This window comes from Helianthus annuus, chromosome 12 (assembly GCF_002127325.2).
Source record: "Helianthus annuus cultivar XRQ/B chromosome 12, HanXRQr2.0-SUNRISE, whole genome shotgun sequence".
Lineage (NCBI taxonomy): Eukaryota > Viridiplantae > Streptophyta > Magnoliopsida > Asterales > Asteraceae > Helianthus > Helianthus annuus.
In genome coordinates, this window is record NC_035444.2 from 143,285,465 (window position 1) to 143,357,553 (window position 72,089).

The following is a 72,089-nucleotide window of genomic DNA, read 5'->3' on the forward strand; positions in this document are numbered from 1 at the left end:
ATTTTTGGGAAAAATATATATATTTTGGAATTTGTATAATATTTTTGGGAAAAATATGTATATTTTGGAGATGGAATATTCTAGATAAACGAATTAAAATATATTTATTTAAGTGAGACTTAATAATATATTTTTGGAATTATAAGAACGCACATGTATAAATACCCCCATCCTTGGGAAGGAAATACGCATATACGATACTTGAGAAGTATAACTCTAAAATAGTTGTCTAACTATTATTCCAGAACTAAATACAATTATTATAACTTGGAATAATACCAGAATCGTAACTCAAAAACAAATACTAAGACAAGGCACTACCCGTTCGTCTAATAGACAATAGACCATTGTAGGTAGTCATGTTTGCCGTGGAGATTTGGGTTACAAGTAAGAAGACGCAATACAGTGAGTTCATGTCCCCCTTTTCTCTTAACTGTTTTCAGTTTTTATACTCCGGGGGTGAAATACATGTTACTATGATTACGAATACTTGTTACATGGTATGGTTATCGTAAGGAGGGTTACTACTTAGATCATGTGAGTGGGTAGGCGGGAACTGGAGGCCATTAATCCTTATTGTAGGACCGAGGGTCATTAGCGGTAGATCTATCTGGGTGTAGCGAGCCCAACCCCTGAGTCCGCCGAATGAACCAGGTGGTGACTTTGAGCCCGACGCAAAAATCTGCTAGGTTTGAGTCTTCCTACTGCACTTCACACATATCATTGGCTTTGCAACCCAATGGTAATCTCATTTTTCCTTATTTGCTACATACCAGGGATTTTCATACATACATACATTTTTACAAGGGTTTATACAAACTCACGCACACATGAACTCGCTCAACTTTGTGTTGACTTTTCAAACTACATGTATTTCAGGAAACTAACGGATCTGGCACGGTATGCACGTATTTTCAAGCTGCGTTTGAATAAAGAAGTCATCCAGGGTTTAGAAGGTGTAACCTCTTCCTGGACGGGTTACATATCCCTAAACCTAGTATTGTTTAAAGTCTTTTGCTAAGTCTTTATGAACTCAATTAAATCAAGTTAAGGTTTGTAACTTATTTTGTGATTGTTGAGAATGGGATTTTTCTAAACTTTATTAATGGATGAATATCTCATGTTTTTATCATATAGCATTGTTATGATTGTTGCTATGGTATTAAGAAATCACACCAAATAAACCCACGCTTCCGCAAAGCCAGGGTGTGACAAATATAAGTAATAGCTGGCAAACATTTAGGATTTTGAAAACATTTGATAAAAGAGACTGACTCACATTGCAAAATTTAGGGTTTTTAAGCCTTCTAGGTGTAAGTCCTGGTTCCTAGATAAACACATAATGTAACACATATTAGTGTAAGTAACCAAATCAAACTTCAACGATAATCACGAGATCAAAACCACAGCGTATAAAGTATCAACTTCAGCTTTTCATTGCTAGGGTTTTGGATCAATCGATAGGGTATTGTTTCAGCAATTAGCGTTTCGTATACGGGGATCATGACAAAAATTCAGAAATTGAGAAACGAAGGTCAAAGAGATCAATTTTTCGAAATCGAATGGTGTAGTTTGAAAGCTCAACTTATGCTCTATTTATACCTGAAAAGTGACATCGCTGCCGCCACGCGACGAGACATGGTTTCCCCATCGCGTCACGCGGGGAAGCCATGTTTATCCAGATGGAATTTGTTGCTCATTGCGCCACGCGACGAATCAAAACAGCCTGGTCGTGCCAGGCGAAGAGGCAAGCTAGGGCTAGGTCAGCCTAGTTAGCCACGTAGGCTTGCCACGTGGCAAAACGTGGCACCTGGGAGAATTGTCATGGTCGCGCCACACGATAATACTCAAAGTCTCTGTCGCGCCACGCGACGGGAATTTTTTTCTAACTCTTTTCGTTTTATGTTTTTGTTGGCAAGTGTTCGGGGTTTTGATTATGGATTGTTGTGGGATCTTTTTGAGAGTTGTTATAATACATACCTCTATCTCAGGTTTGCATTACATAATAAAATTTATAGACGATTACTCACTTTATGTTTGAGTTGATGTCATGAAGAAGGAGAAATCACAAGCCTTTGAGAAGTTTAGGTTATTCAAAATTGAAGCCAAGATGATGACATGTCACATCATAAATTTGCTTTCGTTCCAACAACGAAGGAGGATACCTTGTTGCAGATTTTTCGCAATTAAAACTGAGATCACAAGATAATGAAACAACTTACATGTTCCAATATGACAAGAATGTTCGCGGACAATTTTGGGCGGAAGCCATGAAAACCAACTTAATGTTCGCCTTTTATTTAGGTATCACGATAGGCCTAAAATTAAGAATTCATCAACATTAAAATGTCCATTTTGTTGGAATTGAATCTTGAAGTACTCAACTATGACACGTGACGTGAATTACGTGAAACACATTGCATCAATTTTAGTGGGCTAATTCATATTGATGGTTTGACGAGTGCTAAAGATGTGGAGTTAGATGTTCTTGTCAAACAAAATATGGATGGATTTGTAGACACTATATATGGGATGATATTGAAAACTTGTAGTTAACCACAAGTTTGAATATTCGATTGCCACTCGTACAAATTGTAGATATGTAATAAAATATAAAATATGAAATTCTATAGCTAGGTCCTATTGTACATGTATGTTTGCCTCGTGGTTAATTGACAAATGATAGTCTATGATTAAGAGAGAAATCTAACACGCTTTGAATAGAAAACAAAAATAATTTGTTATATGTTCAAATCAACACCCATAAAATCAACAAAATCTAACTAGGGTTGGGTATATATACTCCACCTCTTTATTTTTATTTTTATTTTTATGATACTCCTTAGAAACATTAAATAAATAAGTTTTTATTTGTTTTATAGTGTAAAACTGGGACAATTTACGGATGTAACAACTTAAATTAGGGGACAAACAAGTGAAAAGAGAGGTACGTTAGAAAAGACCAAGGACATTAGGACTAGGTTCGTCAACATCGTCAAGGCACTGCGAGTCAATAAACAATATATTGGAGCTTCAAAAAATATAAATGATAAATTTATCCTAATCATTGGCAATAGCTTAGGGTTTCTTGGATCTGATTTAGATCAAGTATAGTCGTCATTACATAGTTGTGTAATGTGTTGTACTACGAAAAGAATTTTTTTTGTCATTCATTACCACCATGCATGAGTAATATTTATAAATGATAGCATTTATAAGCTTGAAAACAATTTCAAAAGTAAAAAAATTCTCACTTGTATTATATATACATCCTTCACACATCAGTGATTGTTTAAACATTTAACAAGTAGAAGTGTCAAACATCTTTTCTCATTCAAGATCTTTGTGTGCCAAACATATAATCAAATATGAGACTGCTTGTCGAGTTCTAAAGTCCCGGTTGACAGTCAATGGGTCTCGTCAACGTTGTAAAGGGTTCGCTTTGTCGTCCTACAAAAGAAAACACCGTTAGCCTCGTCACGGAGGACCCCGGAGGGGGAATCCGTGACCAAGCTCCGGCGTGAGAGTAAGTAAGCTTGCCGGAGAAATGAGAAGCTTATTCCGATAGGTATGCAACCGCCGGATATTCTCCTTGGTGTGAATTCAGGATAATGTGTGTGTTAAATGTGGTCCGAGGTTGTCGGAATAAATGAGGCTTGAGTGTATTTAATGATAAGAGTGGTGAATGCTTACCTGCGTTGCATATCTTACCTTCCTTATATAAAGGAGGTTGCTTATCCTTCTCGGGAATACTATCGAGATCATCTAGCGGGGTAACAAGGGCTCCGGGGGGCTCAGACATGTGTCTGACCCCCAACGGTCGGATCTGTAGCTTCATTAATGGAGACACCTGCATAGTACTTCCTTTTCCGGCGGGTCACCTTCTCTCTCCCCGTCATGCATTAAATGAGAAAAGAGTCATAGGATCCTTGTGTTTTCCCGCCTTCTCTTTTGATCCCTTATTAAATGGAGAAGTTAGGTTTTTGGGCTTCACCAGCCGGCCCAAGTGACAGGAGCCCAAGACAGGCTCGCTGGGCCACCAGTGGGGCTCGTCGTCACTGCTTATTTGCGATAAACAGTTGAGTGACTGCATACTGTCAAATCAAATTGAAACCATGTACTTACACATCATCGTCATCATCATCATAAATCCCACCAATAGCAAAGCTAAGAGTAGGTCTGAGGAGGGTGAGATGTAGACAGTCTTACCTCTACCCCATTGGAATAGAGAGGCTGCTTCCAGTGAGAAACCCGGGTCGATAGTAGTTTTGCATTAAACCTTGGAGATAAGGCGCATAACATTTAGCAATCGGGACAAAGACTGATTGGTGCATATACCCCATTGTCTTTCGGCTATCAACGCCACTACATGATGCTAAAAGTTTCTATGGTTCTCAATGATTTTCGTGTGTCTGTATTGAACAATAAGCATCCCTTATAAAGGGAGAAATACACTGAATGGAGACAGCTAATTACATGCCTAAATGACAACATTCTATACCTAACTGATAACACTTATATATATACCAAATATACATTCTAATAGTCCCCCGCAGTTCGAGCGGTAGGAGAACGGACGCTTAAACTGGAACGAAAGTCTTGAAATAGTGTCCGTGGTAGACCTTTAGTAAATATATCAGCATATTGTGACGATGATGGAACATGAAGGACTTTGACGTGGCCAATATGTACATTCTCACGAACAAAATGGATATCTAACTCAACGTGTTTTGTACGTTGATGCTGAACCGGATTCTGCGAGAGATAAACAGCGGAGACGTTGCTGGAAAAAAAATTATGTGGCTAGGGTTTAGAGCATTGAAACGCCCAAAATTCTAAATCCGAAAATACAATAATTCATACTATTGTCTAATAAAATTCGGGCATGACCCGTTCGTAAAATAAGCAATTCCCTGTTTAATAACATTCAACAATTAACCTACAACACATTTTAAAAAGACATAGTAAATTTCATAGCACTTTAGAAACTTTCAAAATGACCATTACAACTAGTTTTTGACAAAAGATTTACAACTTCAAGTTTAGAGTTTATAACTACCAACATAGCCTAATTAAACCAAAATATTGACCCATTGATAATACATCAACGATTGCGGAAGCGCTTAAAGGCGTTCAAGGTGTGTTCGGTTCCGAGCTATGCGATAGAATTTAAACTTGAGATTTACCTACAACAATAACAACAAACAACATTAGCGTAATACTAATATTTCAACTAACGCATTAATGAACTTGGTGAACCAGTAATCACCATTTAAATTTTGAACCATACATGACTAAGTCATTCTTATACTCGACTTTCTTGTTTATGTAACCAACTTCGTTACATCTTTCTCTCCAACTCATTCTATCATAACCAGTTTACATGGAACATTAAGAAAACTTCACTTGTTCATTCTCATTCTAACCCGAACCGACCTGTTCATCACGGACCGTTACGAAGCTATACTTTCGCGTTCTCATTTTAATACAATGACTACTATTAAGAAACTAATATTTAAAGTAACAAACTACTAATGTTGTTGAATAAACTTGTAAGTAGCAAACATACCTCGTTCTTGAGCCTTTTGTTGCGAACCGGAATTAGGTCCTTCTTCTTTCATTCTTACACATATTTCATTCTTATTTAGGTTACTTCATTCATTACATAATAATCATATTCACGCATCAATCATCTTCCATATCATATTTTGCAATGTATCAAATACTATATTTTCCTTACACAATTCAACACTTTTCAATCCATTCAAAATCACATAGTTTTTCATTGAGACATTTCATCAAACACATGGTGTGCGTACAATATATTAAGCATTATGGGCATGTTTGGCTTAGCTTATTTTCAACTTTTGCAAAAGGACTTTTGCCCAAAATAAGTCAGGAAATCCTGACTTTTGGCAAATCTAAAGGACTTTTGCCCTTCAAAAGGAAAGCCAAACACTTTTCAAAAGTCCTTTTGCCCTTCAAAAGTCCTTTTACCCTCAAAATAAGGAACCCCAAACACCCTCTATGTACATGTATCCTATGCATAATTTCACTAGATATCATCACAATTCACACAATCAACCATTCTTGCACAAATCATTCATCTTACACATAATAATCTATCAATGTTCTAGTATACATACATTTATTCATAGAAATTACTCTACTTATTCAAATTACATAATCATCATCCTACTAGAAATAGTGGGGTTTCCTCCAAACCATCAATACAAACGAATTCCAAGCATAAAACATCCTCTAATGATGTTTCTAATTCATACACAGGTTCAATTTCTCCAATTTTCACGAATTGATTAAACCCTAGTTCATGAAAGTGCATCAAATCGCATAATCTGACTTACCCTATATAGGAAACCCTTAGATGGTTGAGAATTTGGTCACATGCATTCGATTTCTGGATCAACAACACCTTAAATCCTTGAATTTCTTGAGGTATTATGAAGGAGAAGGGTTTCTTCTCCTTCCTGCTTCTTGGTCGTGACCCACACCCACCCACTAACTGGGGATTTAAATTTTTATTATGTTACTAATCATATTTACAAGTTTAACCCCCCAAGGTTATTTAAGTTATCATTCTTATATATTTCCTAACCTTTAACTTTCATTATTTATTTATAACTAACTAATCATTTAAAACATATAAACATTCGATTAATCTTTATTAGAATTTGGGGTGTTACAAGCATAGCTCTGATACCATAAAATTTTCTATGGTTCTCAATGATTATTGTGTCTGTATTGAACAGTAAGCATCCCAAAGGGAGAAATACACTGAATGGAGACAACTAATTACATGCCTAAATGACATCAATCTATACCTAATTGACAACACTCATATATATACCAAATATACATTCTAATAGATGCATGATTAACTGTCCCCCGCTTTTAACGTTCTTTTCACGAAATTAGTAAAATAATGTTAAAATTAGGATAATTTCACTTTTGCCCCTTAAGCACCCACACACATACACACTATATATGCACACAACGCTTGGGGCGTAAACCATGTACTTGCACCAAAAACCTAAAATATTTTGATAAGCAACTCAATCTGATAAAAAAAATCAGTAACCCCACACGGTAAAAGAATGTCCAAGACGGCTAGTGATTGGCGCTAAGCCATGTTAATAATTTTATTGAATATTTAGTTGGAGGTCGGTTGGAGTCAATTGCTTTTAAAGGTGGCAAACAATGATCATGCCGAGTTGACCTTTATTGTCCATGATCATTCCTTTGACTTTCATGTTCAGATAAAAGAATCTGAGACTTATATAATATATTTTCTAATAATATGAGTTATTTTTTTAACTGTAAATTTAAATCATTGACGAAGCACACTGAAGTATTATCGTGCCATACGCGGAATCACCCAATCATATCCACCTCCACTAGGCTATAATGTCTATACACCAATTCAGGAGGAAACCAAATAAATCTGAGAAAACCCCCTTATAAGAATTGAACCCATGACCTCATGATCCCTACGCCTTATCCCACTCTCAAGATGTCACTATGCCAAAAATATGAGTTACAAAGATGTTCCTTTCACCATCCTCAAGTACCCTAAGGTATCAACCGATGAGGAAATGCCACATCCATATTATCCTAAAGTAAACTAATAGGTGGGGTTACTATGTTAACTACACTAATCAATTAACTTGCAAGTCATAAATGCTTGGTAACGTTCAGATGCACACTACCCAAATTGAGTTTCTCTCTTCGAATCCCCTACCCGATCAAAGTATCTGCAAAGGCGGTGACAGTGTAGCCAAACTACCCACATAACCCGAATGGGGCACCCGAGGGTGCTCCCACCACCCTCAGAGTTTATAGAATTTGATTTGGGGTGTTGAACTAAAAGGTTTGCACAAGAAAAGCTTTGTTAAAACACACATGAAGTTTTGGTTTTCCAAAGAGACCCCTCTTGTACTCTTTATAACTATTTCTACTAAACATCCTAACCATACTTTGCTTTGGTGATACTACGTGTGTTATGTTAGGTGGGTAAGGATGTTGCGAGGTTTTTGATTATCCAAATGTGTTGGTACCAAAAACACATGTTTCTAATAAAGAGAGTATTTTTAATATTGATCACACATTTTCGTTGAGTAAGTTATAGATTAATTTAATAGGGAATATCGGTTTTAGCAAAGTGAATATTTTTAATATTAATTACAAATTTAAGCTTATAAGATTAGGTTGTTAACAGTAGGATTTTACAAATTTGATATATCCAGCGCCGTCTCCTAGGATTTGGATACCCAGTGCAAGTAGAAAATAATGGGTGAATATAAACTTGTATATATAAATGAGTTTAGTCTGGCAAAACTAAAAAAAAGTTTATACGGGTCAAACTATATTAGCTTATTGGGTTTATTTAATTGTATTAGTTTTTTTAAAGGTTAGTTGTTTTAATATGTTATTGAGTCATAATTTATAGATTTTGTATTAACATAATTTTATATATAAAAAATGTTTAAAATATTTGGACCCCTAGAAAAGCAGGCCTTATACAATCACACAGTTGCACTCTTTGAGATCCAGGATATATAGTTGACTACTAGTTTTTTTTTTTGAAAGGTTAACTTCATTAAAAGAACCGAACCCGAAAACCGGGACGGACAAACAAAACAAGACTTACATATTTACAAATTTACACCAATCTCCCCAATCAAAACTACCTTTCTTAACTCTATGTTTAAACCAAAAGAAACTAACTACCATAACCTCGCTAAACACTTCTTCAATGCTACTTCTTTTGTCATTAAACCTCAAGTTGTTTCTAGCCTTCCAAAGCACCCAACACGCGGAGAGAACGATACCATGGATGGCTTTCCGCTCCACCGACCTTCTGGCTCCGAACTTATGAATCTCGACCAAGTCTCTAAACGAAAAAATGAAAAACTTCGGAATCCTACACCAAAAACTAATCTTCTCCCACAAACCCAAAGCTAGAGGACAAACCGTAAAAATGTGGGCCACCGAATCCAGGCCTTCATTGCAGAATTTACACCTATCGTCAATCAGAACCATACCTCTTTTTTCAAGCGCCTCCACCGTAGGAATCCTATTCATCTCCGCACGCCACGCGAAAATGTTACATTTCTTAGGGACTCATTTACTCCACTTCATAACGAATCGATTGCTGAAGTCGCGGCTGGACACGATAGAACGTTTCACAGCCGCAACAGAGAACCCATCTGAACCGACTCCCAACCAATCCCACCTATCGGAACCGGCCGATAGAGAAACCGACGCAACTGCCGCCCTAAGCGACTCCCACTCACCCAACTCTTCAAGGGTGTCCGGGACATGCCTCCAGAGCCAAAGGCCTTCGCCACCAAGACGATCTAAAACACTACAGTTTTTCACAACCTCCAACTTGAAAAGAGCGGGGAACTTTTCTTTTAAAGGAACATCAACAAGCCACGGGTCAAGCCAAAAAAGAATATTGTCTCCTTTCCCCACCACTCCCTTGCATAATTTCCGCAGCGGGATATTGTCGAACAACGGACGATTCAAGACTGAGACTATGTTGTTCCAAACCCCACCATACACCTTTTTAACGGGGAGAAAATCCCAATCCGACTTACCGTCATGAAGAGCGCTAATGACCTTCACCCACAAACTGCCTTGCTCATTTTTGAATCTCCACCCCCATCGAGACAAAAGGGCCACGTTAATGTCTTTAAGATGCTGGAGACCCAAACCACCCATGTTAACCGGCGAGGCGACCCTATCCCAAGCAACCCAATGAACCTTCTTCACCTCCGAATTTCCTCCCCAAAGGAATTTTCTAATAAGAGCCTCCAGATCATGAATAACCTTGACGGGGGCTCGATACAAGGAAAAATAATAGCAAGGTAGACTTTCAAGCACCGAGCGAATCAGAACGACTCTTCCTCCAATCGAAAGAAGCGAAGCCTTCCAAAGCGAAAGGCGCTTCTCAAACACATCAACCACAGGTTGCCAATTCATCGGCCGATTCATGTTAGACCCCACGCGGAGGCCTAGAAAATTAAACGGGAACGTATCCACTTTGCAGCCTACAAAATCCGCCATTCCTTCAATCTCAACCGGCTGCACCCCCACCCCCACCAAATTCGACTTATTTAAATTAATTCTGAGGCCCGAGCACATATGAAAGCATTTGAGCAATCTAACCAAATTTTGGATATTCTCGATGTTCCAATCTCCCATTAAAATCGCATCATCGGCATAAAATAAATGGGAAACTATCGGACCCCCGTTCGGAAGGGAAACACCCTTGAAAATCCCTACCCTACTGGCTTTATTAATCATGCATGAAAGAGCTTCCATGACGATAACAAAGAGAAACGGAGAAATTGGATCGCCCTGACGCATACCTTTGTGACATTTGAACTCGAAGGTCGGGGAGCCATTAACCAACACCGAAGCCCTAGCTGAGGCTAACACACCCTTGATCCACGAGCACCACTTAATAGAGAATCCCATCTGGTCTAACACATCTATTACGAAGTTCCAGTTAATGTTGTCATACGCTTTCTCGAAATCAACCTTAAGAAAGAAAACCTTTTTCCTCGTCTTTTTGGCCCAATTCTGAATTTCGTTGATGATAAGGGGACCGTCCAGAATGGATCGACCACCAATGAAGGCAGACTGAGACGTGTCAATAGTCGAGTCCAACACCCTTTTGAGTCTATTTGCCAAGATCTTTGAAATCATCTTATTAACGATACCCACCAAACTGATCGGTCGATAGTCATTTAACCCGATAGGGTCGATTACTTTGGGAATCAATGCTATAAAAGAAGAGCCACACCCCGTGTTTATAATTCCGTTAGAGTGAAAGTCAGCCATTATACTAACCAAATCATCTTCAAATAAATTACAGAAACGCTTTATGAAACGGAAGTTGATACCGTCAGGGCCTGGAGCCTTATCATCACCACATTCAAACACCGCGGTTTTTATTTCTTCCTTACTGAACCGAGCATCCAACATCAACGTCTCTTCGTACGATATCTTACTTATGTCTTCACAAATAAGGCGAGGCCGAATGACCCATTCCTCCACGAATTTCGACTTAAAAAACCCATGAACCTCCTTTTTGATAAGCGACGGTTTAGACACCCAGGAGCCATTGACCTCTAACCCGTGAATTGAGTTTGAGGCTTTCCTGCAATTGACCATAGCGTGGAAGAACTTGGAGTTCTCATCACCGTCCTTAACCCACTTGATTCTCGATCTTTGTCTTAGGTCACTGCTTTTCTGCTCTTCCTCCTCCTTTAAAACTTTTTTACTTTCTATAAGGATCCACTCCTCTTCTTCGGTAAGATTCCTGCCCAACAAGATCTCCTGAATATCCTCGAGGTCCGCCAAGGCCACAGACACTGCTTCCGAGCTCTTTTTCAACATCCGCTCTAAGAATGCCCAATTTTCTCATGAAGCGAATATCCGGAGGGCCAGAGACCCCGGGGTCCTTCATCAAAGCCGAAGCCACCACCTCCCTAAAACCCGATAAATCATACCAAGAATCGAAAAGCCGGAAAGGCTTAGGCCCGAAATTAGTTAACTCAGTCTTCAAAATGATCGGACAGTGATCAGAAAGAAACGACGACTCCGCAACCACACTCGCTTCAGGCCAGGAGCTGAAGAATCCTGAATTAACGAGGAATCTATCTAATTTGCTTTGCTTCCTCCCGTCCGGCGACGAGAACGTGAACTTACTGCCTCTCATATTGTACTCAAAAAGCCCCGCATCAAAAATGAAGTTGTTAAAGTTGGACGCACATGTCGATTTAAACGAACAATTCTTTCTCTCCTCCCGAAACCTAACCGCATTAAAATCGCCCGTCATAACACACAAACCATCCCAAGCCGATATAACCTGAGAAAGCTCATCCCACAAAGATTTTTTGGCCACTACACTTTGAGGAGCGTACACATTAATGAAGCTCAGCAACAAACCACTGCCTGTCAGCTGACCAGTGATCTGGAGAAAGTTCCTGTTTTTGACCACACTAGACAGCCGAAATACTGACAAATCCCATATGCAAAGTAACCCCCCGGATAACCCAACAGAATCAACACTTTCGAAGCCAAATGATCTGTTGCCCCAGAACCCCGCAACCGCATCCGAACTCACCGAGGAAACTTTCGTCTCTTGAATGGCCATAAAAGAGATCCCGTGCTTGGATTTCAAATTCTTTACCCATCTTTGTTTTTCCATACCCCCAATCCCACGAACGTTAAACGATAAGAAATTCATAGCTCCACCGCATTAATACCTGATGAACCAATGATTTTGCTGGCCTGCTCCAACATCTGCCCAAATTCAACACCCGCCTGAGCACCGATATTGATGGTAGCTTCGATCTCCTTCTCCACGGCGTTATCTGAAACCCGAATCTCCTCATTCAGATCCTTGACGCGGCACCCCGGAAGTTGCGAATCATCCACCAACGAATCAGAAGATTGAGCCTGAGTGTTGAGATCCAGAGGAGTGTGGTTGAGTCTGGAAGTAAACCCCACAAAACCAAAACCAGGGGCTTCGTCCTCAACGAGGGCCCTAGACCTTTTCTTGGGCCTTGTCTCTACCGGCGAGTTGTTATTCACAGAGTGGGCTGGTGGTCTCGAGGCCCTTTGTCCCATCGTATGTCTCCTTCTGGGCCGGCCCACTTTCTCACCTGATCCACTTTTGAAAACCCCTGCTACCTCGGGCCCCACCCCAACTGACTTTAGCTGGCAGCCAAAAACCTCAAACGGTCTGAATTCTCTCTCCTCATGATTACCTTCTACGTCGCACTCATTCTCCCCATGCACCTTGGAACAATCTGCATGGGGTCTCGAAACCTTCTCCACCGGCGACTGCTCAGCTACCCCAATTCCTCCCGACGCTTGAGTATCCACATTCTCATCATCGTCAGAGAATTGCATATCGTCTACCGGCGAGAACTCCGAGGACGGAAAACCATCCGATTCAGACTTGGAAAGACGCCGAAGACAATCAGGCACCCAGACCTCGCGATCTTCCTCAACCCCGATTCTAAACGATCTGTTCTTCCATCTCAAGGTTACTTCGTCCTTCATCATACTTGACTGGCTGACAAGAACCCCTACCCTAACAAACGACAAGTCCTGGTCGTCCTCAACCGACCTCGGCACATGAAGGACCCTGCCAAACAACTCACCGACCTGGCTCAGAACATCGGATTCTAACAAGTGCAAAGGAACTCCGTTCAGCTTCAACCATGCAACCCTCTCGAGGGGGAGAGTCTGACCTCTCCATGGATCTAGCTTAGTGAACCAAGGATCCCAGATATTCTTGAGATCCAAAAAACGATTCACCGACTCTTCATCATGAAACGATAATAACAGAGATAAGCCACCAATGTATTGAACGTTAGCAACCGAGATCTTGGCTATATTGAGAAGCCTATCAATGTCAACCTGGGTTTCCAAATCTGCAGCTCTACCCACCACCGCCAACCCATGACGATCCCTAAACGCCTCCACCCTATCGGGAACCACAATAACCTTTTCTACGGCTCTCGGACCAGAAGCCAAATCAACCACTTGAGCACCATAATGGCCACTCCCAAGATTGGACGTCCCAACCACATCCTTATAACTTCTAACATCCCTGACTGAGGATTTACCCCCACCAATATGCATTTCGGCTGGATTTTTATTCTGCACCGGACCTTCCTTCTCGACTGCTACCCCCGAATTCTCCAAAGCGAACCTCGCCACATTGATCTTGAGCTTGAAGTCTCCCATCCTAACCCCTCCAAGATTCCTCAACAACTCCTGTTTGTCCTTGACTCCTGAGAACAAAACAAAACCAAACCTACTACCATGCTTATCCCTCTTCCTTGCGACGTACGTACCAGCAACCGCCCCAAAACTTTCCAGACACCTTCTGAGATCCCAAGGGGTACAGCCCTCAGGGAGATTCGTGACGAAGAGCTTGACCACGCAACCGAACAGGTTGCTCCTTCCAGCCATTCGAAGGAGAACAGGACAGGCACCACAACCAGAACTCCACACGAAGAAGTGTTAACGGGATTCGAACCAGTCTAGCTGAACCTATACGAGATAGTCGCGACCGATATCAGACCCGCTAAGCCAACCGGTGAAGAGTGGTCGAAAGTACCGAGAAAAAAGACAGTTGACTACTAGTTAACCTTTAAAATGTGACTTTTATCAAAAACATTTTTGGGAAAGGGCTTATTAGGGTGTAAGGGTGCATGCCTAATGAGATTAGACAAACTTTCCTCACACCCAATCATATTGTGTCATGTAATTTGCCTCTCATTCTTGCATATTGCCCAAAAAACATAAAGGGTGCATGCCTAAAATAAGACTAGACAAACTAATTAAAAAAAAACATGTGATTGGTTGATATAAGTCTGGGCCCCACCACTTACCTTCTCCCTCTTCTTTGCCACATGTGGCAACTTCTCCCCAAAAAGTTCTTTACCGATTGGCAAAGGTGGTGTGGCGGTGGACTCCCGATCGGCAAAAGGGGGTTGCCGAAGGGTTTGCCTAACCCACCTTGTACACCCTTAAATTTCAAAATGGGAGTACAAATAAAGAGCATCCCCATTCCCCCTTGAGTTTTTTACCATGAAAAGAACCACAAAACAAGTAATTGCAAGCTTAACTTAAGCATCATCCAAACCAAACCTTCTAATTCAAACCAACTAATGCATACGAGCTGTATTCTTCCAAGCCCACTAAAAGAAACCATACCAATCCAAAGTTCCAAACCATGCAGGGCTAAAGAACATACCATAAGCCCATAAAGCCATCTAAGTTAATAGTTTTATAATCTCATAGCTGAATTTTATGATATTACTGGATTAACGGTTAAAAATTGTGTATTTATAAGCTATTCAAATAGATTGCACGTATGCATTTAATAAATTACCACTTTAAATAAATTTTGGGTTTCCTTTTATACTTTTATAAATAAATCCCCGCCTGGCTAGTTTGTTACGGTACAAGTATAATATCTACATTCGGTATAACAACTAAAAGAAAAACACAAAAAAAGAGTAAATTATGATTTTGGCCCCTATGGTTATATATTACTTTTACCCTTTTAGCCCAAAAATAATCTTTTAACATCTAAGCCCCCAACGTCTTTTTTTCTAACCTTTTGGCCCTTAACACTAACCCCATCCATTTACTTTTAAGGGCCAAAAGGGTTAGACAAAAAAACGTTGGGGGCCAAAAGGGTTAGAAAAAAAGACGCTGGGAGCTCAGATGTTAAAAGATTCATTTTTGAGTTAAAATGGTAAAACTTATATAAACACAGGGGCCAAAATCGTAATTTACTAAAAAAATAAATAAATAAAGTCGTGATATGCCTTAAATGATAGCGTCAACTGTTCTACATCGTAATTTACTCAGTACAAAATAGTTCATAAGGGTAAAATAGTCATTTTGCACAGTCATTCAGAGCTTTAGCCAAACAACACTTAGGGGCCGTCTGTTTACCTCTTAATGAGGCTCTTAATGGTTCAGACCTATTACTGGTTCAGCACTTAATAGTCCAGACTGTTTGTTTCGCGAGCAGATGTCTGAATGGTTCAGATATTTGCCTCTGAATGGTTAAACATAATACTAAGTCTGAATGGTTAAAATCTCTAATCTGAATTGGTTAAACATTTGCCTCTGGTTAAGGATTATACTGGCTCTTAATGGTTCAGACCTCTTACTGATTCAGCACTTAATGGTTCAGACCTCTTATTGGTTCAGCACTTAGCCATTTAGAAGTTGTCAAACAGCCCCTTACGGGGTCAGCACTAACTTGTTCAAAGCCTCTTACCTGGTCAAAACTCTTACTAGGCGTGTTTAGAATTCGTTTCGAAATTGAAAAATTTGAAATTCAATTATCCAGAATTCGTTTCGATTTTCAATAATTCGAATTCGATTCAATTCGAGTCGAGTAAATTCGTTTCAATTTTCAAGAATTTGAATTCGATTCAATTCAATTCAAATCCAGTAAAGAGTAAATTGCCATTTTAGTCCCTGAGTTTTGTCCAAATTTGCCATTTTAGTCCAAATAGTTTTTTTTTTTGCCTCTGGGTCCCTGACTTTTACATTTTGTTGCTATTTTGATCACAATGGCTAACTTCGTCCATAAACCCCATCTGTAACCAGGGGTAATTTGGGGATTAACTAAAAAGGTTTTAAACATTGCCATTTTGATCCCTTTTTTTACCCTAGTATATAAACACAATTAACCCTTTTTACAACCCTAATTCACCACAACAACTCATCGTCTTCCACAATTCACCCAAAATCTGTACGTATTCAAGCATAATCACAGTTCCTGAGTTGGCGATTGAAGTAAGAACGATGTGGAATGCTCGTCCTCCTGGTTCAACCTTTAATCCCGATGTGGATTATGGTATGTGTTAAAACCCTTAAAATTTAGTGAAATGATCCCCTGTTTTGTTCGATTATTGTTGTTTAATGGTGTATTTTGATGTTGATTTTCAGCTGACGACCCAGAATTGTTCACATTTGAGATACATCATGGAGGGGAATTGGTGGACTTTCCAGAATTTGGGTATGAGGGTAAAGTATCATACATTGACAAGGTTAACCCTGACTACTTCTCTTTGATCATATTCAATGATATGATGGGTGAGCTAGGTTACCCAGAAGATGAACTAGGGGGATTAAGATACAAATTTAGGATTCCAGGAGAATGTTTTGAATTTGGGATAAGATCCTTAATGAGTGATAGTGATGTTATTAGGATGATTAAGTATACTCAAACACACAAGGTAATTGAGGTGTATGTTGAGCATATTTGGGGTAATAAAAAATAAGATGATGCTACAAACTTAGGTGATGAATCACAGGCTGATCCTGCAAATTTAGGTGATTTAACACAAGCTGAAGTTCAGGGTAATGAAAAGGTTAGTGTAGTGGATGTTAGCTCTGAGTCTAATTCAGATTCAAATGAAAGTGATAATGTAGTAGATGATGAACAGAGCAAAGAAACAGAGGTAACAAATGCAAAGTTTATTGATCCTGATGGTGGTGATGATCCTGATTACAGTGGTAATGAGGATAAGGGTAATGATGAAAACAATGGGATTTACCCATTTGCTTATGCTGTGGTGGAGTCTGAAACAACAGCCAGCTGGAGTTGGTTTTTGAGGTGTTTGGGAGATGACTTGGACCTGCCTCAAAATGGCAATTTCACCTTTATAACTGATAGGCAAAAGGTATGTTCTTTGTTAATTTACATAAACCATTTCAATCATCAAATTCAGATGTATAATTGGTTTTTATAACTATTGTAGGGTTTAATACCTGCCATTCAGCAAGTCTTTCCAAATGCTGAGCATAGATTCTGTCTGCGGCATATTCATGAAAACATGAAACCAAGGTGGAAAGGTGCAGTTTTTAAGAACCTGTTGTGGGCTGCTGCTAGTTCAACAACACCTCAGAAGTTTGAGAAGAATATGCAAGCAATCTTGAAAGAGGATAAGGACTTGTACAACTGGCTGAAGGAGATTCCTTCTAAACATTGGTCAAGAGCATTTTCAATGGTATATTTTGTTTTTTTATGCTACTGTTATTATCAGTTAACTTATTGATGTGTTCTTGTTTTCTTGCAGAAAGGCCCAAGTGTGATGTCTTGTTGAACAACCTATGTGAGGTGTTCAACAGACATATACTAATTGGTAGGAACAGACCAATCATTACCTGTCTTGATTTCATTAGGGAATACTTGATGAAAAGGATAGTAGTAGTTCATAAGATGATTGGCAAGTCCCCAGGACCATTAACTCCCAAGGCCACTGTGATTTTTGAGAAGATAAAGACTGACGCTGCAAACTACACAGCTGTTCATCCTTTGCAATGGAAAGTATGAGGTAAGTTGTTCTTCACTCAATTAAACAGGCTTCAATCATCCTTTGCATATATGTAAACTTGGTTATTTTGACATTATAGGTTAGTGGTCCTGAACTTGAAAAAAGGGCTGTGAATCTTGTTGAAAGGACTTGTGGATGCAGAAGGTTCCAGTTAAGTTAACTGGCATGCCATGTAGGCATGCAGTGGCTTGTATCTGGAATAGGGCATTGAATGGGGAGGGTAATGGTGTACCAGAAGAGTGGGTAGATAAGGCCTACTGGCTAGAGACATGGAAAGATGTCTATAATCACACCCTAGAGCCAATCAATGGTATGGATTTATGGCCTAAAAGCCAATGCCCAACCACTTTAACAGCCCCCAAGTATCATAAGCCTGCTGGGAGACCTAAGAAGAAAAGAAGAAAATCTGCCGTCGAGTTGGAGGAGGTAAACGAGGTAATTGAAAAAAGTGGAAAACTGCCCAAAATAGGGTATACAGTGACGTGTCTTACCTGTGGGGAAAAAGGACATAACAGGAGGACCTGCAGTAAAGGAAAGGGTGGGGAGGCTGCTGGTGTTGCTGGACAGGAGGGTGAGGCTGCTGGTGTTAATGGACAGGAGGGTGGGTCTGCTGGTCAGGAGGTGGTGATGTTTAGGGTCAGTTTGTTGAACTTGATGTATTGTGGTTTAGGTTCTTTTGTTGGATATTAACTCATTTTGGTACAGGCCTTTTATTTAGGTAATTCACGTCTGTTTGGTAATTATGGTATTTGGACAGGTGTCTTATGGTTTGTAATGGAACAAGTATGTAATGGTTTAGTCTTGTCTTTTGGTTTGTAATGGAAAAAGTTTGTAATGAATTAATATTGTCTTGTGGTTTGTAATTCATGTCTGTTTGTATGGTATTTCGACACATTTGCATATCTATGGTGTCAAAATGGTATGAAAATGGTGTCAATGCTTTGACACATTTGCATATCAAATGTTAGCCAAACGGCCGAAACCTGAATGTGTCAACTGTGACCCATCAGTAATATCAAAACTGATGTGCAAATGGTGTCAATTGTGACCCATTTTCAATTGTGCGCCAAACGGCCGAAACCTGAATTTGGACTGACCATACATGTCTAATTAACATAAGCCAAACAACCAAACTAACACCAATTGACAACTGTGACCATACATGTCTAATTACAATAACCACTTTCATTATCTTAGATCAACATAAATATTCAACAAAACACTGACCATTTCATTCCATTAAAACTTCATACATTTCATACATTTCACAAATCTTAATCAACTACTCAATTTGCTAAGTAGAACATCAGTACAGAGAACAAAATGACCCCTAAAACAATCTTCAAACTTTTGTTTTCTGAAATGACTCGTTGAAGCTTTTCTTGCAGGTCCCTGTTGTCAACTCCCAACTCGCTATGATTTTCTTCATGATTCAGGGCTACAGAAGACACGTACAAAGGGGGCTCAGCCCAACACACGAACCCACAACTGTTACCCGGACGAGTGCAGCAATGGAAGCGTCGGCCTGGATTTTGTGAAGTCCTCGAGGTACGGATCTTAGTTTCGAACCCACATACACAGTAAACCATGATGATTTCCAACTTAGGGTTTGCACACGAACGATTTTAGACAGGGGACGTCTGTGGATTTTGATGAATTGAGGAAGAAGATGAGTTGTTGTGGTGAATTAGGGTTTTAAAAAGGGTGAATTGTGTTTATATACTGGGGTAAAAAATGGATCAAAATGGCAATGTTTAAAACCTTTTTAGTTAATCACCAAAATACCCCTGGTTACAGATATGGTTTATGGACGGAGTTAGGCATTGTGATCAAAATGGCAACAAAATGTAAAAGTCAGGGACCCAGAAGCAAAAAAAAAAAAAAAAAAAAAACTATTTGGACTAAAATGGCAAATTTGGACAAAACTCAGGGACTAAAATGGCAATTTACTCTCCAGTAAACTTAATACGAATCGAATACGAATTTATAATTTGAAATTCGATTTGAAATTCAAATTAAAGTTATACATATTTATTTATTATTTTTATATATAAGACGTATAAACCTTTTATTGAGCTATAGTATAAAGTAGTCTATAAAAGTATTCTAAGTATTAAATAACTCATTATCAAACCCATTACGAAGCCCATAACTTAAACAAATTTATTACATATTTTAACAGAATTTGAATTAAAAGAATTTATGAGAATTTAAGTTTATATTTTTACGCAAATTTAGGTTTCGAATGGCCTACTTTGATTAGAATTGTGTTTTGCAGGTCTAACGTAGTTTAAGAGCTATTCGGGAGCTTTACAAAGCATCGGGGAGCAAACGGGATCAACCGGGTACACGAAACGGACGAAACAGAAAAGCGCGCATACAGGTCGTGTCGCTGACGGCGTCGGCAACGCCATGCATCGGCCAAAGGGTTGCGTAGGCAGTGGAATAAGACATCATCAACTTTTGGATTTTCCACATGGCGTCGCAGACGCCGGGGTAGGCCGTCGGCGACGCCAATCCCTGCTCTGTGACGTTGATTTGCTTTCAGTTGTTATTTTGGACGAGTTAAATCCCAATTTTGGGTCATTAGAAAGGGGTTATACATTCTGAAAGTTCTCAAGTCTTTTTGGAGCCAAGAACCATCATCCTCACCATCTACAATCCATCGGGTTCACTATCAATCATCCACAATCATCATCCACCAATCCATCCTAACCCTAATTCATTATCATCACCATCATCTCACCAATCAAGACACCATCACCATTAACCATAAACCCTAATCATCATCCATTACCATCATCAAAGATTAAGATGTTCGTGTGCGAGCTTCAATCATCCGTTGATCCCGTTCCATTCACCATGAGCGGCTAATTCTTTTGGTTTCACCCCGGTGTAGACTTTTGTAAGGTTTCTAGGGTTTGATACATGTTTAGTATTTTATTTGTGACAACTTGAGTTTACTTTTTGTAGTCTAAGTCACGTAATTATCCTCGCTTTGTTTTTATAAAATGAATTTATGCAGTGGACTTTACGAAATGTTTTATGCAATGAAAATCTCTTGTTTTTGTAAACATTGTTTTCGTGAGAGGATCATAGGGATTGTAGACTAGACTTGAGAAAGAATCCTGGTTCACTACAATCGAAGCTCTGATACCAATCTGTCACACCCGGTCATAGGCGGAAGCACGAGGTGTGATCGTGATTGATTCTCATTGCATACGAATTAGAAAATATACTAAATGATTTAAAATAAACTCCAATGCCATTCATAAGTTTCAATCATCAACAAGAGTTTACCAAAGTGTTTACATCACTTCAAAGTAAAATAAGTTTTAAAAGTCTACATCATAATTCAAGTTCTTAAAAGATAAAGGATTTGTTCCCATATCACTGCAACGAGGCGGAATATGATGAACAATCCAACAAAAGAGGCATGGAGTTAGGACTCTTAACATCTTGAAGCAAAAACCCGCAAAGCTTTCCACTAATTTCCTGAAACACATGTAAGTTTGAAAAACGTCAACAAAGTTGGTGTGAATTCATTCAGTTTTTGTGTAATAAATGGATATTGTAAAATATGAGATGTATTTGTATGAAAAGTGGTTTGTAACATAATTGGAAATCGAGATCATTAATGTTTCGTGAGAACATTAATATGTGTGACGACATAAGAAGCATCCAAACCTAGGTGATTTTTGTGCCAATTACCCTTCGACTGGGACACAAAAGCACTCTTCCGTGTGGGTCAATGTGGACCAAGAGTGGGGCTGCCCAAACCTGATAGCTCTAACCTTTCCGTTCCTTGGTCTAAACTTAGATTAATGGTGCTTACGTATACCCTATTCGCACATGATCTATTGTATCATTCCTTAGTCTAGCATACCATTTTACATATATTTCCCCCAAAAGTTTAGAAAACTAGAAAACGTTTAAAAGAGGGGACATGAACTCACTGTTTTGCGTCTTGATGCGTACTACTTCACCGGTACTCTTCTTGGTTCGTGACGTAACCTATAAGTGTTCTAAATATGTTAATCACCTAGACTTGTGATTTACTATGTACAAGTTATCCATCTTATTTATGTATTTGTTTTGTCTTAGGTGTATATATTCCAGAGTTGTCATTGTCATGATATATTTCACCAAATATATATAGTTTTGTTTACTTGTGAGTTGTATTAACAGATCCAGTTCTTCTCGCGGCTTCGTGCCTTGCACAAGTAAGATGTGCATGTCCAAGACATGTGTGGGTCGTGCCATATGTCCGAGACACGAGTTAGGTGTTTAACCAGTGGTAGAAGCATCTGTATCTAGAGTATTGTTGGTGTTGCTGGTTTTGGTTTGTTTTTTGACAAACACTTTTTTAAAAGTTAGTTATTGATGTTTTCAATCAAACTAATCAGCAGCCTTTTATAGTGTTTAAAATGGGTCTTATGGTAAATGAAAAGGTTAATCGTAATTATGATAACCTGTTTTTTTAAGGTTTAAATTTTGTCCTTTGGTTTCTTGATATTTAGTTTTATTAGCTTTGCCATGAAAACTTATTTTTGAAAGGTTTTGCATTAAAAACACGTTGTTTTAAATATAAATGTACATGTTTTCCCTCCTAGATTATTAAATGTACAGGGAATTTAAATCTGACATTTGGGCTGTTAGATCTTTCACTATATAAAATGGCGTCATACACTTCTGCAGAGTCTGATGAGTAATATATAACATAAATTGGCGTCATACACTTCTGCAGAGTCTGATGATTTAAAGCAGTGCTTTATCAAGCAAGTTGAGGAGCAAGTATATGCAGATAGGGCTACTCTTCAAGAGCTGAAGAGGTGTTTTGATGGACTACACCTTGGTATGTTCACGAGAGACCAGGTTTTCCAGAAACCTGATGGCGATGCCTTCGACTTCCATTCGTGACCTCTGTGTTGTCAGTAATATAGAGTGCGATGATAGAGACGTGGAGTTCATGGCGAAGCTCAAGGATATACATCGAGAGGTTCAACACTCGGAGTTAAAGCTAAAGTTTCTTAATTCTTGCTGTTATATATATTTTTTTTAAATTTCTGACTGTTATTGTTAGATTTGAAAGTTTCTTAGTTCAGTACTCGATGTAGGTGTTACTCTTTTAATGCCATAAATTGTAATCGTATTAATCTTTCTTGTCACATTTTACTTTTATTTATTTTAGCAGGCATAAGTATTATTATATAGTATAGATATAGAATTTGAGGATTGGAGATGATATTCATGTTGATGTTAAATTGTGCCTGAATATAGAATGCCAAACATGAAAGCACTGTTGAAGAAGAAGAAAAGTCCCTTCAAAGGGCAACGCCCTGTTAGAGACAAGTCACTGATATAGAATTCCAAACATCTATTTAAGCCTGAATAGATGTTTGGTAAGTCAATAGAGGTTTAAATCCCTCAGGTTGGTTTAAGCCTGAACAAATGTTCAAAGGGCTGCTAAAGATATAAAGCTAGATGTAAGGCTAGTAGTATTACTTGTTGGTTCTAGTGGACCCCACAAAAGAACAGATGATTGCAAAGCCAAAATAGTCTAGAATATCTGATCATGAATATAACAGTGCTTTGAAGAATCTGCTCCTCCCAATGACAAAGTCTCAACATCTGCTACTCCAAAGGTCTGCCAAAGCCAAAGTCTGCCAAAGAGAACATCTGCTTGAAAATAAAGTCTGCTGATCAAAAGGTCTACAAAGTGATTCTCTGGTGATGAAGACAAAGTCTAAAGAGGCAAAGGTTTGCTATGGCTCAACAGATGTTAAAGACCAACAAATGATATTCAACGGATGCTGCTCAACAGAGGTTATCAATGTAACAGTGCCTAGGCTAATAGCAGATGTTAGGAGTTTGTTAGGCTGTTAGATGTTGTTATACAAGTGACGTCCGCTTAGATGCTTTAGATGTTTGATTTGTACTATAAATAGAACAGTGCATGTACTATTCTATTTATCACTTTCCTCTTCACATTTTGTACGAACAGGCTGTGGGGGAGTTTGTAATTCTCATGCACATGTAAACATTGTAATTGCAATCTTTATAAAAGCATGATGATGAAAGCATTCTTCTCATTGTATGAGAAAAAGTTTATTATTCAGTTGCATATTTCCATTTATGTTTTATCTTCTTCCATTGTTATCATCTTAACTGTCACAACAATCAAAATCAGATCCTAACAATTGGTATCAGAGCTTGGTCAATCAAATTCGATCCCAGCTAATCCTGCTGAATTGGTCAATCAAAAGCATTAAAATGTTTTTAGAAAATAAAAAATCCATTCTTAAAAAATAGCTATTTTTGAAAAAAAAATTCAAAAATCCTTAAAAGTCTGTTCAAAACCACTGTTTTTAAAACCTCTGCTTGGCTAAAAATTTATCCACTGCTGAAAGGTATCCTCAGTTCTCATAACCTCTATTTATCCTAACGGTTGTTGACTTACCACTGTTCCTAACCTCTGTTGTTGCCCAACAGAGGTTTCCAAACAACTGTCATCCATTATCACAACAGAGGTTGCTGCCACGTGACAAATGTTAGCCTTCAAATCTTTTTAACTGCTGCCACGTCAGGATTCACTTTTTCACCGTGTATAAACTCTGTTTCATCCCCAAACAGAGCATTGACTGCCATCTCCAATTCAAAATTCTCAAAAGCAGTTTCCATTATCATCTTCTTCAAACCCTACTCACCTTCTTCTCGATTCATGGCTCTGATAATCAAAAACCTTCACAACTACCTCCCCAACTTTGAGAAAACTACCATAAATACCAGCTTTCACTCAATAATTGACGTTTTAACGTCATCAAAATATAAAGCAATCCTTACTGTCGATGCTCCAGTTCATACGGAAAAACTCCGACAATTTTGGGCTAATGTTGAAATTCAGTCACAAGGTAAACAACCCTATGCTATCACATCTAAAGTCGGAAAAACGCTGGTTAAAATTTCCCCATCCTCAATATCTATAATGTTTGCATTGGATGACCAGGTAGGTAAAACATCTTTTGGAAAACATGACCTTCACATAGAGTTCATTGAGAGGTAGTATGATGCTCAATTAAAGGGAGTTACTATTTTTAAACCAAACTTCCCTGCTTAGATGAAATATATTTTCCAAACTCTTTTAATTTTTTTCCCATACTCTCTTAATTTGTCTTTCTGCCAAGACCACTGCATTTAATGAGATACCACTAAAAATCCAGTATTTGGGATATGCTATTTTAACAAAATCTTATTACAATTTATCCCAATCACTGTTTTCGGACTGGTTGCAAATGTGAAGAATGTTCAAAGGGTGCAAATAATGTTTTTCTCATGTACCCAAGACTTTTAAGCTATTACCTTCAAAAACAAGTGTCATAAACAGGTTTTAAACAACGTGGAGCTTTTCAAATAAATAATCTTACAAGTAAAACTTTTATTAGACTAATGGATAAAGAGTCAAAAGTTTCCAAAACACAAACAAAGGGGGATGAGCCTATTTTAGATGCGTCCACATCTGTTGCTCAAACCTCTGTTGTTGAGCCAACAACTGCTAGTGATCATGACACCACAACCGGTGTTGTGAAACCCACCCCAACAAAAACCAAAAAGAAACTTTCCATCTCCAAAAAGCCCACCAAAACAAAACAAAATCAAAAGGGTCCTCTGGAAGATGAGATCTCAGAGGCTAACCCTATGACAACATAAAAGTCACTGGAAACCACTGTCGCTACTTCCTCATAACAAATGGTAAGATCTCCACCCAAACAAACTCCTCATGAATCCTCACAAAAGGATCATGTTGTAAGCACAGGGACACCACATCAAGAAGCAGACCTTTCACTTGAAAGTATGCTTAAAAGCCCCTCTCCCAAGGTAATGTCTCTATCCACTCCACAACCCTCTTCATCAATTCCACCCACATTCCTACCTTTGTTTGATGCAATTGAGACTCAGATACAATTCAGTTCCTCTCAACCACCCATTATTGAGAGTACACTCCCACAAGTGACCGAGTCTAAACAATCTCAATCTACCAACCCCCAAGCAACAATTGACGAGGCTACACCCCTTGAGTTTTAAGAAACTCTTGGTGGTAGTTCAAGTGGAGTAGCCACTACAACTGGTGAACCCATTGGTTTTCAGTTAGACAGTGGTTACATCTTTAAGACTCCCTTGAAGGCAACAAAGGGACATTTGATTTTGATAATTTGAAGACGTCTCTTATTATCAAAACAAATACAACCACCTCAGGTAGGGATTCAGATGATCCTATTAAATTAGGTGATGAATTGAGATACAAAGAATTGACGGATAGAATGACTTCCATGGAAGCATCTATGACTGAAATGAAAGAGATGATGAAGCAGATGACGGGGCATTCTCGAAAGTCAACCTAACACCTAGCAAATTGCCAATGAGCTGTGGAACTATGTGCAACCAATCTTCCAAGCTCAAAGGAATTTGGCTGAAATCAACCATAACACTCACATGAAACTGATTAGGAATATGGTTGATGCTAGGTATAAGGTAACACAAGTATACATAAAGGCCATTAGGGAACATTTGGTCAAAACCACTGGCTCTGCCCCTACAACATCCTTCATGATGATGATGAGAATGATTCAAAATGGGGGAAAAAGATTCATTGAGAAAATTGCAGCCTGATTCAAAAGCAAAACCAAAACCAAAGGTGCAACAAAAGCCAGAGTCTGCTTAACCAAAATCATCTGCAAAGGTATCAGAGGCTGGAAAAGAAAAAAGGATTGATGAGACCCTTAACAAGAAGGCTGAAGAAATTGCCTTAGAAAAGCAGAAGAAGCAAGATACAAAAGAAGCCAAAGCTTCCAATTTGATAAAGCAAGAACAAGATGAGCAGAAGAAAAAGGAGAATATTGGCACTTTATAAAGAAGGAAGTCTACAAGAAATGTAAGACAGCCAATCACCACCCCTCCTAAAACATCTGCCGAACCCACCAAAACTGTATCCTCGACCGAACCCAAAATACTTGTTGAACCTAAAACCAAACCTTCACCACAAAAATATTCACCACAAAAACCACCACTAAAGAAGCAAAAGAAAGCTTCACCACCACCATCACCAATTCACCCACAGATGCTGGCACAACAAATGTATCAGCAGATGCAAGCCAAACCACTGCTGATACACCAGTTGTTTCAGCAGCTGTTACCCAAACAATTGCCATGATCATTTTCTCTACACCACCAACAACTCAACCACTTCCCACACCACAAAGATTTCCTACACATCCACCTTCACCAAAACGTCCACCATCACCAAAACTCAACTTCACACGCAAAAGGAAAACTTTTGTCGTGCAAGAAGATGATGAGTAGATTAAATCACCAATCCCTTTATCATTTGTTCCCATTCAAACCACAACACTCTCATCATTTCCATCCAAATCCACTACACCTATACATCCTGCTTCACAACCATCAATCATTCCCTTGGCTACTCAGTATCTTCTGGAAATTTAGATTGTCAAAGATGAAATTGAATCATTTTTCACAACAGAGGATGCATCATAAAGATCCTTCCCATCTCTCTATGGTTATAGAACACCTAGAAACTTAGATTAATATCTAAAGTTGAAATCACAACAGGCTGAGTACATTGCAAAAGAGAAGAGCAAAGGGATAGAAGACATGAAAGTTTAGGGTATCTTGTCACATGAACTTAGCAATGTTAGCAAACTTGAAGACTTTGCTAAGGACCTGAGCAAGTCCATGTTAGAGAAGCCTATCAATGCTGAGCTTGACAAGGAACTAAGGGTGGATTATATTGAACATATCATGACTTACAAACCATACAAGATAACCAGAGCTCAATTTAAAGACTAGTCATCAGATGCTCTTAAAGAAGAGATTGAAAGAATTACCAAGATGCTCAATGATCCTTCAGTAAAGCCTACTCCATCAGATTAGAAGAAAGGCAAGCAAATTAATCCAGATAAGGCATTGAAGATGAAAAGAATGAGAGCAGAGCTTGTTGCTGTAAGTTATGGTACTGCTAGATCTATTGACAGATGGTCTGAAGCTAAGATAGTTGAGACCAACAAAAGACTGAAACAACTTAGAGTAAAAGATCCTTCAGTTTCACAAAAGCCAACATATCCTCTAATAGTTGTCATCCCTCAACAGACCCAGACATCCAAAAAGCTGATCTCAGCATCTGTTTTATCCATAGCTGTCTTGAAACAAGTAAAAAGGCAAAAGCAGACTAATGAGGCTGATGAGCAGATGTTTGAAAACATCAGAAAAGAGGGAATTAGATGCCAACTGGATTATCAGACAGATGCTGCTACTAACAAACTAGTTGCCAAACTAAGAGAAACACTTACAAAGATTGCCAGTAGGCTTAATTCACCCAACTCATCATCAATAACTCTTTAACCCAGAAAACCAACTGATCCAAAAATTGTAAAGTGGAAGTCAGATCAAATGGTAGTGTTGAGAAAGCTTAAAATGGAGAATGCATATGGTCTGGATGCATGTGATCTCCAAGATCTGTTGAATCTCGACCTAGAAAGGGATTTTGAAGACATGCTTTACATGGACTTTGAACTAAAATTCAAAGGGCAAATCAGGGAGATGTTGATGAGGAATAAAGAACATCAATAAAGAAAGGTTTTGGCATCATTTGTTCTAGGGGGATATTGTTGGATCATGTGGACGCCGCCAAAAGAACAGATAATTGAAATCCAAAATTTTCTGCATCATCTGATCAATAATAACAGTGCTTAGAAGAATATACTCCTCCTAATGGCAAATGTATCAACAACTGCTACACTCTAAGGTCTGCTAAAGCTAAAGTCTGCTGATTCAAAGGTCTGCCAAAGTGAACAATCGATGAAGACAAAGTTTGCTGATAGCAAAGGTCTGATCACCCTCTGCTGAAGAAGACAAAGTCTGATTGGGCTTTGGTGAAAGTTACAATAGCAGTTGCGGGTGGATATGTTGCTGGATCAGCAGCTGCGACATTGTTTCCAGCAGCATATGTAGCTAGGACATAACATGTAGCAAAGGAGATGTTGTTGGGTAAGAGACTCTTGATTGGCCTTTGGTGAAAGTTGTTAAGACAGGTGATCTTCATGTTTGTTGAAAGTCAAGTTGTATTGCATGTATTGATTTTTTTTCAAAGTAAAGATTTTAAATTTGTTAGTATATTCGTTTGATGTTTTACAGCTTCTGTATCGAAGTTTAATAAGCACATTTCCAACAGATATGAACATTTGGGAAAGTAATTCCTTTTTAAAAAATATATAGTGATTCGTTGTTTAATAAAATGTGGTATGAATGGTTTTCTAAAAACAACCTGTGTTTGCACATACTTTCAACCAGATATCACTATTTAAAATAGTAGTTCTCGCTTTTTATGATGAAAGGTAGTGACTACTTTGATTATTTTTTAGGCTGATTATTTCTTTAGTTGTAAATCTGAGTTCAAATGCATCAACACACAAGATTTGTGAGAATAACTCATGACTAATTTAATATTAATCAAATGAAAAACTAAACTAAAAATTACAATATCTATACACCTAGCTATACTTTCTATTAAAATGTAGTATGCCTGAATTTCTAAAAACCGCCCGTGTTTTGCACACGGGTATCACTACTAGTGTAAATATAATGACTGCAATGCTTATGTCATGCATTCCTTTCAAATTATGTAACGTTGTAGCCCAAAAATATTTTTTTAAAAGGAGTTCTAAATAAATCATGTTGAATAGGATTGTAAATAAAGTAAAACCAAGAATAACTAAAACTTGGATTCCCGACACTTCAAAGCAAGACCCAAAAACTTTTTCTCTACCTATTCCATTTGGGTGTGTAAGCAATATTAAAGAGTTTCTTGAGGAGAAGCAAAGATTCAAGTGTGGGTGTATTTGATATGCACCAAATGCAACATATAAATTTTATCAATAAGGTATAGAATAAACCCTTTTTAGTACTAATGTTGGAAAAAATGTGTTTCTTTGTATACTTTTGATTTTCAGGATTAAAAGATCTTAAATGTACAAAAGGAACAAATTAACGACAAAAACCAACATAAATACAGAAGAAGGGAAGTTGATACATTATACAAACCCAAGCACATGGTCATGCCACAAAGGCATGGGGTCATGCCCCACTCTAGATTCCTTGAAGAAAAAGACAAACAGAAGCAGACAAGAGCCATGGGGCCGTGTCCCATTGACATGGGCCATGGTCAACTCCCACATTTATAGAATCTTGGATAGTACAACAAGTACATGGGCCACAGGGTCGTGCAAGCATACGGACTAACACAACTCATTAAATGAAGACAGAGAAGAAAGGGGCATGGGGCCGTGTAAATCGCCTGTTTCCAACTATAAATAGGGGTGCATGGTTCAATTGCAATCCATCCCTTGGCAAACCACTTCTCCCACTTCTAGCATCATTTGGCAACCTTTTCTTACCACTTCAACACCATCATTCACCTCAAGACGAAATACAATAAATCATAAGACAAGCACAGGGTCGTGCCACAAAGGCATAAGGTCATGCCCCACTCTAGATTCCTTGAAGAAAAAGACAAACAGAAGTAGATAAGAGCCACGGGGTCATGTCCCATTGACATGGGCTGTGGTCAACTCCCACATTTGTAGAATCTTGGATAGTACAACAAGTACATGGGCCACGGGACCGTGCAAGCATACAGACTAACACAACTCATTAAATGAAGACAGAGAAGAAGGGGGCATGGGGCCGTGTAAACCGTCTGTTTCCAACTATAAATAGGGGTTCTTGGTTCAATTGCAATTCATCCCTTGGCAAACCACTTCTCCCACTTCTAGCATCATTTGGCAACCTTTTCTCACCACTTCAACACCATCATTCACCTCAACCATTCGAGTTTGAAGTGTGTAGTAGTCTCGGGATCCAAGATCGATCGTAAGGCCTTTGTCAAACTATGGACATGCTTGGCTAATCTCTTACATCACTTGCTGAAGACAAAATATTTTATGTATTACTTTTGATTTCCAATCTTTGGTTAACTTTAGTTGGATTTGTTTTAATGACTTTAATAACTTGTTTTTTTATATTGAAAGTGAACTTTATTCTCTCATCTCTTCATGTTTTGTTGATTCACTCATTCATGTCTTTACGGTCTATATAAAGCTTATTAACTGCCTGAAAGGGGGTTAGAAGGGTGGTTTGGGTAAAGTTCTTGCCTCGTTCAATGTATAGATCCCGCGAGGACTTGATTTAAGCTTATTAGGAATTCCTTTGAGGAAGATAGCATAAAATCAGGGAAAATAAGAATGGCTTGAATCCTTTATAAATAAACTACTATTAAAACTTTAACCCGGCCTTACGCAAGTGTATCTCTGCTGACTCAGACCAGTATGGCTGTGGGTAACGTTGCCTCCAAAAGAGGAACATGCCACATTTTGCATTAATAACTTACTTAATTATCTATTAACATTCCTGCCTTGTGGGACTGTATCCCTGCTGACTCAGACCAATATGTCTGAGGGGAGCGTTGTCTCTAAAAGAGGGACATGCCACTATAACTAAGATAATCTCTTAAAAAAACCCAAAGTGTGGAAATCATCAAAGGATACGTAAAAGATACGTTGGTACCAAGTGATTCTATCTTGCCTATTTGTTTCTTTTATTACTTTAGTTTCTTTCTTTATCTTACTATTAAAAATCTTTTCTCAAAATTTGGTTAGATTAGACATTGACGATATTCCGGTATTACAAGCTCTTGTGTCCTTAGATGACCTCGGTATCTTACCGTCACTATACTACGCCAACGATGGGTGCACTTGCCCTAGCGTGTTGTAGTGAGCGATAGTGTTATATCATGTTTTATAAATTTAAAGCTTGATAAACGAGTGAATAGTGCTTAAAAATATATTAAAAATCGTACACCCTCACCTCATGTCAATAATCAATTATGAAAAAGACATACGATATAGGTAATGAGAAATAAGATTACATACCATTAAGTTTAAAATGCTTGATATATTTACTACTTGGCCCTAGAGGTGTACAAAAAAACCGGTTTTAGACTTGTAACTTCACCGGCTTTTTAAACCGGTTTTAGAACCAAACCGAACCGGCGGTTGGTGATCGTTACTATTCTTGATCTGAAAAACCGGTTAATAACCGAAACCGGTTTTTAAAAACCCGGTTAAACGGGTTAAAAACCACATTTTTTGGCAAAAACCGGTTAAAAACTGATCCCAACCGGTTACACCGGTTATTGTTTTGGACTTGAAAAACCGGTTAGTAACCGAAACCGGTTATTAAAAAACCGGTTTTTGTTTTGGATGAAAAAACCGGTTTGGTTAAAAATCGGACCGGTTTAAAAAAACGATTTGTACACCTCTACTTGGCCCCACACCTTGCCCACCTATAGACAATGTTTAGAAACCAGGACCGGTTGGACCGGAGACCGGAGCCCTAGGCGGTCTGGTTCACTATATTGGACCTGCTTAGCACGTAACCGGCCGGCAGGATCGGTGGCCGGCGGCCAAACCGGAAATTCGTTGAAAAGCAGCGGTCGGGCCGCTAGTTAAGGTGTCATTTGTGTTCGCCAGTAGTCAGGAATTAGGTAAAAAGCGGCGTTTTCGCTGGAGATGTTAATGTCCAAGTTAGACAGAAGGTAGTTGTAAGAAATAGTGTAGGGTCTGAATAGAAACCTTGTATTGATGTTGATTCAGATGAAGTTGACATTCTGGAGGAAGGATTTATGGTTGAAGGTTACTGAAAGAGATGGAGTAGAAAATGAGGCTAGGGTTACGTAACATATAATGTGAGTTATGGGCTGGGGTTAAGGGCTATTGGATTTTGGCCCATGTATTTAATTGTCTGACTTTTTAAATTTCTAAATTGTAATGAATTAGAATTATCATGTTCAAACTTAACTGAATATTTAGTTTATGTTTAAAAATATTATATACATTTCGTATTTTGTATATTAGTTATATGTTACTTTTTATATTTTTTTACTTAATATTAATTAGGAGAAGTAATGTAGAGTTATTTTTATATTTTTAATATTTATATAAATTTATGGTAACATCCGGTTCTTAAATCTGGTCCGACCGATCCGACCAGTCCGAACAATGAACCGGTAACACGTCCGGTTCATTGTCCGGTCCGGTTATAAAAACATTGCCTATAGGTCAAAGAAAAGTTTTGATAAATCAAACTTTATAATTTGAATATATCATCTCAACATACAATTCCTTTGATTTTACCATTATGAATTTTATTCATTACCCCTCAAAACCACAATAAGAATTCAAGACCTCGATATATATTTTTGTGGTCGAGATATAATAATGCAAACTTCAAGTGATTACATTAAGACTTTTGGTGGGTAACCTTATGTGAAATTGATATAGTTGAATGTCCTACAAGAAACTTCGCTAACATAAAAGAATATTCAAATGCTATATAGTGTTAGATTCAGAAAAAAATATGTATATCTTGACGACTTGCATTCAGTTCGATTTTCTCTTCGGTTTTGTTCTTATCCGTGAAAAGAATTCTTTTTGCAAAGGCCTCTACCCTGCGTTTTGCTATATTTCGGTCATTGGAATTTTGAAAACAAATTTTCACGTCACCTTCAAATTCATACTCATTCTTCAAAAGTTGTTGGCATGGTTGCAAAAGTCGCTAGGCGCTCCCTAATCAGTCGACCGGGGAGTTGAGAGTACTCGGCCTAGGCGGAGAGTACTCGGGGAGTACTCGGACATGTTAAATTATAAAGAAATTAGTTTTTGGAAATTAAATATATGTTAAATAACATAAATTTACTAATATCTATAACAAAATAAGTGAAAATGATATTCATTCTTTAATATGATAGGCATAGAAATTATGTAGTATTATTTTTTAAGTCAAACTCGGCTCGAGTTGACCTACTAGATATGATTTTGGCCGAGGTTGACCGTGTTTGACCAATTCCGAGTAATTAGACGGAGTCAAAGAAAGTCGGCCCGGCAGCTTACCTTGTAGCGACTACACTGAGAGTACTCGGCCTTGGAAACCTTGTTTTACAACCATGCTTGTTGGGTATCAGTGTCACTGTCATTTTAAACTTCCCATTTTTGTACACATACGAGTGATTTTCCATCCCATTGTACTAGGAAAGTTTGACATTCAAACCTTTTATGTGGTTCGCTTGGTGCTATATAAATTTTGTGACATTTTTCTCCGAAAGCATCTTGACAATTTCACTTTTCGTTTATGTTAGGTCATCTCTACTACTAAGCAAACCTTTTCGACTCAGTAACTTATAATATCACTAATTTCAACAAAAAGAGGCAAATCCCAAACAAAAGTACAATTTTAAAACGTTCGTGTCATGTTCTTTATCAAGTGGCGTAAGCACTCTATTCCTTGACGTCCTTCCTGTAGCTCAGAGAATAAAAGACAATGTAAACAAAGTATTCATAGGAAGACACAGATCTAAATAAAGCAGGTTATGGTTTAGAACCCTGAACCCGAACCAAAACCATAATGGACCTGAACCTCCTTTTGCTTTGAAAAGGTTGGTTCGCGGGTTTTAGAATTCTCAAAAAAAAAGAAAAAAAGAAAAAAAAAACCGGTCTGGGCCGGTTTGGGTTCTGGCATGTGGGCATTGAAATAAAACCACAAGAGCCGACTTTTAACAATAATAATACTTTGTTAGTTAAATAGTGATCATATTTGAAACAACACTCCATGCTCAAATACTAATTATAAATTTTAACCATTCCTACTCTAAAACAAAATTTAAACTCGAAAATAAACTTTATCGTAAAAAGATAAGAAGATCGAAATAAGAAAAGATAACAGAATCGAAACCGGAAAAATATAAGTTTATAGAGATAACTGAATCAAAAAGAAGAAACAAGACCCAACACATGAAGGTAGCTCTGAAAATGTTGGTGGGAGCTTTCCGGTAACTTTGGTAACTTGAAAAAGCGGTAAAAGTAAAACCCTAGTCTTTTATTCAGGGAAGTGTTAAAATCTTTTGGATTTTTTTACATTGTTGGATTGTCCGTTTGTTATATACCATACTAGCTTATCAAACTGTGTATTACACAGGTTGATTATAAAAAAAATGTAAATCATGAATTTTTATATGGTTATTATTAGTGAAATGGCTTATTACATAAAATGTGAAAAACGCTACACTTTCAGCTATCCAAATGTATTTTCTTAACTTTTCACTTCTCTTTGGAGTCACTATAATCCATCTTATTATATACGGGTGTAAAACAGTAACACTAACAAATTAAAAATAATGATGATAAGAGTGTAAGTGTTTTTAAAAATAAATTGAAAATTATAAAGTTGTGACAAATGAATTGTAATTAAATTCTACTATGTATACTAATGATATAATAAATACTTTGATATAGATTGTGTTTTAGGAAATAGGGAAAATAAAATGAGATTAGGGGTGTTCAAAATCGGATTATCCGGTTTTCGGATATCCGAAAACCGGATATTCAAAAATATCGGATAATGAATATTAATCTCCGTTTGGATATCCGAACCCGTATGGCCGTATCCGAAAATCGGATATCCGAAATTTCGGATCCGAATTCATAAAAAATAAAAAAATTCGTTTCATACGTAGATTAAACCTAAACCTATATTCGATTTTCCAAATTTTCAACGTTAAAAACAACAAATTTTTATAGATCCACACCCGAATTCGATTATTTATTATTTTCTAACTATATTTCAAACTAAACATAGTGTCCATATATTATATATATTTATAAAAAAATATTAGTTTTTTGATATTGGATAATCCGATCATCCGAAAATTTTAGAAATCCACATCTGAATTCGAAATTCGGATATTTCGAATACGGATTTTTGGATATTTCAGATTCAATTTCGGATCCGGATTTTTTCAAAACCTGTAAATGAGATAGAATATCAACCTACTATAGAAAATATTACGTACTAAAAAAATCATACAATAAATAAAATATGTGTTTAAAAATGAGACTAAAGTTTTTTCTAAAACAATAACTTTTGGTGTCAAAGACAATTTCTTTAAATGGTAGTCTGCGTTATTTAAATTAAAATTTTATGATACTATATAACATCTTTGTTTAGCATGATGATAAGTAATTTAAATTGATTTAAATTAAGTTTAATATTTAACGATTAATGTTAGTTACACGTGGGCAAAAACGAATTTGAATGTGAAACCAAATCCAAATTTTCCTTAATTTCAAATCTGAAATATTTGAAAGCTGATATATTTTTGATATCTCGTATATTGTAGATTTGGATTCAGATATAATTTGAAAAAACATTGGATATTTCGAATATCTGAATTATCCTATATATATTTATTAAACTATTAAATAATAAATATTAATTAGGAATTTTAGATATTGCGTATATTTCAAATAATTATTTTAAACAAATAAGATGTTTAGGGTATCTGAAATAGCTTTGTTAAACTCTATCATAGAATTTAAATAAATCTTGAACAATATTTTGTTTCATATTTTCGAATAGTTCATTTCGCTATCCAAATCCGTATCCCAAGTTTCAGATATCCTAACTTTGGATACAAATTCAAATAGTGAAACGGATATCCAAAATTTTCGGATGTCCAAAATCCTATTAATGTAACAGTAATATTTTAACCGAAACTGACCTGCGTATCACCACCGGAATCATGCTCCTCTTTGTTATACCTTGGGACCATTATATAGTTGAAGGAGTCTAATCTAGTGATAGAAAACCTTCAACTACCAACCTTTCCCGTAACTTTTCTGTATCGTATAATTATGCATCTCGGGTCTTTATTCGTTGTATCACAGCCAACGATGAACATCACGTGATCAGGCTCTTTCACATTTTTCTTCCCTTTTTAGGTGTAGGTTGCGTCTCCTTTTCGGCAGGAGGATGTTAAGGAATCCCACTTATCACTAGTATCTTTGCATTACTATTTTCTAAAAAAAGGTCCAACGTCCATCACACATAGTATTGGGAATTAATTCCCTTTGGGACCGAAATTGGAGAGTATAGCCTCTTTAATTACATCCTTGAACCGTATTTTAAAAATCATTCAACCCACTAACAATGTATTTTCCAGATCCATTTTATTTGTAGGGTTTCTTATCCTAATTTCCCATCCTAACTCTTATGAAAGGGAACATATTCACAGATTCAAGGCCGACCTTGGAGCAAGATATTTTAAACTTGTTTGGGATAGTAATTATGGCTTCAATTAGGGGTTGTGGAGAGAGAGCAAGATCAGGACATTCTTCTCCAGAGATCTTTAAGATAATGCTGACCACACGGGTAAAGACAACAACCAAGTAAGATCCCTGGTATTTTTATTTGAAACCTTTGATGTGTATTCTTCATTGATTAGAGATTTCATAATTTGTCTTCGGAAAACAAACAAAGTATAGTTAACCAAAATCCCGTACCATTAAACCCATACGTAGAACCCATAGTTTGTAGAGTTAAGGTTATGGTAATGGATAATCACTTCACGGCTCATTGGAAACCTATGAACCCATCCTACAATACCCGTTAACAACCCAACCGACCCATATGTATATGGTTTGGTTCTGGGTTTGACAACACTCGAGGTTTCTAATATCAATTTATAAAGCAACCCTAAGTTAACCATTCCTACTTCAAAACAAACTTTAAACGATATGTTAACTTCTGAAAAATAAGTCCGGTCAACATTGTGAAAAGTTCGTTCACAAGTACGAACTTATAATCACAAGTCCGTAACCATAATCGTGCACTTTGAGAACAAGTCCATATATAACCACCCTAAACGAACTTGATTACAAACAAGACCGATATAACTTTGTTTGATTTTCTTAATCAACTTCGTTTAATTCTTATTTTGTGAGATAAATATGTTTTTACTTGAAGAAGACTCCATTGTGAACGTTCATCAAATAATTCCTTTCACAGAGTTTTGGTTATGGTAATGGATATATAATCACTTCACGGTTCGGTTCCGGTCTATACATGGAGAATCTGCATGTGAAAAACACCCATCATTTAGGAGGTTTCCAAATATAGAAATCTATGATCCATAGTCTGTTTACATGGTTTTGAATGATTTATTTAATTCCAAGAATCGGACTATTTGATTTATCCATTCTGTCTAAAACCCATGCATGAACCCATGCCAATACCTGTTAACAACCTCGACCTATATGTATACGGTTTAACAATACCCTCTAAACGGTTTTGTTTCCAACTATCGCCCACCCCTTTAGTTAAATAGTGATCATATTTCAAACAACACTCCAGGTTCAAATACCAATTATAAATTTTAACCATTCCTACTCCAAAACAAACTTTAAACTCGAAAATAAACTTGATTTAAAAAAGATAACAAGATCAAAATCAGAAAAGATAACTGAATGGAAACCGGAATAATATACATTTATAGAGATAACTAAATCAAGAAGAAGAAACAAGACACAATATATAAAGGTAGCTCTGAAAGTGTTGGTGGGAGCTTTCCGATAACTTAGGTGGTGGGAGCTTTCGGGTAACTTGGGTAACTTGAGAAAGCAGTAAAAGTAAAACCATATTCTTTTATTCAGGGAAGTGTTAAAATCTTTTGGATTTTTTACATTGTTGGATTGTCCGTTTGTTATGTATTATACTAGCTTATCAACTCGTGTATTACATAGGTTAAATATAAAAAAATGTAAATCATGAATTTTATATAGTTATTATTAATGAAATGACTTATTACATAAAATGTGAAAAAGCTACATTTTCATCTATCCAAATATATTTTCATGACTTTTCACTTCTCTTTTGAGTCACTATAATCCATCTTATTATATACGGGTGTAAAAAAGTAACATTAACATAATAAAAATAACGATGATAAGAGTCCAAATGTTTTTAAACATAAATTGAAAGTTTTGAAGCTATGACAAATGAATTGTAATTAAATTCTACTATGCATACTAAAGATATAATAAATACTTTGATATAGATTGTATTTTAGGAAATAGTGATAATGAGATGAGATATGAATATCAACCCACTATAAAAACTATTATGTATTAAAAAAATCATACAATAAATAAAATATGTTTTTAAAAATTAGGACTAAAGTTTTTTAAAACTATAACTTTTGGTGTCAAGACAATTTCTTTAAATGGTAGTCGGCATTATTCAAATTAAAATTTTTGATATTATATAACATCTTTGTTTAGCATGATGATAAGTTATTTAAAATGATTAAAATTAAGTTTAATATTAATAGTTAATGTTAGTTAGGGGTGGGTAAAAAAATTAAATCTGAAACCAAATCCAAATTTTCCAAAATTTTGAATTCGGATATCTCGTATATTGAAGATTCGATTCAGATATAATTTAAAAAAAACATTGGATATTTCAGATATCCGAATTATCCTATATATTTTTATTAAACTATTAAATAATAAAGATTAATAAGGAAGTTTGGATATTTTGTATATTTCAAATAATTTTTTAATCAAATAAGATATTTCGGGTATCCGAAATAATTTTTTTATACACTATTAAACAATTTAAAAAAATTCTTAAACAATAATTTTTTTTTCATTTCGATTAGTTTATTTCACTATCCAAATCTGTATCCCAACTTTCAGATATCCTAACTTTGGATACAAATTCAAATAGTGAAACGGATGTTCGAACTTGAACTCCCCTAGATCTTGTGTATAATGATGGTGGGTGGGGGGGGGGGGGAGTGTATTTCAAACAAAAAAACATAGGCTTTTCTTTAAGTTTGCCCAACAGTGATGATTTGTGAGGCATAAAAGTATGTTAAGGATGACATGATGGTGAAACGGATATCCGAAAATTTTAGATGTTTGAACTTGAACTACCTTGGATCTAGGGTATAATTAGGGGGGTGGGGGGAGAGGGGGGGGGGTATATTTCAACAAAAAAATATAGGATTTTTTTTTTTTTAACTTTTGACTTGTTGTGATGATTTGTGAGGCATAAAAGTGTCTTAAGGAGGCCATGATGACATTGGGCATAAAAGTCTTTTAGTAGGTGTAGGGGCCACAACAGAAAGCTAGATTGATAAAAGGTTAAAAACTCAAATGTTCTATTTAAACTTTGTGTAGTGAGACAATTGAAAGTTTCGGTTTGAAACCTAAATACCACAAACTAAACCAAACTGCTGTTTCTTAGGGGGTGTTTGTTTTTTCTTCAAACATCTTCAAGGGAGCTAATGTCTGCAGGCGCGCAAACGTTACCCTTGAAGACTATTTGTTTTAAAAAAAAAGATCTGAAAATGGCTTTTTTCAGCTTTAAAAAAAGCTATCACAATCTTTCTTCAAACATCTCCACAAAAAAACTAACTCTCTCATCTTCAAAGAAAACCCCTCCTCCCTCAAAACTGACCACCACCGCTGCTCTAAGGTCGCGCCGGCCGTCGCCTCAGTCGGCATCATCATCATCATCGTCATCATCATCGTGTCATCATCATCATCATCGGTCGGCCGGAGAACCTCGCCGGCTCCGTCGTGTTCTTGTACAACCTTCTTCTTCTTCGATTCCATAAACGCCTTTGACAAATGAACAAGAGATTCGAGGTCTGCTGTCGTCATCAATGGTGAACAAGCCTACAAAACTTGTAGTTAATTTTGATGTAAACACACTGATGTTATTGGCGAGAATATAAGCTATTACTTTAGGACTTTTTGAAGGTACTTTATTATTAGATATATGAACAATTGGGGCTTTTAACTTTTTGTTTGATTCCGATACATTTTAACTGTAGAAATGATGATGTTGAGTGATTTTCAGGATCATAATTTAGGTTATAAAGTGAGAAGTGTTTAGTTGGAGTAGAAGAAGGTGAAATTGATACCTAATTGGAATGTGAATTCAGTTTAGTTTAATCGATAATTTTGGAATTTGGGGAATTGGGTTGCACATTTTGGATGTTGAATGTGTAGTTGAGGTAATTTGTTTAGGATGTTTTAATTTGGAAAATAAAACAAAGTTCATGTAGTTTGTACAGACAGTATCAATTTATAAAAACAAACAGTCTTATATTTTCAGCTTGAAGAGCTTCAGACCACATCTTCAGTTGCAGACATGAAAACAACAGATGAAATCAGCTTGCAGATAGTTTATGTCTGCAAAAACAAACAGCACCTTAGTTGCACACTTACTGTTTATTGCAGAAAGTTTTAAACCGAGCCTTTTGAAAGTTTTATTTAGTATTGCATTATTTTTGTGAGACCCATTTTAACTGAATCATGTTTTTTTATTGCATTATTGACCAGAGTTGACGAAGATCTACTCGAAAAGGTTTCGCTTGTATACAAACTTCGGATACGAATTTGGATAGTGAAATGAACTATTCTAAAATCTAAAACAAAATTTACTAATTAAGAATAGAGTAAAATGCACGAATACTCCCTGTGGTTTGGGGAAATTTCACATTTAGTCCCCAACTTTTCAGAATTACACTCTTAGTCCCTGTGGTTTGACAAGTTGTTACTCGGATAGTCCCCAAAGCGGATGGAGGTTAGTTTTTCTGGTTAAGTGGGTGTGAATTGTGAAATGACAAGGACTATCCGAGTAACAACTTGTCAAACCACAGGGACTATCCGAGTAACCTTCATCCGCTTTAGGGACTATCCAAGTAACACCTTGTCAAACCACAGGGACTAAGAGTGTAATTCAGAAAAGTTAGGGACTAAAGGTGAAATTTCACCAAACCATAGGGACTATCCGTGCATTTTACTCTTAAGAATATTTTACATTGTTTAATAGTTAAATTTTTTTTTTGATACCCAAAATATTTGTAATATATGAAATATCTGAAATTCCTAATTAGTATTTATTATTTGATGGTTTAATAAAAAAAATATAGGATAGTTTGGATATCTGAAATATCAGAAGTTTTTTAAAATTATTATTCGAATCTGAATCTGAAATATACGAGATATCCGAAATATATTAGCTTTCGGATATTTCGGATTTGGAATTTTGCACGCCCCTAACTAGATACGTGTCTACCCATGGATACTTTACTTACAATGTATTTTATTTTCCGAGTTACAGGAAGGAAGTTAAGGAATAGAGTGGGTTACACCACTTGATAAAGAACATGACAAGAACGTCTTAAAAGAATGCATTTTTGTTTGAGATAGTGATATTATAAGTTGCTTCAAGAATTTAAACTTTTTGACCGGAGTTGACGAAGATCTAGTCGAAAAGGTTTTGCTTAGTTAGCAGAGATGTTTTCCAAGGAAAATGTCACAGAGTTTATACAATAGCAAGCGAACAACACAATATGTTTGAAAGTCTAACTTCCCAAGAACAAGGTGATGGATCATTACTCGTTTGTGTATGAAAGTGGGAAGTTTAAAAGGACAATGCATTGCTGCTCAACGCAAACTATAGGATGATGAGTGAAAAATAACTATATACGTTTTTGGAAGGTATGTGTCATCCATGTCGTAATATACAACTTTTGAAGCATGAGTATGAATCTGAAGGTGAAGCAACTTTTTTTTTTTTTTTAATTTCTGAAGACCGAAAGAAAGCACAACGCAAGGTAGCGGCCTTTGAGAAAAAAATATAATTTTCACATATACCAACGAAGCCGGAAAGTGAAAATAGGGGTGTGTATTTAACACGAATTTCATGGGTTTAGGTTTAATCTAAAAGGATTCGGGTTGGTTTAAGGTTGAACCAGAGAATCCATTTAGCTAAACGGACGAGGTTCATATCAACCCGAAGGCTTGACATGATATATATTTGTGTCATATTTTGGTTCATAATATGTATGTCTAATACAACTTCGGGTTTGCGTTGTGTTTGGTTTCATATAAAATTTTTGGATTTGGATTGGGCCCGTCAAGCCGCAAATACGACCCCTGTAGAACCCGTAAGTGGAAGCTTTTGATTATTTAAACTAGCACAAGAACACACACTCCTAAGAAAAAAAATGCAACCAACTTTACTATCGAATACCTATAATTGATGACTCATCCTCTAAAAATACAGTGAATGATAACTCTAATAAGGCTAAGAGGTTTGGTTCCTCCTTCTCCCGTTCTCCGGCGTTCACCTCAATGACACATTACCATCCCCTTCTATTCCCCAAACCAAGGGTGTAGTTCCCTTTCCTCCTCTCTTCCCTTTCCATTTTTTTTGTATATTTTTTATTTAATCTATTTTATTTATAAATAGTATCCTTTTACTCGTTTAATTTTTAAAATAAAAATAATTAACATATTTTTAATTTAAATTAAACTTTAAAACATTAACGTATATAACTAAATTCTAAGTTGTATTATTTAAAGCTAAAACAAATTTGAGAGGACTTTCTAAAATTAAAACTAAATTTTAAGATGTATTATTTAAAACTGAAACTAATTTGAATGGTGTTTTTAAAACTAATACCCGATTCTAAAGGTAATGACTTATAAGTTTGTTAGACATAACATATACCATGTTCATTTAATAGCAAACTAACCTATCCTTTGACTACACCTTAGAAATTTAACCTTCACTCTCTTGTATAGAGAGATATCTTACCATTAGGGATGAGTTCGGTACCGAACTAAAGTACCGATCCTGAAAAGTGTAAAAAGTTGGTACCGTATACCAAAAGTTGCCGCTACGGTACAAAAATTCAAAAGTAAACTAACCCAACATATCGTACTGCCCAAACAAGTACCGATCCTAAAAAGACTTAAAAGGTGGGTACTAAATTAATACCAATACAATTCGTTACCAAATCTTCATCCCTACTTACCACCATACCATATTCCTTGGAGCCACTTATACACAGTATCATTTAAGTAGTTGGTCCAACATTTTTAGTTAGTAGAATATGATTTGAAATTAAATCTTTTTAAAAATTCTAAAATCATGGTTAAAGATACTGGTGGGATTATTTTTTTTTTTTAATTTCTCATTTGGAGTTCGTTAAGGTGTATTATTTAAAGCTAAAACAAATTTGAGAGGAGTTTCTAAAATTAAAACCAAATTCTAAGATGTATTATTAAAACTGAAAATGGTGTTTTTAAACTAAAACCCGATTCTAAAGGTATTATTTAAAACTGAAGCAAACCTAAGGGTTTAAAAGTTATAAAATAAACACTTAACCTCCTTCTTCCTTCAACAAAAAAAATAATATAAACACAGTAATACAAAATTGCACCACTATTGAAGCTTCAAAATATAAGTGGAAAAACATACCGGTATTAAAGTTTAGGAAAACGTCATAACTGTTAAGGAGAAACTTGAAGATAAGCTTGAACTAAAAAATGAAATATGAGAAGAAAAAAAGGAATTAGCAGAGGCGATATATAATGTGTATACTCCAAGTGCACAGAAATATCTTAAACAAAATGGTAGAGAAAAGAAAACTCAAATCAATTTGCAAAACAGAAACTAACCCATATCTTAAACAAAATGATAATAGAGAAGAGAAAAACTCAAATCAATTTGCAAAACAGAAACTAACCCATAAAGTAGAATACAAGGCAGAATCAATAATTCGAATTTAGAGTTAAAGTATTTCTTATTACATAGGTTAAAGTATACATTTAAATTGAAGGAAAAAAGACGAACATATACTAAATCTATTAATTTACTTTTCAGAATAAGGGATTTAACATCCATTATATCATCAATCAAATCTGATTATGAAAAACTAGAAGCAAAATAATGGTCTACTTGACTATCATCTAAAAAAAGTTGTAAAAACCACTTGTTTGTTATCAATCAAATCTGATATGAAAAATTAGAAGCAAAATAATATATGGTCTAATTGACTATCATCTAAAAAAAGTTGTAAAAACCACTTGTTTGTCATAAATTTTCTGTTTAGCTATTGTTTGCTTCATCTTCTTCATTTAGAATTATATAAAAATGAGTACAAGTGAGTTATTGTTTCTTTTTGGTACCTCATCCACGAAGTAGAACAAATCTGGTACTTTAGAGTTTTCGGAAGTAAACGACGGTGTCATTGCATCGCCGGAAAGTCGAGAAAAGGGTAACTATATGCTTTTGTCGTGTAAACGGAGGTTGTAGTGAGAGAGAGAGAGAGAGAGAGTTGAGATGGTGTTGTGAATGGAGACAACTCCTTGTATATGTTTATAAAGACAACTTTTTTACCCTTGCAACATTCGTACCTCATGCTTTTGATGTGAAGCCTGATTTTTAACAGGTTACTTGTATTGTATTGATCACATGTTGCATCAATTGGTAGTGACTTACAAGTTTGTTAGACATAACATATACCATGTTCATTTAATAGCAAACTAACCTATCCTTTGACTACACCTTAGAAGTTTAACCTTCAATCTCTTGTATAGAGGGATATATCTTACGATTAGGGATGAGTTCCATACTGAACTAAAGTAACGATCCTGAAAGTGCAAAAAGTTAGTACCGTATACTGAAAGTTGTCGCTACGGTACAAAAATTCAAAAGTAAACTAACCAAAAAATATCATACTGCTCCAAACAAATACCGATCCTAAAAAGAACTTAAAAAGTGGGTACTAAATTAATACCAATACAATTCGATACCAAATCTTCATCCCTACTTACCACCATACCATATCCCTTGGAGACACTTATACACAATATCATTTAAGTAGTTTGTCCAATATTTTTAGTTAGTAGAATACGATTTGAAATTAAATCTTTTTAAAAATTCTAAGGTTAAATATATTGGTGGGATTTTTTTTTTTAATTTCTCATTTGGAGTTCATTATGATTAACTAAGGCTTAGTGGGATTTCTCATGTTATTTGGTAAGAACTTAATATGTGTCTGTTCGGCTAATTTTTTTTTTGAACGGTCAACGAATTTTTTAAATGGGTTACTGGCGAAATTCACCATATCAGGATACACTCTCCTTTCAAACCGGGGGGGGGAAACCCTCACCTAGGGCCAAAACCCGTGAACACTTGCCCGAAGGCACGGCAATGCGGTGAGGTAAAACCCGCTCAGTTCAAGGATTGAACTAGCGATCGCCGCCTACTCGCCTTGTCTACTATCATCACCAGGTGCCGCAGGAACTAAACTAAATGTTGGGGACAAGAATTGAACCCAAGTCACTTGGAACGTCATGTCTCTCTCTTATCACCCCACCACTAGCTCATTGGCATATGTCGGTTCGGCTAATTAAGATATAGACATTCACTATAATTTACCATATAAATAACACTATATTTTGAATACAATTCTATTTTCAATAAATTTAGACCAGAATATCGAGTTTATTGTGTATGCTTGTTTGTTATCTAATTAACTCAGGTTTTTTTTCTGTTGGAATTAAAGTCAATATAGTTTTTCACGAAAGTAGGATCAGTTCTTCAGATTTACGAACCTGTATTTATGGCAATCACGAAAGTAGGATCAGTTCTTCAAAATCAAATAGCCGCGAATTGCTAAGCCCTGTTGGGAGATATGGAACGTGACGGTCAATTTTGGGGAGAGGTTAACTTGTTCAAAACCCTAGGAATTCTAAAAAGCCTTGACGGTCACAATTAACAAAATATGACCCGCGAATGTTGTTTCCCATGATTTTTAAACCAAAAATAAGTAATTTCCCACGAATTTGTGATAACAAATAAACGGTGGCAAAAGTTGCCACCGCTTAGCTACCGTATCAAATAAGCACGCTTAATATAAGAATAAGTTGCTTGATTTGCTACCTTTTTATTTCTCGGTAGCAAACTTTGGTGATAATTGCCTATTTTTCTAGTAGTGACAGGTCAATAAAGGTTCTGGTGGCTTATTAGATTCTTTCTAAAGTACAGGGGAGTAATGTGTCAATTTCCTTCTTAAGTTTGTTAATCTGTTGTTAAAGTTTGCTAGGTGAACAAATAGCATATAAAGAGCTACTTGCTCATCAGTTAAGGCACTCTCTCAATTTTTCGATTCTATCATTGTAAACTTTTCTTTCTTTGTAATTGTTCGTTGATAATAAGAGATCAAGCATTTGATTCTTGAATTGTTCTTGTTCTGTTCTACAACAAGTGGTATCAGAGCCTGGTTAGGGCTCGATTGAAGAACAAATTCAAGGTTAATCAGTTCGTGTTGAAGATGGTGTCAACTAAGTTCGAATTAGAGAAATTCGACGAAAGGAATGATTTTAGTCTGTGGAGATTGAAGATGCGAGCACTGTTGGTACATAATGGTGTGGTGGATGCATTGAAGGGGGAAGAACAACTTCCTGTGGATCTTACAGATAAAGAGAAAAAGGAAATGATGGAAAAGGCTCATAGTGCGATTATATTGAGTCTTGGGGATCGAGTTCTAAGAGAAGTATCCAAAGAAACTACTGCAGCCGGAGTTTGGTCAAAATTAGAAACCCTGTATATGACCAAATCACTTGCAAATCGATTGTATCTTAAGAAGAGGTTGTACACTTTTCAAATGAGTCCAGGGAAGTCTCTTGAAGAACACACTGATGATTTCAATAAATTGATACTGGATCTTGAGAATATTGAAGTTGAAATTGAAGATGAGGATCAGGCAATCTTATTTTTGTCATCTCTTCCTCATTCATATGAGAATTTTGTGGATACACTTATGTATGCTAGAGAAACTCTCACTATGGAAGAGGTTCTTGCTGCCTTAAATTCAAGGGAATTGAAAAAGAAGACAGATGTAAAGGAAGAAGGTGGAGATGGTCTAGTCGTAAGAGGAAGGTCAGATCATAGAAGTGCAAAATCTTCAAGAAATTTAACACCAAGATCCAAATCAAAGTTCAGGAGAAAGTGTTTTGTCTGCAGTTCAGAAAGACACCTAAAGAAAGACTATCCTGAATGGAAAAGGAAGAAAGGTGAAGCCAACAGTTCCAAGAATATAAGTCATAACTCTCAAGATGACCAGTCTGATGGTTATGAGAGTGCTGATGTCATGTGTGTTACAACTGAAGAAGTTAAAGACAAGTGGGTCATGGACTCAGGATGTTCATTCCATATGACTCATGTGAAAGAGTTTTTTAAAGATCTAGTGTTTGAAGAAAGTGGATCTGTAAAACTTGGTGATGACAGGCCTTGCAAGATCCTTGGGGTAGGTACAATCACTTTCAAAGATGCACAATGGTAGCATAGTTGATCTCAAGAATGTAAGGTATATTCCTAGTCTTAAAAGGAGTTTACTATCTTTGGGAACTTTTGAAAGGGATGGGTATCATGTTAGCCTAAAAGATGGTAAAGCGAAGGTCATAAAAGGGTCTTTAGTTATGCTATCTGGAACTAGAAGAGATAATAATGTGTATTTGTTAGATGGAAATGTAGTTCATGGGGCAGTTGCATCTATAGCATTAGATGACAAAGATGATGAATTAGCTCTCTTGTGGCATAGGAGACTAGGGCATATTAGCAGCCAAGGCTTAGTTGAGTTAAAGAAACAACAGGTTCTTGGTGATATTAAGAGTTGTGATGTAGATTTCTGTGAGATTTGCATAATGGGTAAACAAAAGAGGGTAAAGTTTGGAACAGGAAAACATACTACCAAAGGTATATTGGATTATGTTCATTCAGATTTGTGGGGTCCTGCAAGAGTTGATTCCTTAGGGGTGCTAGGTACTTTATGTCCATTATAGATGATTTCTCTAGAAGGGTATGGGTGTTTATCATTAAAAACAAGAATGAAGCATTCAGTAAATTCAGAGATTGGAAGATCTTAGTTGAAAACCAGACTGAAAGAAAGTAGGATCGGTTTCGACCTGAATGAGTCGTTCGGAAGAGCTCTCGTACGTTTCAGAGGCGGAAACTAAGAAACGCACTTGAAAAACAGCTTGAAATACACTTTAAACCTCTTGTATATTCAATTAACAGTGTTTACAATGAGAGGAAATACCGGCAGCACTTCGGTATCAATTTGCCTGACCGTTACAAATGACAATACAATGACAGCTATTTATAGTGCCTACCCTATCGTTTGAAACTATTCAAACAGTCAACAAATTTCAAACGGTTACAACTCAAACAGAAGCTATTCAAACGGACATATACATTTCAAACGATGGCTTCTAAACTGTCAACATTTCATTTGACATTTCAAACGGACACTTATCAAATGATTGGGCCTTCATGCGATTGGGCCTTCAAATGGTAGCATCTCATTGGATAGAACAAACGGCCACCATACACTCACACATATTCAAACGGTTAGTCTTCTTCGAATGATATGGCTTTTCAAATGGAACCCTTCACATGATTGGACCAAACATCTTTTGTTTTATGTGTGATGATGTCATTGATGATGTCACTCATGTGATGTCATCATCAAAGATGATGACATAAACCTTGATCAAAACCGCAACGAACCCGAGACTTGACATAAGACGAAGACGACAGATGAATGCACTAACAGACTCCCCCTCAGATGTTGACGAGTCTTAAGTGTCAAGTCTTCACAATCTTCAGTCTTGATCTGTCTCTAGGCTTAACTCTCAGTCTTTTCTTGCAGGACTTCAGACTCCCCCTTGCGATATACTGGCATTTCTTCAGATCATCAGCATCAGGATCGTTGTCTGGCTTTCCATCTCACAGCTTTTCATCTTATCCTGCAAAAACTCTACCTCAAAGTAAATTTCTCTCACATATATATCTCAAACATAAACACTCGCACTAATTCAGACTCTCCTTCAAAACAAACACAGATTTTCCAATTTGATGAACCACTATAAGGTTAGATTATGAAAACATTTAATTCCAAACATACACTCCCCCTCAAATATTACTCATCATGTTTAGCACTCGGAATTTTAAAAATATGCTTTTCAATACCAGTTGTCGAAAATCTTTTTGATTTTTTCAAAAGTTTATGCTAAAACACACACAAAATCTTTTTGGATTTTCTGAAAGAAATATGAAATGCAGTAAAGAAATATTTACAAACAATATATTTTTGTGAGTTCGTGTAAGAGGATCATATCAGTTTTGAGACAAATCACCAACACCGTTAAGCTTCATTTCATTTTAAGTTTTAAACAATTTACCTAGATTGTCAGTATACTGGTCCACTTAAATTTCCACACAAAGTTCAACTGATCCGAGATACGATATTAATGTTTTAAGCACTTGAACTTATCCGTGTGCCCCACTACTTGAATATACTCCCGTATCCAGATCCCAATATTCAGTCTTATAGGTGAGTATACCACAGATGATATCTGTAAGGGGTTAGGTGCGAAATCGTGAGAGCTCAGGTCAGAACTTCCGTTCAGCAGAGAGATGACGGCTCGACTTTTGGTGGGTCCCCTTTAGAGGATCTTTTTTATAACAGCAATGACTATCAATTTTATTGTTTCATCGATTTGCTGAGGGCGGCGCTTTTTCAAGCATTTGCAGAAAGTATTATCCGGGGACTAGGTCAGAACTTCCATTCAGCAGAAGTCCCGGGATAATACCCCAGATATCACTGAGCATAAAAACCTAGTATCTCAGAATAAGGGACCTTTCAAACAAGATTTCAGGGGTTACCTATATATCCAAGCAGTTTTGTTAACCCACAGAATAAGCAAGTTTGAAATTTAGGTTTATATCTCGTCACAATCTACTAAATGTGTAAAAATCTACTGACACATCCGCAGTAAGATTGTTTATCACTTTTAAACTTTCCAATTCTTTAGCATGTTGTGATAGTCCACTGATGTACTATCATTTCCTCTTTTATACAACAAAACTCATTTTTGATTTTATCATGTTTTTGGCTTTTTCAAATTTTCTAATGTTTTTGGATTTTTTGAAATTTCTACTCCCCCTAAAATGCAAACACATTAAAGAAAATTGAAAACAAACTGTACAGAAATATGACAACCGATATCAAATCGCATCAATTCGCCATTCTCTAGGTATAAACAATCTGAACTCCCCCTTTCACAAACCATTTTCTCATTGAGATTTCAAAACACCTAAGTTCGTTTTAATCAAAATGATTTTTCCGGAAAATGAGTTTGTTTTTACCACTTGTAAGTTTACCACTTGTTTAAGTACGGGGATATGGTTCATCATCTTGTCAGTTTTATCAATTGGAGTAAATCAAGTACAACTTAATGTCCTTGATTCACTGTTTGCAATCAAGCAACCTGTACCACTTGTAAAAATAACCAAACAATATCACTTGTAGGTATGTCACCTCTACACAAACCATTTTACCAATCAGAATGCCGATTCCTGCTTCGCACTTACCAACCTGGAAGCTCCGGCGTATTCCTTTAACCTGTAAATTTTTAACAATTTTAAGAATTTTTTCATACAAACTCATAATACATGAATGATGCCGATTCCTGATCCACGATTACAAATTTGGGATCTCCGGCAAGTCAGGATTTTCAAACAAAGAAAATGTCCACCCAAGCCTGACCAGCCTTGGGTGATTTCAATTCAGACTTGGTTGGGGGTGTAAGTTGCTTTCTTTTTAGCGTAGAAATCTTTTACCCCTTTCACCTTCCCATCGACCATCTTTCCGAAAATCTTCTTTACTTTCCCATTAAATGCTTTCTCAACATCAAAACTATTCTTTTCAGAATAATCTTGATTTGAGATTTCAGTCTTTCCGACTTTTCTTTTAAAATTCTCAGTCCTCAATGGTGGAAAGTTCTCGTCATCCATTGAAGGAACTGAGTTTTCATCACTCTCATCAAACTGTGGCTCCTCTGATTTTGTGGAATCAGATTCATCACCAGATTTTACCTCAGATTTCTTAACAACCCATTTTTGATTGTCAAGTTTCACACTACGCCTGTAAAATCTCTTCGAACACTCACCAACTTCAAATGTTGAATTTTTGAAAACTTTAAATTTTTCAGTTGGTGATTCGGTTTTATCAACAACAACGTGCTTCAGTTTTCCAGAAACTCCCTGTTTTGTGTTTGTCGCTTTCGGACAGTTCCATGCAATGTGACCAGCTTCATTGCATCGGAAACAGGTTCTGGTTTCTTTCTTCACGTAAGCTCCATTCTTTCTCTTCTCGGCAAGAAATTCTTGATTTGTTTGTTTCCAGAATGAGCTTTTTGCTTCCTCTTCCGAGCTTGTACCTGAAACAAATTTTGTATTTGTTTTAGAAAATTTTTCATTTTTATAGTTTTCTGGTGGAGTAAAACCAAGTCCTTTTTTTTGTAGCTACGATTTTGGTTTGGTTTATTTTGAAAACCAGAACCAGAATTGTAACCTTTTTTCTTGTTTAACCTTTGTTGAACTCTTGAGGTGTAAAATTTAGGTTTACCATTAAGATTTAAATCTTTTATTTCAGAAATATTAATTTCTGTTAGTTTGAAACCTTTCTTATCAAATCAGTTTTGACACCTCTTATTGGAAACTCCTTATCAAAATATAATTTGTCAGAATCATTCAAAGTATATGCAACTTCAAACGTTTCGTCATTCAAATTAGATTTTGACAACAAAAACTCTTTACTGTAAATACGTTTTCCCGATGATTTAGAACTCTTTTCAGACGAACTCGAACTCCTGACTGACTGACACGAACTTTCGGACTCGGACTTTGACTCTGATTCCTCATCCTTATCCAACACCTAATCGACCACTCGTTTTATCAGTTCAGACTCATGATCTGTGTTGGATGCTGTGAACCTGACGTCAATATTGTCCGGTAAAACATCGGTTATATCGGATTCTAACTTAATATTGACCGCCTGTTTTAGTTCTTCCTCATTAGGTTTTCTAGGCGAGTACCCTTCCCAAATCGGAGGCGGACACTTATTATAACAGACACCCTGTTTCTTACCAGTATTCGTTTTCTTCTTTGGCTGTTCATCTTTAAATGCCTCAAAACCTTCAACTGTTGGATAAATTCTGTCGATTATGTAGTCACAACCTTTGTAACTTTGCAGCAATCTTCTGATTCTTTCATTCTCAGCTGCTTCATTCTCCAACTCTTTCTTCCACTTTGCACATTCTTCTATGTACATGTTGATCTCTTTCTGCTTTGTCATCATTGTAGCATTCATCATCTTCAAAGCTTTCTCTCTTTCAGAGTTAGTCTTCTCCAGACTATTCACATGCCTGTTCAATATATCATATGACTTTTTCAAGTTCTTTACATCAAACAACAATTGTTCTTTCAACTTTTCTAACTCACTAAACCTCTCATCTTTTTCCATACATTGTTTACAAGCCTCTAAACATGTAAGACAGGGTTTTGTGACTTCGACAATTTTTTCGATCTCTATGATTTTTTCAACTTCAAAAAGTTTCTTAGCTTCAGTCACCTTTTCTGCTTCAATAATCTTCTCATTAACACTACTATTATCAGTTGGTGATTTGTCAAACTCTACTGATTTGTCAGAACTATCATCCGAAGAACCAGAGTTAGATGATGTTTGATCAAAAACGAATGCTCTTTCGGAACTTTCATCTGAAGAACCAGAATCAGTTGATGTTTGATCAACAACAATTGATTCTTCTGAACTTTCATCGGATGAAACAGATTTTTCTTCTTGATTCTTCTTATTCACATCATTGGTCTCCATATGTTCTTCAAGCTTCTTAATGAATTGACAAATTGACAATCTAGAGTATTCTCCATTTCTTTTTAACTCCAACAGATATGTACCCCATTCTTGTTGAGGTATGGAATTGGCTAATCTCTTAACCCATTCATTTGGTTTTTTCTGAATACCCTTCTCAGACATTGAGCGAACAAGATGAGTATACCTCTCAATGATACTCTTTGTACTTTCTCCTAGATAACCTGAAAACAAATCAAATTCTTTCTTTAATACATTTATTCTAGTAACTGTTTCACTATTCATATTAAAGAATTTTAAGTCCATGATTCGGAAACACGTTTATCGAGACAGTCACTTAAAATGAAATGTCAAATTCAAACTAGATCCCCTTTCGAATGAAATGATTCACCTCGTGAAACACCTGAAACAAACAAACAAAACACAATCAGTTTAAAACACTTATCAAAGCAACTGAATCAAACTGTTACTCTATGCGAACTGAATCACTCGAACTGATGACTATTCCGTGCGGACTGAAGATTGAAATTGGCAGACTGTGAGAACTTAACTTGATGCAAACTAAGATTTAAGTTGTCAAACTGTACGAAATGCAATGACCCGGATCAAATTCAAACAATCAGACTCAGTACGTGCGAACTGATGGACTTTCGGACAACGTGATAGACCTTTGAAAATTTTGAATTCCAAACAGTGTGATCTGGACCTTTGACAAACTGATGTGTTGACTTTGACACACAATACAAATCTCTATCACATGCCAACTGATGATCAACAATCAATTGAGTATGACGTGGGCTTGACTAAGTACAACCGACAACTTAATAGACCTCGGTATCAATATCACTCTTGGGCCGCATTTATTCATTTAATGATTGGGTTAAATGTTGCTGACACAACTCACATATACACCTGAATGTTGATTGGGCCACAACAATCTACCAATCACTTTTGATTATCTTTCAAACCAATGTGGCCGACAAGATTATCCCTTTAAAAAACTTTGATAGGGCCGTTTAATCCAACGAACTGACAAATGATTGGGCCGCAAAAATATGTGGTGGACTGCCGACAATTTTAACTCATTTGGCCGTGAAACTCTAGTTGATGATTGGGCCGCAAAAACTGATCAATACACATGAAACATGCAATCGACAACAAATAAAAATTCCACTGATTTTTTTATCAACCGAATACACATGATTTCCCTTTAAATCCTAGTGGCCGACAACTTTGACACCTCTTAATTCTCATTTGACCTCAAAATTGATGGCATACAACTTTTCAAGAAAAATCAACAGTCACATGCAATCACATGTAATCTTGAACAATGCAAAACAATCAATTACTTTGTATGTTGACAAAAAACGATTCACGTGATCACATGACACACTATGACCAACTTTTCAAAACGGTTCACACACTTCAAATAACAAAAGCAACTGATACACTTCTATTAAAGTATCACACAATTCGATGTAATTTTCAAGCGGTGAACTTTTCAAACGGTGGGTTGTTTCAAACGAGGTGTCAGTTCAAACGGACAATCATGTAATTTTCAAACAATAGAGATTCTTTTAAACGATCAGGAGCTATTTTTAAACGATTGGAAGCCAATTTCAAACGATAGAACCAGTATTTCAAACGGAACGGTCTATGACGTCATCATTTAACGAACAATTTCAAACGGACAAGCAGTTTTCTATCAGTTTTAGTTCAATTTTTAGTCTGAAACTTGTAAGGCTTTGTTAAATGTCAATTCCGAACACAGTCTGAAGGTTTGAGCCGATATTAACCGTAAAAAGTATCGGTTTTGAACAGAAGGTGTAGAAAATCAGATTTTCAAGCTGAATATGGCAAAAACTCCTCGTCCTGAGCTCTGATACCACTTGTAGGATCGGTTTCGACCTGAATGAGTTGTTCGGAAGAGCTCTCGTACGTTTCAGAGGCGGAAACTAAGAAACGCACTTGAAAAACAGCTTGAAATAAACTTTAAACCTCTTGTATATTCAATTAACAGTGTTTACAATGAGAGGAAATACCGGCAGCACTTCGGTATCAATTTGCCTGACCGTTACAAATGACAATACAATGACAGCTATTTATAGTGCCTACCCTATCGTTTGAAACTATTCAAACGGTCAACAAATTTCAGATGGTTACAACTCAAACAGAAGCTATTCAAACGGACATATACATTTTAAACGATGGCTTCTAAACTGTCAACATTTCATTTGACATTTCAAACGGACACTTATCAAATGATTGGGCCTTCATGCGATTGGGCCTTCAAATGGTAGCATCTCATTGGATAGAACAAACGGCCACCATACACTCACACATATTCAAACGGTTAGTCTTCTTCAAATGATATGGCTTTTCAAATGGAACCCTTCACATGATTGGACCAAACATCTTTTGTTTTATGTGTGATGATGTCACTCATGTGATGTCATCATCAAAGATGATGACATAAACCTTGATCAAAACTGCAACGAACCCGAGACTTGACATAAGACGAAGACGACAGATGAATGCACTAATAAAGAAAGATCAAGAAACTAAGAACAGATAATGGATTAGAGTTCTGTAATAAGGAGTTTGATAAATTTTGTAGAGACTGTGGTATTGCTAGACATATAACAGTACCTGGAACACCTCAGCAAAATGGGCTAGCTGAGAGAATGAATAGAACTTTATTGGAAAGGTTAAGGTGTATGAGGCTGAGTTCCGGTTTACCTAAGTGTTTTTGGGCAGAAATAGTCACAACAGCAGCTTATTTGATTAACAGAAGTCCTTCTAGAGTTTTAGCAATGAAAAATCCATTAGAAGTGTGGTCAGGGATAAAACCAGAGTATGAAGACCTCAGAGTGTGTGTTTGGCTCTTTAGCTTTTGCACACATCAGTCAAGATAAGCTAGACTCTAGAACACAGAGATGTGTACTTCTAGGATACACAGAAGGGGTAAAGGGCTATAGACTGTGGAGGTTGGATGGTGGTAGTCCTAGAATAATCAAAAGTAGAAATGTTGAGTTCAATGAAGATCTATTATACAAAGACGTGGTTGGTACAGATTTGGGAAACAGTTCAGGAAAAGCTCAAAAGCCAGTTCAGATTGAGGTGGAGTATAGTGGTGAAAATAGCAACTATGAACAGTCTGGTGATTCTAGTGGCGGTCAAGAAGGGTCATCTGGAAGTACAAGTACTTATTCCTTAGCCAGGGATAGGGAAAGAAGAAATATTGTGAAACCTTTTAGATTCAGAACCAATAGTGATCTGTCTGCTGTTGCATTTAATACAGCTGAACAAGAGAGCATCTATGAACCACTTACCTATCATGAAGCTATAAATTCTGAGAATAAGGATAAGTGGTGTGCAGCCATGAAGGAAGAAATGGATTCTTTAGTTAAAAATGGTACTTGGATTCTGGTTGAGAAGCCTAGAGATAAAAAGCTTGTATCATGCAAATGGATTTACAAGGTGAAAGAGGGAATGATAGAAAAAGAGAGTCCCAGGTTCAAAGCTAGGCTTGTAGCTAAAGTGTTCACATAAAAGGGCAGGTGTTGATTATACAGAAATTTTTTCTCCTGTTGTAAAACATACCTCTATCAGAGTTCTGTTGTCATTAACAGCTGCATTGAATCTTGAATTAGAGCAATTAGATGTAAAAACAACATTTTTGCATGGATTCCTGGAAGAAGACATATACATGGCATAACCTTTAGGTTTTGTGCAAAAAGGTGAAGAACATAAAGTGTGTTTGCTAAAAAGGTCGCTCTATGTACTCAAACAATCTCCTAGACAATGGTATAAGAGATTTGATGAGTTTATGGTTACACATGGGTTTATGAGAAGTTCTTATGATTCCTGTGTATATTTCAGAGAGTATCAACCATGATATTATTTGTATTTGCTTCTTTATGTGGATGATATGCTCGTTGCATGCAAACACAAAAAGGAGATTGAAAGAACAAAACATATGCTAAAGTCTGAATTTGAAATGAAAGAGCTTGGGATGGCTAGAAGAATTCTAGGAATGGAGATTAGCAGAAATAGAAGTAAGAAGGAGTTGAGGTTAACTCAAAGTTCTTATGTGCAGAAGATTCTCAAGAACTATGCAATGGAAGGTTGTAAATCTGTTAATACACCTTTGTCACCTCATTTCAAATTGTCTACAAATGATGCTCCTAATACAGATGAAGAGAAATAGTATATGGACAAGGTTCCATATGCAAATGTAGTTGGAAGTACGATGTACTTGATGGTTTGTACTAGACCAGATTTGGGTTTTGCAGTAAGTTTAGTCAGTAGATACTTGGCAACACCTGGAAAGAACCATTGGGAAGCTGCCAAGTGGATTCTAAGGTACTTGAAAGGCACTAAAGATAAAGGTTTAGTGTTTAGTGATAAGTACAATGATCAAGTCAAGATAGAAGGTTTTGTTGATGCCGATTTTGCTAAAGACCGTGATAAGGGCAGGTCAATCACAGGATATGCATTCAAAGTTCTTGGTAATGTGGTGAGTTGGAAAGCGCAGTTGCAGCATGTTGTTGCATTGTCAACAACAGAGGTTGAATATATAGCTCTAACTGAGGCTGTTAAAGAAGCAGTTTGGTTAAAAGGGCTTGTTACTGAGTTGGGAGTTAAAACAGGAAATCCTGTGGTTTTTTTTATGATAATCAGGGGGCTGTTCAGTTGGCTAAGAACAGTGTGTTCCATGAAAGGACGAAACATATTAATGTTAGACTGCATTATATTAGAGATGTGATAAACTCTAAGGAAATTGCAGTACAAGGAGTGGATACAGATGAAAATATAGCAGATATTTTTACTAAAACTCTGCCTGGATCCAAGTTTGACTACTGTGTAGATGGATTGGGAATTGGTTAAAGTCATAATATTGACTTTAAGGTGGAGTTTGTTGGAATTAAAGTCAAATTAGTAAGGGTACAATGGTCAATAAAGGTTCTGGTGGCTTATTAGATTCTTTCTAAAGTACAGGGGAGTAATATGTCAATTTCCTTCTTAAGTTTGTTAATCTGTTGTTAAAGTTTGTTAGGTGAACAAATAGCATATAAAGAGCTGCTTGCTCATCAGTTTAGGCACTCTCTCAATTTTTCGATTCTATCATTGTAAACTTTTCTTTCTTTGTAATTGTTCATTGATAATAAGAGATCAAGCATTTGATTCTTGAATTGTTCTTGTTCTGTTCTACAACATTTTCTTTCTACCCATATACATATAAGAGGCCAAACTTATGTCTAAAATAACAAATCTTAAGTTTTCTTTGCTCCATGTTATGATTTTTTATAATTAAAAATAAATCAAACTAACTGTATGTGACGACCCGTTTTTCCTGACGTAGAAATCGCTCATGTTCTCCGATTAATTTATCTATATTTAGTATGTCCTATTTATTACATCGCTCGTGTCTTATTTTTTATTCATCAAACTACCAACGCATATTTTTGTACTTTTTCACACCAATTTTCTGCTATTTTTCATGATATTTTTAGAATTTTCAATTTTTTTTACTGAAATAAACAACAACTTTACAAACAAACTAATCCTAAAACCGAATTTTCATCACACGGGTTAAAAATATAAAGGTTTAATGGTCAAAGGCGAAATGGGTTGGTCAAACGAACGGTTTAGACTCAGAATTGGCTACTTATGCTTTTTAGATTGCTCAAACAAGGACATTTTGAAAAAGTTTTTGAAAATTTCCCCATTCCCACACTTGAGGTCAACATTATCCTCAATGCGTAGTGTTTAACTTAAATGGTCAAAATCGAAACTTTTTCTCCCCATCCCCACACTTGAGGTCAACATTGTCCTCAATGTGTTGGAATGAAAGCTTTTAAAAACACACAAGGGATGTGACACGACCAACCTCCTAAACTTCGCCCCGGTACAAATATACAAAATACATTCGACTTATTTAACGAATTAATAATCAAAGCGAAAAAGAAACATATGCACCTGGTTTTCACCCATTCATCGTGTGCTCCTTGATCCTTATTGCAAAGAACATGAAATTACCTACAAGTCCAATAATCGTGTAGAAGCAAGCTTCTCACAAAAATCAACACCCGTTAGCTAATCCATTTTTACCATTTTTATAAAAGATTTACCAAGTCATTTGTTATTTCATTTTAATTTTGTGGAAAAATATTTTACAACAATAACAGTCCTAACTCACTTTTGTAGGAATCACGCCGGCATTTAGCATATACACACAAGCCTTTTAAACCTCCCGATAGCTCGGGAAGACCAGTAGGTCTGGTGAGGGTTATATAGGGAACACTCCCACAACATTCATTTAGCTATTAAAATAAAATGCAAAAAGAAAGATAGTACAAAAATATAAAAGAAAAAACTAAAAGAAAAGAAAACATGAAAATAACTAAAAATATTATACAACAACAATAAACATACCACCTCATGGTGGTCGAACATAGTGCTTGTCGCCTACGAACTCTTTCACACCACTTATTGGTGATTCATTGTGACAACCCTCACTAAACCAGGTATCCGTACGACTTAATTAATGACTAATTACTGTGCTTACTTGAAATTACTGATGAACTGCTACTTGAGTTCTGATACTTGTATATTCCTGCATCATACTTTACATACCGTTACTACATTATTCACATACTGAACTCTAGTGACAAACATGATGCACAAAAGCACACTAGCACTATGAACGGATAACCTATTGAGCATGCTGATAAAGCCAGCATCAGGCAGACATTGCCTCTAAGGCCTGTATGAGCCAGAAATATTTCACTACACCCATAGTGAGTGTAGGGACACAAGGGTTGTAGAACTGCGTCTCTAGGAATAAGATACAGTGACAGGATGTGCCTAGGACATACACTAAGCACAAAACTCAGCACTTTAACAAACAATTCAGCTTTTAGCTAACTAATAAAGTGCCAAAACATGAGAAAAATATTACTAGACACTTTCCAAAGTGTCGGGAATAAGTTGTGTCAATAAAAATGGTATTAACGACACTCTAAAGCTTTGTTAAGCACTTTAACGGATTACTATCCAACCGAACAACCGGACTATACCCGGAACATGAAAATATTGCCATTAAAACTATTTATCTTTTCCTGAGCCAGTTAGGGTCCCTGAATACCCTAACACCCGCTTTAAAACACAACACACAACTAACCGGGTTAAGCACTTAACTAACTAACTTAACCTAACTAGTATCCAACTAATTAGTTGAAAATGGACTAGAACCCCCCCCCCCCTTGAGCCGTTTCGGTCCCCATGGGAGATATCTTGTACCATTTTGAATATTATATTACCTCTTGTCCCATATCTAAATGACGTCAAATCCAATGGATCATAGTCCTAAACATTGTCTATAAGTAACATGTAATGCACATTATAATCTTTCACTTAACACCACACAAGAACACTTCCTCTCCCTCTCTCAAAGGCTTCGGCCGAACCCCCTATATCCATCCATCAATTCTTTCAAGCTTGATCATCACATTCCAACATCATACAAGTGTCAAGGGTCACGCATAAGGAGTCTTGGTGCACTCGGAACTCGAAGGACCTCATTCTCTTGCTTTTATCCACCCTATTTGCGCTTAGATTCTTCCCTAGCCTCGAGCTAGTGGTATGTTACTTAAAACACCTTCCCGAACTATTTTGAAGTGGTTAATATGATGTGTAAAGGTTAAAACTCGAAATCATACAAGATGATGCTTTAAAGTTTACTAAAAACACAAATAAAGATGGTTAAAAGCTTATAAGTTGTGTAAATGTTGTAGTAATTAAATTGTGTGGTTATTCGGACCCGATCTATGTTGTGGTAGCTCGGATCATCATTTAACCCGGGTTGGTCATGATCATAGATCATGACATAAGGTTGTTTTGAATGAAGCAAGGGTTAAAGGGTGAAACTCTACCACACACGAATCATGAACTTGTGTAAAAGCGTTTTTACTTGTAAAATAGTGTTTAAAACTAGTAGATCTACGTATCTACAAGTGGTATTTTCAAAGGACCGAGTGTCAAGAAAATCATGTTTTCTAAAGACGGATCTTATGATAACTAGAACGATTTTTAGAACACACAAGTGTGTAAACACTTGTGTAATGCAAGGTTTCGACAAAATAACTATTTTTGTAAAATTTACAAGAGGATGCAAAAACGGACTTTCTATAAAAACGGGGTTTTTACGAAACCGGACTAATTTATATTAAGATCCGCTAAAAGTAATGAGATTTACTTCATATTTTTGAGTAAATCACAAGTTCATGAAATCTTTGCGATTTACATATTATTTAACTAGTTGATGCGTTGAATATTGTTTTGATTGAATAAGAAATTGGTTGAATTGATTTGTAAAAGCAAATGATACGCTTGAAAGCGTGGCCACCTCCAGTTACAGAGGAAACTCTGGCGAAATTTTTCCAAAAACCTAACACTTAGAATTATTTTCACTATAAGTGTTAGAAATACTTTTTGACATGTTTTCAAAATATATAAGTTTCGCCACGACTTTATTTACAAATATCGGAGGTGGGATTTTCACAAAATAAAACGTGATATATATATATATTTGGTAAATATATTTTTCACAACGTTACTGATTAATTATTTTGTGAAGTATATAATATTATTTTTAGGGTAAAAATAATATTAACGAACGTTAACGGATCCAAAATAATACGAACGCTTTCACAATGAATATATAAGTTACACCGTTAATATTTATTACCACTCGATCGCTAAAACGTAACTTACGCAATTTAAAGAAATGATTATGAACGCGTATATTTGCCAAAGTATTATTTTGGGAGAATTTTGTGAAGTAAAACTACAATATTTTTGAGAAAAATATTTATATTTTGGAATTAGAAATAAATATATATTAAGTGAGACTTAATAATATATCACGAACGCACATATATTAAATCCCCCATCCTTGGGAAGGAAAATAATTACCAAGTATATACGGAATGTAAACACCAAATAGTTGTCTAACTATTTCCCAAAAACCTAAACCATAAAGCTAAGGCACGGCCGTCCGTCTAATAAGAGTTAGAACTTGTAGGTCGTTGCACAGCTGCTTGCTTTCGGAGACATACTTGGTAGAGACGCACCGTTGTGAGTTCATGTCCCCCTTTTCTCTTAACTGTTTTCAGTTTTCTAAACTGCGGGGGTGAAATACATGTTACTATGATTACGAATATTTCTTACATGGTATGGTTAGCGTAAGGAGGGTTGTTACTTAGATCATGTGAATGGGTAGGCGGAAACTTGAGGTCATTAATCCTCAGGGTAGGACCGAGGGGCAGGAGCGATAGATCTATTTGGGTGTTGCGAGCCCAGTCCCAGGGCCAACATAACGGACCTCGGGATGACTTTGTACCCGGCGCATAAATCTGCTAGGTTTGAGCCTTCCTACTTGCATTTCACACATATCAATGGCCTTGCAAACCATTGGTGATCTCTTTTTCCTTATTTGCTACATACCAGGATTTTCTATACAAACGAAGGTTTATTTACTCACTTACACATGAACTCGCTCAACATTATTGTTGATTTTTCAACTTACATGTATTTCAGAGAATTAAAGGATCTGGCACGGTATGGCACGTTTCCCGCTGCACTAGTACGAGGTCATCCGGGTTTAGGGAATGTGACTCTTTCCTGGACAAGTCACAGTCCTTAAACTGTGTTTATGTTATGATATGGTTGTGTTTGTGAACAATGTTTATGTCGTTAGGTTGTGTTACCGTTAAAACAATGTTGTTTTTGGATTTTAAAACTTAATTGAATGGATGATCTTGCATGGTTTTTATTCATATAGCTTTGTTATGGTTAAGCTATGGTATTAAGAAGTCACACCAAGTTAACCATGCTTCCGCAAAGCCAGGGTGTGACAGCTTGGTATCAGAGCTCTGATCATAGCGAACTAGGATTCCTTCTCGAGTCTAGACTATGATCACTAGGGCTCTCACGAAAACATTTTTATTGCATACCACTTAAGTCCAGATCCAAAACGTTTTTATAAACAAATGTTGAGCACATTTTATTTATTTATTATTAGGCTCAGTCTTGGAGGCTGAGGCTCGGTCTTGGAGGCCGAGGCTCGATCTAAGAGATCGAGGTAGATAGCTAGTGAGACTAGGAAGAGTAGGCTCAGTCTTGGAGGCTGAGGCTCGGTCTTGGAGGCCGAGGCTCGATCTAAGAGATTGAGGTAGATAGCTAGTGGGACTAGGGAGAGTAGGCTCAGTCTTGGAGGCTGAGGCTCGGTCTTGGAGACTGAGGCTCGATCTAAGAGATCGAGGTAGATGGGTAGTGAGACTAGGGAGAATAGGCTCAGTCTTGGAGGCTGAGGCTCGGTCTTGGAGACCGAGGCTAGATCTAAGATATCGAGGTAGATGGCTAGTGAGACTAGGGAGAATAGGCTCAGTCTTGGAGGCTGAGGCTCGATCTTGGAGGTCGAGGCTCGATCTGAGAGGTCGAGGTAGATGATAGAGCAGTCTTAGAGGCTGGGAGAATTTGGCTAGTGGGACTAGGAATGTCAGTCTAGGAGACTGGGAGGCTAGTGGGACTAGGAGAATTATTTGATTGTTTATTGTTGATTAACATGTTTATATGATTATATGATTGATTGTTATACGTATATGTGTTTGTGTTACGAACGTCATGCTTTCATCATGTACTAGAAAGATGGACCCTACGAATCCCCTGGCCATAGTATCAGATGACATAGTTTCATCGGAGCACGAGGTGTACATTTCCGATACTACCGGCACAGACAATGACGACTTTCAGCCCTTTTGCGCTGCCAGAAGTCGTAGCAGAGCCTACTGATGGCCATCTTGTTGGGAAATTGCCACTCGCGGTGATCCCTCCTCCTGTGCCCCTTGCCGCTTATCCCATTGTTGATATTCCCCCCCGACATGGCCTCTGACGACGATAACGATCTACTAGAGGAGGACCCATTCGAGGGCGAGGCCCTATTGCTGCTGGTATTAGCCTACTGCTTGCGGACACTCCTGCAGGGGAAACTCATGCCCATTCCCCTGTCCCAGACTCATTTGAGTTACTGACATCCGCATTTTCGCATATACAGGGAGTGCAGCACCATTCACACGACGCCGACCCTGATACGGCATCATCAGCTGCACCGGTTCCCGCACACAGCTTTGAGTTTGATCACAGTATTGAGGTGATCTTGTTCTTCCACCCGGTTTTGATCCAGACCATGACCTTGAGTTCATACACTTAGACCAGCCCTTGGAGGATCCTGTAACCCTCTGTGATGGTTGATCCAGCTGATTTTGAGATGAAGTTTGTTGATCCGGAGCCAGCCGTGGCCCCTAAGCCAGGCGTTGCACCTAACACCGCATTGGAGCGTGGCCCTGTTCATGCCGATGCACATGCTGTTGCTCCTTGATTGATCATCTGCTTGGACGAGAGAAAATTTGGGGTAATTGTGCAAGACAATTTATTATTACGGGGGCCCACGTAATAACGACTTGTAGTGCACAGAAATCCTGGTGGACTCTGCGGGTCAAGCTAATGAAAACCAATGTAGTAGGAAATAACTCGAACACGAATGACCAAGGCGATGAAGCCTAGAGTTCATTCTATCTCAAGCAACAAGCCAAATTGGCAAGCCTATGTGAAGGCTCAGAAAATTTATTTCCCCACCCATACATTGAGTATATTTATGTGTAAAATTGGGTGAGTACATGATGGCTTATGGTGCTATGTATCTCATAGACAATTGGAAAGTTGTCTAACCCACTCCATGCCATTTCGACAGAAGAGAATGCCACCCAGGCGTGACACAAACGCCAGTATGTTGCCAAGGATAGAAGCCGAGCTGCAAAAACGCAACTGACAGGCAATTGCACGACATGAAGCTCTCCGCTTTTAGCACAGCAATGGCACTACTGGAAATAACCACCCAGCTGACCGCACCTATAAGCAGTTCCTGAACTGCAAGCCTCTGAACTTTGACGAAACAGAAAGCGCCATTGCATTTGTTCATTGGTCCGAAAAGATTGACTCCATTCTAAGAAAGACTAACTGCTCGCCCCAAACAGAGTGATACCTTTACCTCGGGGTCATTTCTAGACGGCACACTCTCATGGTGGGACCATCAGGTTCAGGCCCTTGACACAGATGCTGCTTATGCACTGAGCTGGGATGAGCTCAAGGAAATGATGGAGGAGAAATGTGGTTCTAAGACTGGAATTCAGAAGCTTGAGATAGAGTCCTGGAATTTGAAAATGGATGAACCAGAGATTCCTGAACATGTCCAGCGATCGCACGACTTGCCTAGGGTCGTCCCCTACTAAGTCATTGATGTTGTATGATACAGTTTGGTACCTGTAAACCTTACATTTTGGTCTCGATTTGTGGCAATGCAATCGCAGTGATCTATTGTTTATGTTCTATGACATGGGATGTTATGTGGCTGATTTATTTATAACATGAGATGTTATGTGCTGATATTGTTGAATACGTACGTATGTTTCACCTGCTATGACCTGACCGACGTAAACACATCTTTAGAAGATGCCGAGACGTCAAACGCCGATGCCTACCAATCAGGCAGAACTCCAGCAAATCATTGCTGCTGCCATCGCACAATACGCCACCTCTCAAGGAGGGACTAGGGGAAGCAACTCAGGCAACACTGGCAACAACAACAACCCACCTCATGGGTGCACCTACAAGCAGTTTCTAGACTGCAAGCCGGTCAACTTTGATGGCACAGGAGGTGCTGTCGCCTTTGTTCGCTGGGCTGAGAAAACTGAATCTGTTCTTCGCATGAGCAAATGCGCACTAGATCAGCAAGTCACCTATATCTCTGGGCTATTCTTGGATGGAGCCCTATCTTGGTGGAATTTGCAAGTACAGACACTTGGTGAAGCTGCTGCCTACGCGCTAACCTGGACCGAACTGAAGGAGCTTATGCACAAAAAGTACTGTTCCCGCGCTGAAATCCAAAGATTGGAAACAGAATTCTGGCATTTAAAGATGGAAGGTCCAAAGATCGCAGAATACATTCAGAGGTTCCACGACCTGTCACATGTGGTACCCTACATGGTCACTCCAGAGTTCAAGAGGATTGAACGTTTTATTTGGGGATTAGCTCCTCAAATCATAAGCATGGTGACCTCCTCCAAGCCTGCGACTATTACTGAGGCGATTGATTTGAGCGTGTCTCTCACCGAGGAAGCTATTCGCCTGAACAAGTTTGATGAAGCTGAGCCAAAGAAGAAAGAGACTCATGTGGAGTCATTAGGAGGTAACAAACGGAAGTTTTCAAACTTCAAGCAAGGCACTAGCGGTGTGGTTAAGAAAGGGGAATCAAGCACGCCAGCTCTAGTTACAGCTGGTAGTGGGAAGAAAGGAAAAGGATACATGGGCGCCCAGCCCAAGTGTAATACCTGCCAGCGCCACCATTCTGGCCGTTGTGGTTTGAAAGTTTGTGAAGCTTGTGGAAAGACTGGCCACCTGAAGGATACTTGTTGGGCTACTGTTGGCCAGAGAGGCCAGGGAGGTTTTGGAAACAGAAACACCAACCGGGGCGGAAATGGAAATCGCCCACAAGTGAATAATGGAGGTGATGGAAATAGAGTCAACAATGCTAATCAAGCGGGCGCTGTAAATCGTAATCAGAGGAATAACCAAGCTGGTGGAAATGGGCAGAGATCCGGATGCTTCAACTGTGGTCATCTTAGGCACTACAAGAGGAACTTCCCGGAGTTAAACCAAGCCCGTGGTAGAGTGTTTAACATTGAAGAAAGGGAAGCGCGCCAGGATCCCAATGTCGTTACTGGTACGTTCCCTGTAAACCAACGCTATGCATCCGTTTTATTTGATACTGGCGCCGATTATAGCTTCGTGTCGTCAGAGTTTAAGAATATGCTTGGTTTAGCCGGTAGTAAGTTAGATATTCCGTACTCGATCGAATTGGCTAATGGAAAGTTGGTAGAAGCCAATGAAGTTATCAGAGGTTGTGTGATCGAATTGGGAGAGCGTGAGTTTGCTCTGGATCTACTACCAGTCCAGTTGGGAAGCTTCGACGAGGTGGTAGGAATGGATTGGTTATCAGGCAACAAGGCTGAGATAGTTTGTCACGAAAAGGTCGTTCGTATCCCAACCGAAGATGGTGAAACAATTGTGGTTCACGGAGAGAAGCGTGATACGCCGTTAAGGATTATCAGTTGCCTCAAAGCGCGAAAGTGTTTACAGAAGGGATGTGCTGCCTTTCTGGCACACATTATAGACAAGAAAGCTGCAGAACCAAGGATCGAAGACATCCCTGTCGTGAGGGAATATCCAGAAGTCTTCCCAGAGGACTTGCCTGGACTGCCGCCTCAGAGGCAAGTAGAGTTTCACATCGACTTAGTTCCAGGCGCCGCGCCTGTGGCTAAGGCACCCTATAGACTTGCCCCTTCTGAGATGCAAGAACTGTCAACACAACTTCAGGAGTTGTTAGACAAGGGATTTATCCGACCAAGCTTCTCGCCTTGGGGAGCTCCAGTTTTGTTTGTCAAGAAGAAGGACGGTAGTTTTCGTATGTGCATTGACTACTGGGAGTTGAACAAGCTGACGATCAAGAATAGATACCCTCTGCCAAGGATTGATGATCTGTTTGATCAACTGCAAGGTTCAAGCTTTTATTCAAAGATCGATCTTCGATCTGGATACCATCAGTTAAGGATACAAGAGGAGAGTATCCCGAAGACAGCCTTCAGAACTCGATATGGATACTACGAGTTTCTAGTCATGCCGTTTGGGTCGACAAACGCACCGGCAGTGTTCATGGATTTGATGAATAGAGTTTGCAAGCCGTACTTGGATAAGTTCATGATAGTGTTCATCGATGATATCTTGATCTATTCAAAGACGAAGGCCGAGCACGAACAGCATTTAAGAGCTATTTTGGAATTGCTGAAGAAGGAACAGCTGTATGCCAAGTTCTCTAAGTGCGAGTTTTGGCTACGAGAAGTCCAGTTCCTTGGACACGTGGTGAATGGAGATGGAATTCATGTTGATCCCACCAAGATCGAAGCGATCAAGAATTGGGAAACGCCAAAGACGCCAACCGAGATTCGGCAATTCTTGGGTTTGGCTGGCTATTATCGAAGGTTCATTGAGAACTTTTCAAAGATCGCTCAACCATTGACGCTCCTCACGCAGAAAGATAAGAAGTTTGATTGGGGAATCAAACAGGAAGAAGCGTTCCAGATATTGAAGGATAAGCTCTGCAACGCGCCAATCTTAGCACTACCAGAAGGTGCAGATAATTTTGTGGTATACTGCGACGCTTCGCGCCAAGGATTGGGTTGCGTGTTGATGCAACGCCAAAAGGTTATTGCTTACGCGTCACGCCAGCTGAAAGTTCATGAAAAGAACTATACCACTCACGATTTGGAACTCGGCGCAGTGGTTTTTGCTTTAAAGATCTGGAGACACTACCTTTATGGTACGAAGTGTACAATCTTCACAGATCACAAGAGCCTCCAGCACATATTCAACCAGAAGGAGTTGAATATGAGACAATGCCGATGGGTAGAGTTGTTGAATGACTACGACTGCGAGATAAAGTATCACCCAGGGAAGGCGAATGTGGTCACCGATGCCCTAAGTCGAAAGGAGAGGATCAAGCCCATAAGAGTTAGGGCTTTGGAAATGATAATTCAGACCGATCTTTCCTTGCGCATTCGTGCCGCGCAGAAAGAAGCTCTCAAGGAAGAAAACCTTGAAGAGGAATATCTCCGTGGGATGGAGAAGCTATTGGTACCAAACAGGGAAGGAACGTTATGTTTTGAGAAAAGGATTTGGGTTCCTTTGTTTGGAGGTTTAAGGAAGGTTATTTTTGATGAGGCACACAAATCGCGGTACTCTATCCACCCAGGAGCGGATAAGATGTACCAGGATCTTAAGGATTACTACTGGTGGCCTAGGATGAAAGGCGATGTGGCGGTTTATGTGAGCAAGTGTTTAACATGCGCTAAGGTTAAAGCGGAATACCAGAAGCCTTCAGGACTTCTGCAACAACCGGAAATTCCCAAGTGGAAATGGGAACAAATCTCCATGGATTTTGTTACGAAGTTACCAAGAACGCCAAAAGGCCATGACACTATTTGGGTAGTAGTGGATCGATTAACGAAGTCAGCGCACTTCTTACCTATCAGAGAGAAGGATAATACGAGCAAGTTGGCCGAAATTTACATGAGAGAAATTGTTACACGCCATGGAGTACCTCTCTCAATCATCTCTGATAGAGACGGAAGGTTCGTATCAAGGATTTGGCAATCCTTCCAAGAAGCTTTTGGCTCGCAATTGAATATGAGCACCGCGTTTCACCCGCAGACCGACGGGCAAAGCAAACAGACGATACAGACCTTGTAAGACATGCTGAGAGCATGTGTGATGGATTTGGGCGGTAGCTGGGATAAGCATTTGCCTTTGGTCGAATTTTCATACAACAACAGCTACCACGTCAGTATTGGTGCCGCGCTATTCGAAGCCCTTTATGGCCGCAAGTGCAGATCACCGCTTTGTTGGTCTGACGCAGGTGATAGACAGTTGGTTGGTCCTGATGTGGTCCAGGAAACAACAGATAAGATTGCACAGATTCGAGGTCGCATTAGTGCGGCTCGTGACCGTCAGAAAGCCTACGCGGATCGAAAAAGAAAGCCTCTGGAATTTGAGGTAGGAGATATGGTTTTGTTGAAGGTATCACCCTGGAAGGGTGTGGCACGCTTCGGGAAGCGTGGGAAGTTGAATCCGCGGTATATTGGCCCATTCAGAATTTTGGAAAGAATTGGGTTCGTAGCATACAAGCTGGACTTACCTGCTGAACTGAATGGTGTTCACGATACATTTCATGTATCCAATTTGAGGAAGAGTCCAACGCAAGATACCGTTGTCATTCCTACCGACGAAATTCATGTTGACGACACGCTCCACTTCGTTGAAGAACCCGTTGAGGTTACGGATTGGAAAGTGAACAAGACCCGCCGGAGCAGTGTCAAGCTTGTGACAACTCGAAATCTAGAACCTTCGTTGCGTCTTGATGCAACCTACTTGTACGTTATGTGACTAGTTAACTGATTAAACTTAATGATAAACGTGAACCTTTTATGTGATATGTGCTTTGTTATGTGTGCATTGTATGTATATATGTACGTGTTATATGTGAGCCGAGAACCCGACCGAGAACAAGGGACCCGACTCGAGACCATGAGGTCTCGAGTGTATAGTAACCGGCTTGGGCCTTTGGGCCGTAAACCCCTTCTATTGACTTCTAAGCCCACTAGGGTGCACCAAGAGGACTATATAAATCACACTCATGGCAAAACTTGCAATCTTCTTGAACAACACACACACTCATACTCTCACTCTTTCCCCTCTCACCAAAACCGAACACCACTCTTCATTCTCGGGCTTGGATCTTGGATCGGCTCACACGGATTCCTCACCAACCGGTTAGTACTTATGGTGTTTTGATTGATGTCTATTGTTGTTAAATGATAAAAGGAATGTTAGGATGTTTATTGTGTTTAAATGTTAGTGTTTGCATGATGATGTGTGGTTACTTGGTTGTTGTTTAATCCATAAGGAAAGGGTAATGTTTCGGTTAAGTGTTTATGCTATAAAGGTCACCATACTTGATTTGTAAATGAAAAACCATGGTTTAAATGATTGTGTGTTGTTATGTACAATGTTTCGGATGATGATAATGTATAATGGAATGGTTGAATTCATGTTTGCTTAGTAGCTTTATATATGTCTTGATTGAAAAATGAGTTGGTATCTAGTTTAGAAACCATAACACTTGTCCGAAAATGCATAAAAGGTTTGTATGAGGATTATTTATGCTTTGAATGTTTAAAGAACATGAAGAACTTGTTGAATATCATATGAATGTGTGTTGAATATTTGAATTCCGCCATGTTTGATCCATTTTAGCAAATGTTTAGACAAGAAAACATGTTTAAGTGGATAGTACACAAATAGGGTGCATGCAATCGGAATGTTATTGGATAGTACAACTGTGCAGAATCAGCAACTGTTGGGGAGTCGAAACCCCTGGTTGCGACTCGCAAACCACAACATTACAAGTCGAGACCGCCAGTTGCGACAGAGGTTACGAGTCCTGTTGCGACTCGCAACCACAGCATGATGAACCGAGACCATAGTTACGACACAGGTTGCGACTCGAAACCTTAGCATGATCAGCCGAGACCACGGTTGCGACTCGCAACCACCCATGACCAACAGCATGACTCGAAACCACGCTTGCGAGTCCGGTTGCGACTCGAGACCACACTTATTGGACTTGCTTAGTTGGGCCTAAATTAATGGGCCGGACTTATGGGCTTCTGTGTTAACTGCTATTACGTGTTTTGGGCTTAAGTAGTTGGACTGAACTTATGAGCTGAATGTGCTACTGTTAATTGAAAATACTGTGAGCTGTTAAACGTGTTTGCCATACGTGTTGAACATACGTGCACTGCTGGCTTGAATCTGATACGAAAAATATCTGTGATAGGACCTAATTGATTACCTGCAATTGATTGACCTTTCTGTGTTACTACCGAGCAAACCAAGGTGAGTTCACACCCTCTACAAAGCATGGGATTCCCTGG

General features: G+C 37.7%; 3 protein-coding genes and 1 long non-coding RNA gene across 11 annotated transcripts; all 4 read right to left on the reverse strand.

The window, feature by feature from the left end:
• Positions 1 to 4,970: 4,970 nt before the first annotated feature.
• On the reverse strand, positions 4,971 to 6,498 carry LOC110897025. Of its 3 annotated transcripts, none has more exons than XR_004875044.1 (4): positions 6,366 to 6,498; positions 5,570 to 5,622; positions 5,291 to 5,436; positions 4,971 to 5,186 (listed from the first exon to the last, which is right to left on the reverse strand). It is a non-coding gene; the product is annotated as an uncharacterized LOC110897025 (long non-coding RNA). The 3 variants fall into 3 exon arrangements; XR_002568374.2 differs by having other exon boundaries at positions 5,270 to 5,436; XR_002568375.2 differs by lacking the exon at positions 5,570 to 5,622 and having other exon boundaries at positions 5,270 to 5,436.
• Positions 6,499 to 8,664: 2,166 nt separating this feature from the next.
• On the reverse strand, positions 8,665 to 9,102 carry LOC110893345. The gene has a single exon (XM_022140455.1). The coding sequence runs from the start codon at positions 9,100 to 9,102 to the stop codon at positions 8,665 to 8,667; it is 438 nt and encodes a 145-aa protein (XP_021996147.1).
• A 2,206-nt stretch (positions 9,103 to 11,308) lies between these two features.
• LOC110893344 lies at positions 11,309 to 12,280 on the reverse strand. Its single transcript, XM_022140453.1, has one exon. It carries the CDS (start codon positions 12,278 to 12,280, stop codon positions 11,309 to 11,311), a length of 972 nt encoding a protein of 323 aa, XP_021996145.1.
• An 8,900-nt stretch (positions 12,281 to 21,180) lies between these two features.
• Positions 21,181 to 45,018, reverse strand: LOC110895677. 6 transcript variants are annotated; one of them, XR_002567301.1, is made up of 4 exons: positions 44,870 to 45,018; positions 44,160 to 44,220; positions 36,598 to 37,949; positions 34,216 to 34,337 (listed from the first exon to the last, which is right to left on the reverse strand). XR_002567301.1 is itself a non-coding variant. In XM_022143004.1 (3 exons), the coding sequence occupies exons 1-3, from the start codon at positions 44,930 to 44,932 to the stop codon at positions 34,237 to 34,239; spliced, it is 225 nt and encodes a 74-aa protein (XP_021998696.1). In that variant the 5' UTR covers positions 44,933 to 45,018; the 3' UTR covers positions 34,216 to 34,236. The 6 variants fall into 6 exon arrangements, 3 of the variants coding, with proteins under 3 accessions (XP_021998696.1, XP_021998695.1, XP_021998694.1); XR_002567303.1 differs by lacking the exons at positions 34,216 to 34,337; positions 36,598 to 37,949 and adding an exon at positions 21,181 to 21,410; XM_022143004.1 differs by lacking the exon at positions 36,598 to 37,949.
• Between the last annotated feature and the right edge of the window lie 27,071 nt (positions 45,019 to 72,089).

What these genes read in the sequence shown, in the direction of transcription:
- LOC110893345 (XM_022140455.1), bottom strand. Translation starts at nt 9,102, where the DNA reads ATGAATAGGATTCCTACGGTGGAGGCGCTTGAAAAAAGAGGTATGGTT.
- LOC110893344 (XM_022140453.1), bottom strand. Translation starts at nt 12,280, where the DNA reads ATGAATTTCTTATCGTTTAACGTTCGTGGGATTGGGGGTATGGAAAAA.
- LOC110895677 (XM_022143002.1), bottom strand. Translation starts at nt 44,932, where the DNA reads ATGACACCGTCGTTTACTTCCGAAAACTCTAAAGTACCAGATTTGTTC. An exon ending in TGTTCTACTTCGTGGATGAG is followed by an intron (nt 40,559 to 44,869) that starts GTACCAAAAAGA and finishes CAAGTTTTGTAG; the next exon opens with GCTTGTTCACCATTGATGAC.